Source organism: Henckelia pumila, chromosome 1 (genome assembly GCF_033568475.1).
Source record: "Henckelia pumila isolate YLH828 chromosome 1, ASM3356847v2, whole genome shotgun sequence".
NCBI lineage: Eukaryota > Viridiplantae > Streptophyta > Magnoliopsida > Lamiales > Gesneriaceae > Henckelia > Henckelia pumila.
This window is the reverse complement of record NC_133120.1, coordinates 84,150,794-84,222,882: the sequence shown is the minus strand read 5'-3', so window position 1 is coordinate 84,222,882 and position 72,089 is coordinate 84,150,794. Positions and strand designations below refer to the sequence as shown.

The 72,089-nt window shown below is 35.7% G+C and overlaps 6 protein-coding genes and 1 long non-coding RNA gene across 12 annotated transcripts; 4 read left to right on the top strand and 3 right to left on the bottom strand.

The window, feature by feature from the left end:
* Positions 1–16,626: 16,626 nt before the first annotated feature.
* LOC140876412 (uncharacterized) lies at positions 16,627–18,936 on the bottom strand. The gene is made up of 6 exons (XM_073280360.1): positions 18,838–18,936; positions 18,360–18,515; positions 18,186–18,263; positions 17,651–17,716; positions 17,472–17,537; positions 16,627–17,386 (listed from the first exon to the last, which is right to left on the bottom strand). Exons 1-6 carry the CDS (start codon positions 18,883–18,885, stop codon positions 16,718–16,720), a joined length of 1,083 nt encoding a protein of 360 aa, XP_073136461.1. The 5' UTR covers positions 18,886–18,936; the 3' UTR covers positions 16,627–16,717.
* Positions 18,937–28,472: 9,536 nt separating this feature from the next.
* LOC140878151 (serine/threonine-protein kinase KIPK2-like) lies at positions 28,473–33,390 on the top strand. 2 transcript variants are annotated; one of them, XR_012149319.1, is made up of 4 exons: positions 28,473–28,711; positions 29,211–31,350; positions 31,433–32,359; positions 33,289–33,390. XR_012149319.1 is itself a non-coding variant. In XM_073281784.1 (3 exons), the coding sequence occupies exons 2-3, from the start codon at positions 29,444–29,446 to the stop codon at positions 32,277–32,279; spliced, it is 2,754 nt and encodes a 917-aa protein (XP_073137885.1). In that variant the 5' UTR covers positions 28,473–28,711; positions 29,211–29,443; the 3' UTR covers positions 32,280–32,467. The 2 variants fall into 2 exon arrangements, 1 of the variants encoding a protein (XP_073137885.1); XM_073281784.1 differs by lacking the exon at positions 33,289–33,390 and having other exon boundaries at positions 31,433–32,467.
* On the top strand, positions 32,230–34,361 carry LOC140878245 (protein BUD31 homolog 2-like). Of its 4 annotated transcripts, none has more exons than XM_073281949.1 (4): positions 32,230–32,359; positions 33,289–33,390; positions 33,497–33,675; positions 33,986–34,361. In XM_073281949.1, the coding sequence occupies exons 2-4, from the start codon at positions 33,297–33,299 to the stop codon at positions 34,139–34,141; spliced, it is 429 nt and encodes a 142-aa protein (XP_073138050.1). In that variant the 5' UTR covers positions 32,230–32,359; positions 33,289–33,296; the 3' UTR covers positions 34,142–34,361. The 4 variants fall into 4 exon arrangements, with proteins under 4 accessions (XP_073138050.1, XP_073138004.1, XP_073137961.1 ...); XM_073281903.1 differs by lacking the exon at positions 32,230–32,359 and adding an exon at positions 32,596–32,983; XM_073281860.1 differs by lacking the exon at positions 32,230–32,359 and adding an exon at positions 32,596–33,034.
* A 4,997-nt stretch (positions 34,362–39,358) lies between these two features.
* Positions 39,359–41,653, top strand: LOC140876395 (uncharacterized). Its single transcript, XR_012148780.1, has 3 exons — positions 39,359–39,441; positions 39,670–39,720; positions 40,729–41,653. It is a non-coding gene; the product is annotated as an uncharacterized lncRNA (long non-coding RNA).
* Positions 41,654–42,835: 1,182 nt separating this feature from the next.
* On the top strand, positions 42,836–47,641 carry LOC140886409 (tyrosine-protein phosphatase RLPH2-like). 2 transcript variants are annotated; one of them, XM_073292986.1, is made up of 6 exons: positions 42,836–43,108; positions 45,590–46,144; positions 46,741–46,808; positions 46,926–47,105; positions 47,200–47,361; positions 47,510–47,641. In XM_073292986.1, exons 2-6 carry the CDS (start codon positions 45,622–45,624, stop codon positions 47,522–47,524), a joined length of 948 nt encoding a protein of 315 aa, XP_073149087.1. In that variant the 5' UTR covers positions 42,836–43,108; positions 45,590–45,621; the 3' UTR covers positions 47,525–47,641. The 2 variants fall into 2 exon arrangements, with proteins under 2 accessions (XP_073149087.1, XP_073149095.1); XM_073292994.1 differs by having other exon boundaries at positions 47,467–47,605.
* Positions 47,642–53,211: 5,570 nt separating this feature from the next.
* On the bottom strand, positions 53,212–53,698 carry LOC140876206 (large ribosomal subunit protein eL27x-like). The gene has a single exon (XM_073280116.1). The coding sequence runs from the start codon at positions 53,524–53,526 to the stop codon at positions 53,212–53,214; it is 315 nt and encodes a 104-aa protein (XP_073136217.1). The 5' UTR covers positions 53,527–53,698.
* Positions 53,699–56,196: 2,498 nt separating this feature from the next.
* On the bottom strand, positions 56,197–57,043 carry LOC140875964 (ethylene-responsive transcription factor ERF024-like). The gene has a single exon (XM_073279798.1). It carries the CDS (start codon positions 57,000–57,002, stop codon positions 56,451–56,453), a length of 552 nt encoding a protein of 183 aa, XP_073135899.1. The 5' UTR covers positions 57,003–57,043; the 3' UTR covers positions 56,197–56,450.
* Positions 57,044–72,089: the final 15,046 nt, after the last annotated feature.

Sequence of the window (72,089 nt, the reverse complement as noted above, 5' to 3'; positions counted from 1 at the left end):
GAACATAACAGAAAATCAAATTCTTCAGAATATATTGTGAGAGAAGAAGGAGAGATTTCGGAGGAAAAAACTAAGCATAGATTTTGACGGGAAAATTCAAGGCTTTAAACTTGAATTGTGTCTGTATCTAGCTTGATAGTTTATCTGAGTCCATCTCTGTAATAAGCTCTGTTCTTGAGCTTGGGTTGTTCTGTTGGTGATTAATAAAGTGATTGTGTTGCTCTGCCGTGGACGTAGGCAAATTTATTGTCGAACCACGTAAATACTTGCGTTGTTTATTTCTTTCGCGTGAGTGTTTGAGTTTGATCTGTGTGCGTTGGTTTTGTCTGTGTTTCTGGGATTATTGTTCTTGTTTGCTTGCATGGTGAATTCTCGAAATACCAAATTTTGGATTGATTCCTAACAAGTGGCGCCGTCTGTGGGAAAACTAAGCAAAGATGGTGGGATCAATGAAATTTGATATTGAGAATTTCACGGGCAAGAACGATTTCTCGCTCTGGAGAATTAAGATGCGGGCAATCCTGATACAACAAGGATTGGTGGAAGCTCTTAAGAGGAAGGAGGAGATGTCTGATGATATAAAGAACAAGGATGAACTACTCGAGAAAGCACATTGTGCGATTATTCTCTGTCTGAGAGATAGACCTCTTCGGGAGGTGGCCAGAGAAGAATCTGCAGCGGCTGTATGGCTTAAACTTGAGAATCTATACATGAAAAAATCTCTGGCTAACCGTCTGTACATGAAACAGAGGTTGTATTCCTTTGTGATTAAGGATGAGAAGAACCTTGAAGACCAGATCGAAGAACTCACCAAGATATTGGATGACTTGGAGAATATTGAAGTAAAGCTTGAGGATGAAGATCGGGATTTGATACTTCTGAATGCTCTTCCAAAAGCATATGAAAATTTCAGAGATGCTTTGCTATATGGAAGAGAACAGACAATAACCTTGGAAGAAGTTATGTCTGTTGGAAAACGTGTTCAGATCAATTAAGAATTGATACCCGGTGCAGCGGAAGTTTAAAATTTTATTTTATTATATGGAACGATTTCATATATGGGTATCAAAACTTTTACGATTAAATTTGTTCAAGTAAAAATAAAATCACAATTAAATTTTTACCTCGTCAAGCAAAGGCTTGATCGTGGACTCCAACAGAATTTAATCTGCTCTTCTTGTAAATCCCGGGAACCGATGACAGTCACGATCTAACTCCGGAATTAGGTCCACGAACGAAAAACAGAAACCCTCTGATTGACTGCACTAGAAATCAATCAGAAGTTTTACGTAGAGAATAAACATATATGATCTGTTAATTCGATTTGTAATTTTTCACAAAAATCACAAGTCGAATTTTCTCCAAAAAGGGATAGAGGATTTCGAAAATCCCCTTGAAAATTCTAGAGTGTATTTTCGAAAATTGCAATATACAATGTGTCTAATTTTCGAACCCAACACCTTTATTTATAGATAATTTCTAGTTATAATTGTATCAGGACTCTAACTCCTTAAAGCCCACAATCCATAACTTAAGCCCAACAAGCCAAACCTGTTGTTATAGAAATTAATATAAAATTCATCGTGACTCCGATTGATAAACTGATTTCACCAATGTGCACAGAAACCATTTCTGCATCTTTTAGAGTCAAGATAATTTTTCTGAATCCGAATTCAGTGATTTCCAAAAATGTCCATCCCTATGTCATTTTAGGAAATCCCACTCTCTTTAGTTAAGAAGTCCAACTTCTCTTTCATTAAATTTAACTCTTTAAATTTAACTATCTCTACGGGGTTTTAGTAATTCATTACTTGTGTAACCCTCAATGGTTCAGGAATACAGCTAGCCGTGGGCTCACAACTCCTTGTGACTCGGAACAACAATTTCCGAATTACCCATCGAATCATGGTAAGAGCGCCTAACAACATCGCCCCATGATTCTCTAGATATTACTGATAGTGCCTGCAAGAACCAGTAGATTTTGGTTAGCGTACAGTACGGTACATTCATCCATATATTCCGATCGAATCAACAACCATTGGTATATCTAGAGTCGTTCGAGATTCGATAACTATGCATTACATCTTGGAGATCAAATAGTGACATCGCATGTGTTACTAGGAAAACCCATTAACCTAAAACACATCATGTACTCTGGCCAGAGATTCGTCACACTAATATCTCCTCAGATCGCATAGGATATCCACACTCGCAAGTATGTGGTGAATCCTTGACAACAAAGCATCGAATCCTATATGTATCGTAACTGTACCCAATCCCGACACCTGATGACCCCAATAGAGTCGGTAAATGAGTCAAAGTACAGTACTAGCATATAGAGTCTCAATGATGTTTCAAGTAATAAGGACTAATGGTGTACAACCAAAACCGCAGACTTTATCCACTCGATAAGTGATAACCACTTGGAAAGTCCGAATAGGGTAGTTCGATCATTCATCATATGAATATCCATTTCATGCTTTGAACATCTCTATGTTCCATACCAATGAAACGTGGTACTCGGCATCGCAAATGCTAGTCTCAATCTCGAGCGATCCTTATCCTTATTTGCGGACGGCTCAATTGACTAGGAACAGTTTAGAATATACAGTGACTATAAGATGTGTTTCATGATAGCCATCCCCATGTGCTACCACATCTTACATACACTATAGTATATTCAAGGTTTTTATCAAAACAACAATATTATATCATAATATAACAATATGAAGAAAGATAAAGTCAATGACATTATAAAAGTGTAAATTATATTAAACAAAAGATTATTTTACATAGAGTCATAAAAGACCTTAGCCACAAGTTGGCTAACCGGGCACCCACTCTTTCAATCTCCCACTTGCCCTAAAGCCAACTAGTCATACTACGTAATCCCATTGCTTCGCGATGTTTGTCAAACAATGGTCCTGGCAAGGGCTTAGTAAGCGGATCAGCGACATTGTCTGTAGAGGCCACTCTCTCGACACTGATGTCTCCTCTTTCCACGATCTTTCGGATGATGTGGTATTTCCTCAGTACGTGTTTGGACTTCTGATGAGACCTTGGTTCCTTTGCCTGAGCAACGGCACCCGTGTTGTCACAGTATACCGGGACTGGACCAACAGCTTCAGGAATTACACCCAACTCTTGGATGAATTTTCTTATCCAAACCGCCTCTTTAGCAGCAGCTGATGCTGCAATGTATTCTGCCTCAGTGATGAAATCCGCTGTGGTGTCCTGCTTGGAACTCTTCCAAGAGACAGTACCACCATTGAGCACGAACACAAATCCAAAGGTTGATTTCGAGTCATCCACGTCACATTGGAAGCTAGAGTCGGTATAGCCTTCCAACTTCAATTCTCTCCCTCCATAAACCATGAATAAATTCTTAGTCCTTCGCAAGTACTTAAGAATATCCTTCACGGTTTTCCAATGCATTTGACCGGGATTGTCTTGGTATCTTCTCGTGACGCTCAGAGCATAGGCCACATCCGGTCTGGTAGATATCATCCCATACATGATACTACCTATGGCTGACGCATATGGCACGTGTGTCATCTTCTCTATCTCTTCGTCAGTCTTGGGACACATAGACTTGGATAGAGAAACTCCATGACACATAGGTAGATGTCCTCTCTTGGACTCATCCATAGAAAACCTTTTCATTATGGTGTCGATGTAGGTTGATTGAGTGAGTCCTATCATTCTTTTAGATCTATCTCTATAGATCTGAATTCCTAGAATATAGGATGCCTCACCTAAATCCTTCATCGAGAATCTACCTGATAACCATATCTTTGTTGACTGCAACATCCCTACATCATTCCCCATGAGTAGGATGTCATCAACATAAGTACTAAGAATATTACCGCATTATTAACTACTTTCTTGTACACGCATGGTTCCTCCGGGTTCTTGATAAAACAAAAATCCTTTATCGTTTCATCAAATTTTTGGTTCCAACTTCTTGATGCTTGTTTGAGACCATAGATTGATCTCTGAAGCTTGCATACCTTATGCTCGCTTCCCATGGATGTGTATCCCTCAGGCTGCATCATATAGATCTCTTCCTTAATATTTCCATTAAGAAATGCAGTCTTTACATCCATTTGCCATATCTCATAGTCATACCATGCTGCTATGGCAATAAGGATTCTTATGGACTTGAACATTGCGACTGGTGAAAAGGTTTCATCATAGTCAACTCCTTGTCTTTGAGTATAACCTTTTGCCACCAATCGTGCCTTGTAGGTCAATACCTTTCCATCAGGCCCAAGCTTTTTCTTGTAGATCCATTTGCACCCAATTGGAACAATTTCATCGGGAGGATCTACTAAAGACCAAACTTGGTTAGAATGCATCGAGTCTATTTTCGATTGCATAGCTTCAAGTCATAAATTCGAATCCGCATCAGAAATTGCTTTCTTGAAGTTTCTTGGATCACATCCAATGTCGGGTTCACTTTGATCCCCTTCAAGAAGAAGACCATATCTAATAGGAGGCCTAGAAGTCCTCTCGGATCTCCTACTAATAGGCGTGTCTTGTGATGATTCTTGAGGTGTAGGATCGCTATTTTGTATCTCGGGTTCTTCTCGAATTTCTTCGAGTTCCATCATCTTGCCTTTCTTATCCAATAAGAACTCATTCTCCAAGAAGGTGGCATTCCTTGAAACAAACACTTTTGTTTCAGCAGGATGATAGAAATAATATCCGATTGAATTCTTTGGATACCCTACAAAATAACATAAGGTGGATCGACTATCCAACTTATCTCCCACTGTCTGCTTCACGTAAGCAGGACATCCCCAAATCCTCAAGTACGAATACTTAGGAGCTTTGCCATTCCATAACTCGTATAGTGTTTTATTTACTGCTTTAGTGTGGACGTTGTTTAACAACAATACCGCCGTTTCAAGCGCGTAGCTCCAAAACGAAGGTGGGAGCTCAGTGAAGCTCATCATGGATCGAACCATGTCCAAAAAAGTTCGATTGCGATGCTCCGAAACACCATTAAGCTGAGGTATCATAGGAGGAGTCCACTGATAGAGAATTTCATTCTCTTTTAGATAGTCCAAAAACTCGATACTTAAGTATTCTCCACCTCGATCCGATCGAAGTGCCTTAATACTTTTACCTAGTTTGTTTTCTACTTCAGCCTTGAATTCTTTGAACCTTTCAAATGCTTCAGACTTTTATTTCATTAAATATAAATACCCATACCTAGAATGATCATCAGTAAAGGTAAGAAGTAGGTGTTGCCACATTTAGTACCAATCCTAAATGGACCGCAAACATCTGTATGGATCAAATCCAACAGATTTTGACTACGCTCAGGTTTCCCTTTGAAAGGAGATTTAGTCATTTTTCCCTTTAGGCAGGACTCACAAGTAGGTAGAGAGTTAATATCAGACATATCAAACATGCCCTCTCCCACTAGCTTGTTCATCCTCCTTGAGGAAATATGACCTAGCCTAGCATGCAAAGGTTTGCCGGGTTTTGACTATCGTCCTTCCTTTTAATTGTTGTTACCGGTTTATCAACATAATTAATTGGAACGTCTTTTAATTTTAAGCTATATAGATCGTTTTCAAGTTGTCCATTTCCAATCAAACATTCATTCTTGTAAATATTGCAAATCTCATTCACAAAATTTCAAGAAAAACCATCTCTATCTAGCATAAAAATAGATATAATGTTTTTGACCAAATCCAAAACATATAAAACATCTCTCAAAAATAACTTAAAATTGTTCTGCAAAACTAAATAAATGTGATAGCTTTGGCTTCGACTCTAGAACCATTCCCGAGCCTTAGCTGGGTCTCACCCATCCTTAGCTTACGACTTCTTGTCATCACCTGCAAATCATTGCAAATGTGAGATCCACATCCGGTATCCAATACCCAAGAAGAAGTATTAAGCGAAACATTTATTTCAATGTAAAACATACCCTTTGCAGTTCGCAACTGTTCGAGGTATTCCTTGCAGTTACGTTTCCAATGACCGGATTTCTTGCAGTAATGACAAACGTTTTCATCTTTTATCCCAATTGAAGCCTTGGTCTTTCCCTTCTGATTTGGTACAATCTTCTTGGGTGGGGCAGAACGTTTCTTACCCTTTCCACTTGGTCCTTTCTTAGAGTTAGAAGAGGAGACAATCAAGAGTACCGGTTTATCCTTATTTAGTGTGGCTTCATATGTGACAAGCATATTGATCATCTCTTCAAGGGTGGCCTCTATCTTGTTCATATTGAAGTTCATCACAAAACCGTCAAACGATGAAGGAAGTGATAGAAGCAACAAGTTCGCGCTAAGTCCATGCTCCAAAGTCAAGTCGAGTGTTACCAACTTTTCAATGAGCCCAATCATGTGCACCTCATGCTCACGGACCGAAGTCCCATCTCGCATGCGGCTCGTCATGAGCTCTCTGACGGTGGCATACCTCTCCGACCTTGACTGAGCTCCAAAGAGTTCCTTGAGGTTCTTGTGAATGTCAGCAGCATTCACGGTATCCTCGAATCTCCTTTGAAGCTTATCAGACATCGAAGCCTGCATGTAGCATTTGGCCTTGATATCATGGTCCCACCATAAATCAAGTTTGGCCAACTCTTCCGGACTTGTATTAGTCGGGGCTTCCTTCAGAGGCGGCTTCTCTAACACGTAGAAAGCTTTTTTCAAAGTAAGAATAATTTTCAACTTACGGAACCATTCCGTATAGTTTGCGCCAGTCAATTTGTTTTGTTCGAGAATTGAAAACAGTGGATTACGAGAAGTCATTGTAATAGTATACTGAAAAGGAAACAGATAATAATCAATGATTGTTTAATTAATTTACTAAGACATAAAATATGGCGAATTTTAATTTTATGAATTACACTCCCACTATTTTAACGATTTCACTACCCTCTAGTGAAAACGGGAAACTGTTTTCCTTAGTGAGAACATGGAGTCCAATTGACAAATCATGATCCCGAATAATATCAGCCAACCATAATTTTCAAAAGGTAGAGCCCAATTACTTCCAAAGTAACCTCCATGTTTTTACCTCATGTCCAATAAGGGCCCAATAATATGACGCCGTTTATTGTGACATGTCAAGATAACCCATCAATATTAAGTTATGATGGACGGTCGCCATGTGGATCCCCAATAATATGAGCCAATCCCATGGGAGTTCCACCCAACTTACAACATGTGTCGATCCAATGTACAGCTTTTCGACGAACGGGCCCCCCAAATAATATGAGCCGGATCGTATCCGCGGGTAGCATCTCATACATTGATCGTTGATGGAAGGTAGGAATATTTAAACAATATTTAAATTCCCTTTTTATTAATCTTGATATCAATTTTAAATCATATTTAAAATGAGAGATTTTTAATTTTGAAAATTTGTCTCATCATGCAATTTATGTATGCTTGCGGGATTCATACAATTTAGTCTAAACATGCATACATCAATAATATCATATATTATTTAAGGATGATCGATCCCATTAACTAATCGACCCGTGGTTGCCAATCACGAGTCTAAGTCCAATCCTAGGTGATATGCAAGTATGCAATGCAATCCTATTACATTGAGCTTCCAATTTACATTTCTTCGGTCTTCATTGTCTGCTGGGCCCATCATTTCTTCAAATCTTTGTCTCCCACTAAGTCTAATAAATTTACAATAAATTTCGATGACAAATATGGGATACATTTTTAGGGGTAGAAACGGGCCATAAACCAGGCCCACTTTTATTGCATATGACAATCATATTGGGCTATAAACTAAGCTCATTAATAAACACCAACAACAATAAGACAAATGTAAATCACCTAACATACACATAAAACATTGGTCATGACAATCGATCATCCTTTATCCATTAATTAATTCAATAATTAAATAATTGGATAAACATGCAAAGGCATCATAATTTAAAAGATAAAATCATATTTTATCTTATCCATCCATAAGATCATATCTTATCATCAATTGTACCAAAATAATTAATTTTATAAAATTTAATTTAACGGATAAAATTTATAAATTTTCCAAAAATTCAAATTTATCCAAAAATCAATTTTAAAATTTTCGGACTCGAACAATTCGATCCGATGCCTCGTGAACCAATCAAAATAATTTTTGATCGGATCAAAAACTAGAATTTCAAAAAATTAAAATTTTAATTAAAAATTAAAAATAATTTTTTCCCGGGCTGCCCGGGACAATCCCAGGCAGCCCGCGCCCCAAAAAGGGGCCCGGGCTGGGCAGCCCATCGCTGCCCCTTGGGCAGCGATCGTCGCTGCCCTGGGCAGCGCCGTGCGCTGCCCTTAATCGTTTGATCTGAGCAACCTGGCTCTGATACCACTGTTGGAAACGTGTTCAGATCAATTAAGAATTGATACCCGGTGCAGCGGAAGTTTAAAATTTTATTTTATTATATGGAACGATTCCATATATGGGTATCAAAACTTTTACTATTAAATTTGTTCAAGTAAAAATAAAATCACAATTAAATTTTTACCTCGTCAAGCAAAGGCTTGATCGTGGACTCCAACAGAATTTAATCTGCTCTTCTTGTAAATCCCGGGAACCGATGACAGTCACGATCTAACTCCGAAATTAGGTTCACGAACGAAAAACAGAAACCCTCTGATTGACTGCACTAGAAATCAATCAGAAGTTTTACGTAGAGAATAAACATATATGATCTGTTAATTCGATTTGTAATTTTTCACAAAAATCACAAGTCGAATTTTCTCCAAAAAGGGATAGAGGATTTCGAAAATCCCCTTGAAAATTCTAGAGTGTATTTTCAAAAATTGCAATATACAATGTGTCTAATTTTTGAACCCAACACCTTTATTTATAGATAATTTCTAGTTATAATTGTATCAGGACTCTAACTCCTTAAAGCCCACAATCCATAACTTAAGCCCAACAAGCCAAACCTGTTGTTATAAAAATTAATATAAAATTCATCGTGACTCCGATTGATAAACTGATTTCACCAATGTGCACAGAAACCATTTCTGCATCTTTTAGAGTCAAGATAATTTTTCTGAATCCGAATTCAGTGATTTCCAAAAATGTCCATCCCTATGTCATTTTAGGAAATCTCACTCCCTTTAGTTAAGAAGTCCAACTTCTCTTTCATTAAATTTAACTCTTTAAATTTAACTATCTCTATGGGGTTTTAGTAATTCATTACTTGTGTAACCCTCAATGGTTCAGGAATACAGCTAGCTGTGGGCTCACAATTCCTTGTGACTCGGAACAACAATTTCCGAATTACCCATCGAATCATGGTAAGAGCGCCTAGCAACATCGCCCCATGATTCCCTAGGTATTACTGATAGTGCCTGCAAGAACCAGTAGATTTTGGTTAGCGTACAGTACGGTCCCTTCATCCATATATCCCGATCGAATCAACAACCATTGGTATATCGAGAGTCGTTCGAGATTCGATAACTATGCATTACATCTTGGAGATCAAATAGTGACATCGCATGTGTTACTAGAAAAACCTATTAACCTAAAACACATCATGTACTCTAGCCAGAGATTCGTCATACTAATATCTACTCAGATCGCATAGGATATCCACACTCACAAGTATGTGATGAATCCTTGACAACAAAGCATCGAATCCTATATGTGTCGTAATTGTATCCAATCCCGATACCTGATGACCCCAATAGAGTCGGTAAATGAGTCAAAGTACAGTACTAGCATATAGAGTCTCAATGATGTTTCAAGTAATAAGGACTAATGGTGTACAACCAAAACCGCGGACTTTATCCACTCGATAAATGATAACCACTTGGAAAGTTCGAATAGGGTAGTTCGATCATTCATCATATGAATATCCATTTGTATGCTTTGAACATCTCTATATTCCATATCAATGAAACGTGGTACTCGGCATCGCAAATGCTAGTCTCAATCTCGAGCGATCCTTATCCTTATTTGCGGACGGCTCAATTGACTAGGAACAGTTTAGAATATACAGTGACTATAAGATGTGTTTCATGATAGCCATCCCCATGTGCTACCACATCTTACATACACTATAGTATATTCAAGGTCTTTATCAAAACAACAATAGTATATCATAATATAACAATATGAAGAAAGATAAAGTCAATGCCATTATAAAAGTGTAAATTATATTAAACAAAAGATTATTTTACATAGAGTCATAAAAGCCCTTAGCCACAAGTTGGCTAACCGGGCACCCACTCTTTCAATGTCTGCTATTCAATCCAAGAAACTTCAGAGAAAGTCAAACACAAATACTGAATCACATGGAGAAGGTCTTATGGCGAGAGGCAGAAGTGATAAGAGGACATCAAGTGGAAAATACAGGCCAAAGTCCAGATCGAAGAGTCAAGGAAGATACCAGAACAGAAACTTGGGTAATAAGAAGTGTTATGCTTGTCAGAAGGTTGGACATCTGCGAAGAGATTGTCCGGAAAAGAAAGGGAAGCAGCAGGAAAAACCCAAAGAAGATGGTACTCTGGCCGTAGCTACAGATGGATATGACTCAGAAAAAGTATTGGTGGTTTCTAAAGGTGATCAAAACCACGAATGGATATTGGATTCAGGATGCTCCTTTCACATGTGTCCTATAAGATCTTGGTTTGAAAAATTTGAGGAATCGGATCAGGGCATGGTACTGTTGGGGAATAATCAGTCATGCAGAATAAAGGGCTCTGGAAATATCAGAATAAGGATGCATGATGGGATCGACAGAGTACTCACCAAGGTGAGGTATGTGCCTGAGTTGAAGATAAACTTGATATCATTGGGAACGCTTGATGCTCAGGGATATTCATTCAAATCAGGAGCAGGAAGTATCTCAGTGTCAAAAGGATCTCTGGTTATTATGAAGGCTGTAAAAAGAAACCTCTTATATGTACTACAAGGTGAAACGATTATTGGAAGTACAGCAAGTATTCAGGAACAGCAAGACAGAACCAAACTATGGCATCTGAGACTTGGACATGTAAGTGAGAAGGGATTACATGAGCTATCTAAACAGGGTCTGTTAAGTGGAGATAAGATCGAATCATTGGAGTTATGTGATAGTTGTGCTCATGGGAAATCAAAAAGAGTATCGTTTGGTCAAGGAAGTCACACAACTGAGCAACCATTGGCCTACATTCATTCAGATCTATGGGGTCCTTCTCGGACAGAAACTCATGATGGAGGCAGATACTTCATGTCTTTGATAGATGATTACTCAAGGAGAGTATGGATATTCATCTTAAAGACTAAGGATGAAGCTTATGACAAGTTCAGAGAATGGCTGCTGGCAGTTAAGAACAAGAGTGATCGAAGAGTTAAACACATGAGAACAGATAATGGGCTGGAATACTTATCAGATAAGTTTGTCAAGATATGTAAGGAGAAAGGCATTACCAGACACAGAACAGTGGCAGGAACGCCACAGCAAAATGGCCTGGCAGAGAGAATGATCAGAACTCTTTTGGAAAGGGTCAGATGTATGTTGATCAATGCTTCTCTACCTAAGTCCTTCTGGGGAGAAGCATTATCTACTGCATGCTATTTGGTCAATAGGTGTCCATCCAGCGCGATTGGTTTCAAGACACCAATGGAAAAGTGGAGTGGAACACCTGCAGACTACTCAAACTTGAGGGTATTCGGATGTCTTGCATATGCTCATTTGAAACAAGACAAGTTGGAAGCAAGGGCAGTCAGATGTATATTCATTGGGTATCCGGATGGTGCGAAAGGTTATAAAGTTTGGAACCTGGAGTCAAGAGGTCCAAAGAGCTTCAACACCAGGGATGTGAAGTTTGATGAATCCAAACTTGGGTATAAAATGAATACAGATGGAAAGGACAATCAGATCAATGTGAATGAAAAACTACCGATTGAGGTGGAGTCTTCTGTGCCAGATGAAGAGTCAAATGAGATGCAAGATGATGATATGACAGCGAGTGATCCAAAAGAGGACTTAAGCACTTATAATCTTGCAAGGGACAGAACCAGAAAGGAGATCAGAGCTCCTAAGAGGTTTGGTGAAGCTGATCTGGCTTGGTATGCACTTACAGTAGCTGAGGAGATGGAGTATTCAGAGCCGAATACATATGATAAAGCTATGGCGAGTAAACAGAAAAACAAGTGGATTGAATCTATGAATGAAGAGATGAACTCACTTGAGAAGAATCAAACCTGGAAGCTAGTAGACAGACCGAAGCATCAAAAGACATTGGGATGCAAGTGGATCTATAAACAGAAGGAAGGAACTCCTGGTACAGATCAGATCAAGTATAAAGCAAGATTGGTTGCAAAGGGTTTTGGTCAAGTAAAAGGGATAGATTTTAATGAGGTCTATTCTCCAGTGGTCAAACATTGTTCCATCCGGATTATGTTAGCACTGGTGAACCAACTAGATTTGGAGCTTGAGCAGATGGATGTGAAAACTGCGTTTCTACACGGTGACCTGGAAGAAACCATTTATATGGAACAACCAAAGGGCTTCATACATCAGAAAACCCAGAACAAAGTACGATTACTGAGAAAATCATTGTATGGACTGAAGCAGAGTCCGAGGCAATGGAACAAGAGGTTTGATGAGTTCATGATTGGTATTGGTTTTGTGAGAAGCCAATATGACAGATGTGTCTATCTGAAGAAGGATGATGAGCAGGTTATCTTGTACCTACTGATTTACGTTGATGATATATTGATTGCAAGTAAAAGTAGGACATATATATCATCTTTGAAAGAACAGCTCAATACAGAGTTTGAGATAAAAGATCTGGGTGAAGCAAAGAGAATTCTGGGCATGGACATAGTGAGAAACAGGAAAAGACAGGAGATTCATCTGAGTCAGAAGAACTATTTGAAGAAGGTTGTTCTGCGGTATAACATGAATCAAGCAAAATCTGTCTTGACCCCTCTGGGACAACATTTGAAGCTATCTGCGAGTCAATCACCTGAAAGTGAGGAAGACAAGATGAAGATGGCTGGTATTCCATATGCTAGTGGAGTGTGGAGTCTCATATATGGAATGGTGTGTAGTAGGCCTGATCTGGCATACGCAATCAGTGTTGTGTCGAGATTTATGGCTAACCCGAGAACATATCATTGGGAAGCTCTGAAGTGGATTCTCTGATATCTCATAAACACAAATGGGCTGGGGATGAAGTTTGAGAAACAGCAAGATGGGATTGATCCGGTAGTTGGATATGTGGATTCAGATTTTGCTGGGAACTTAAACACGAGAAAGTCGTTGACTGGTTATGTGTTCACCTTTTATTGCACAGCGATCACCTGGAAGTCAAATCTACAGTCAATGGTTGCCCTTTCTATCACTGAGGCAGAGTTCGTAGCTGTTACTGAGGCCATAAAAGAAGGATTGTGGTTAAAAGGAATGATAGCGGAGTTGGGTGTAAAACAAGATCAAGTAGTAGTACACTGTGGCAATCAAAGTGCAATACACTTGACGAAACACTAAGTCTATCATGAACGATCGAAACACATAGATGTGAAGATGCATTTCGTGAGAGATGTGATTAAAAAAAAAGATGTGATCCTTGTAAAGACAGCATCGAAAGAAAACCCTGCAGATGCTATGACGAAGTCACTGCCGTATGCTAAGTTCAAGAAATGTTTGGACTTAGTTAATGCGGTGATTGGAAATTAGCCAAGGAGGCTAGGATGGAGAGCAGCATTCAACCTGAAAGAATCAAGGTGAAAATTGTTGAAGTATGCTTCTATCAGATTGAATGGAAATAAAAAAGAGATCGGATCGAATAATACAGATCAGATGAGCTCGGTGATCAGATGAGTTCATGGCCAGATCGAATATTGGGATCAGATCGATGTGATGGTCAGATGAGTCTTCGGATGAGTTTATACAGATAGATTGCTCGAGTATTGTGACTTGGTTAGAAGTCAGATGGAGTTTTCGTAAAGCGGGAAGCTTGCAGGCAGTTCGATGCAGATCGAAGTACAAGAGCAGATCAGACTGATGAATGAAGGCTTATCGGACTGGACCATATTGACTTTATAATTGGGCCGTAAGTTACAGTTGACCTAAAGCCCAAGATGAAAGTCGGTGTAATTCTCTATATAAGCAGATGGAAGATGGCCGCAACAAACATAACAGAAAATCAAATTCTTCAGAATATATTGTGAGAGAAGAAGGAGAGATTTCGGAGGAGAAAACTAAGCATAGATTGTGACGGGAAAATTCAAGGCTTTAAACTTGAATTGTGTCTGTATCTAGCTTGATAGTTTATCTGAGTCTATCTCTGTAATAAGCTCTGTTCTTGAGCTTGGGTTGTTCTGTTGGTGATTAATAAAGTGATTGTGTTGCTCTCCCGTGGACGTAGGCAAATTCATTGTCGAACCACGTAAATACTTGCGTTGTTTATTGCTTTCGCGTGAGTGTTTGAGTTTGATCTGTGTGCGTTGGTTTTGTCTGTGTTTCTGGGATTATTGTTCTTGTTTGCTTGCGTGGTGAATTCTCGGAATACCAAATTTTGGATTGATTCATAACAATTATAATTTATAATAAATATTTTGAAGGACAAGTACTAAATTCTTTCTTCAAAAAATCTAAAGTAAATTCACAGTTGTTACACTTCGATATACACAAGATAAACTCTTATGCTAATACAATAACATTCAAGTCACATTAACTGCTAAGAGTTCTATAGGATCAACAACACAAGTCTCAAGAGAAATAGTTCAAAGTTTTTGAAGATAGAACAACAACCAAGATTCACAAATGATTAAATGAACACACAATCTCATGCTTAACAGTACTAATCTGCAGCAAACAATATCGAAGTACAAGAGACACCGATTTACGTGGTTCTGCAATTAACTCTGCCTACATCCACGGGAGGCCTTACGATCTTATTTCAATCTCCAACAATCCAAGATCTAAGTTACAAATTCATAACCACAACTTTATCAATACACCAAAGAAACTACTTAGCAAAAAAATGGAATCAAGAACGCATTTACAGAGCTTCAATCCTCTATCTGAATCTTGTCCTCTCCTGTCCTCTCTTTGTTTTGAGTAATCGGATAACTTGTGTTTCTTGGTAACTGCCGCATGTCCTTGGATACGCACCAAGCTCGATGGTTGAAGGTAGTTGAGCTCCAACGACTCTTCTTCCAGCTGCTGACTTTGGACTCCCCATACATCTCTGTATTTGGGCCTCTTTAGCAGCCAAGTTAACATTTGGGTCTCATTAGGGTATTCGCATGCCTGAACTCATATATCCAACTTCATCATGGGACACGTCATTCTCACCTCAAAACAAAATTTTTATAACTTTTCTGCACAATTCTAAACTCAAAAAATAACTTCTTTGGGTCCCACTAATCATTTCTACACATATTATATAATTATAATTTATTACCTAGATTTAAATTTAAATTTTATAATGTAATAAAATTAATTTTATGTTAAATGATGCTAACTACGTAAAATAATTTAATAAATTAAATTTATATTTTTTAAGTACTTAATTAATCTTTGATTCATTATTTTTTTTATTTTTGAGTGATTACGTAAATTAATGTAAAGTAATTTGATTAATTATGTTTTATTTAAATATAATTATTTTTTTATTTTTTTATTTATTTAAGTAATCTTTAATCAAAATATAATTAATTTCTTTTAAAAAAAATTAGGGGTGCGTTGCAACACAAACGTAGCTTCTTTCCCAACTTAAAAGTTGGGGAAGAAGCTAGCATTACGGCCCTTAGTTTCTTGGCCAAGGAACCAAGTCCGACCCAAGTCAAAACATTTATATTACTCCATCAAGCCCAATACATGTACAGTCTTGATCCAACATGGCAGACACCACCTTTCCTTAACCATGTAAAATGCACCGGACAAACCTGTGTGAAGAACTAACTCGAAAAAATATCGATAATAAAAACCATACTCCGAATATTGATCAAACCCTCACATATTCCGTCAATTCAAATATTCCTGACAGTCGGGATGTATTCTTTAGTTCTTGTTGGACACATGCATCAGGTTTTGTAGTGTACGTGCTGCCAAATTCCAACCCACCGTCTATTGAAAATATTTTTTTGGTCCATTAATTATTTATATTTCGATTTTGGTCAATTAACTTTTCGAAGTTTGATTTTGATACATTAAATTTTAATTTTCGTTAATTTTGGTCCAAGTGCTGACGTGACAATTTGACACGTCATCATTTTCCGATGTTATGTCATCATTTTTTGATGTCATACCATCATTTTCCAAAATCATATCAGCATTTTCCGGTGCCACATCAACAGTTAAACCAAAATCATTGTAAATTAAAAGTTAATGTACTGAAACCAAACTTTAAAAAATTATAAATAAAAACAAAAAAAAATTAAACAAATTAATAGATCAAAAAACTATTTTCCCTTTTCACTATATAGAACCAAGAATCCTTGAAAATTCTTCCTCCAAGACAACCACCCCGGACTATATATACAATACCAAATTACCAATTACCAAGTTATACACCCTCTTAAAGTTAAACTAGGGGGGGCCTACATATAGTGAGCGTTACACACAATATTGTTTAGGTACCAATCCAATCCTTAGCTAGAATGTACAAAGTAACCCAAATTATAAGACACAAGCAGAGTCTCGATAATTTTAATGAACAAAAACACATATCTGGGCTCAAAATATGTCAAACTACTTAACATCAACACACTAGCCGCGTAATTCCTATTGAATATGCGCATCAGGGGAATGGATACTCCTCATCATCATCAATTCTCTCCTCTTCCTCCTGGCCTCGGTCGCAGCAATGGCATCGTTGCCCGGTTTTCTTGAAGAGGAGATGATTCGCCCGCCGTGATTCTTATCTGAGAAACCGTGTCTCGTGTAATCTCGTGGAAAACGAAATCTAGCTCCGACACCATTGCTTGTAGGTATAACTCTAGCTGGATTATAGACCCCGATCCCCCTGTCTTCATGCAATAGAGTAGAGAAGGATGAACACATTTGACACTGATGAATCGGTGGAGGCTCGTGTTGTTGATCTTTAGTGGCGGGATGGAATTCTAGTTTACCGTCGGGCGAGATGAAAGGAAGTAACCAAGGTACTGGCAATATGAAGTAAGGAGGTCTGGGTTTATTTATCGCGGTGGAGCAATCTTGTCCTTGACTCAAACAGGATTCATTCCACATCGGTATCCGAATTTGTGATGCATTTGTGAAATCTGTATCAGATGGACGTTGTGAATTGAAGGGCCAGAAGAAAGGCAGTAAAGAAGCCCTGTTGTTTAAACAAATCGGAGTGGTGATGGCAGCAGAAGAACTCGATATTTCTGTAAGCGAAGACTCTGGCTTGTCGCGTATATGCCCTGCTTTGGCAAGCTTTCTTTTAGCCATCTGCAAATGCAAAAGAACCGTGGGGCGGGACTGAAATTCCAATGAAAAGATAGCTATTCATCTTACATATATATCCCCGATTTACCTGTGCTTTCAAAAACTGATTTTTATCTTTCAAGTAGTAATATTTCTTCACTGCTAGGTCTCTTTCCTGCTTAAAAGAATTATCATCCAGATGAATAGACTTGAGTACAATCGTCCATTATCATGATAAGGCAAAATTAATTAAAACAACAATAATTAGGGGAAAAAAACATCACCCACTTGTTTCAAATATGTATTCTCCATCGACAGGTTAGCCGCCTTCCCCGTTAACTCCAGATACATAGCCTGTTGAGCAAACGAATCGGTAAAATGTTCTATCTCAATCACCAATTACACTAATAAACAGACCATAAAAATGCATGCAAGATAACACAAAAAACCATGCTGGCTGCCTAGTTTATGTGTTCATGACAAATATCGGTTGTGCCACTAATATCATACGATTGCGGTTTTCTTGTGTGCCTAAATACAGGATAAATGTCAGCTTTCACCCTGAATTAATCAAGTTTAATTAGTTCTAACCATCAATGGATATATCTTTTTGACTCAAATTAATAATTAGTCGACGCAAGGGTTGCGCTTCACTTTCTAAATTTCATGTCACAATGTATCTCATGGCAAACCACAAAATTAAATTAAACCATTAATTAAAAGAAGTTTCTACTGATATATACACCTTATATATAATAAGCAAGTAAAGATCGATGGTAAAAATTTTATAACAAAAACCAGATGAAGCTAGCTAGCTAGCGACCTGTCTGCGACGAATGGTTTGCCGAGCAGACTCTCTATTTGCTTGGACACGACGAAGCCTTCGTGCTTCCTTCTCAGCCTGAATGGTATTCATATATATATATATATAGATTTACCCAACGAAGAGTCATATATCGACAATAGTAAATATAATGAACCAAGTTCATGTACGTACCTCTGTCAAATGATGCCTCACAGTGCCACGCAGTAGTACTTTTGATTGATTAATATTATTTGTATCCACAATTTTCAAAGTGTTTGTGAGGCCAGCTGCTGCAACCATGGTAGAAGTTTTTCCAGAAAACTCATGTTGGCCACCGAACGCCTGATACTGAAAAAAAAAAAAAAAAAAAAATTAAAAAAAAACATGACAAGGGCTAGCTACTAGTTGATAACAATCTATTTTTTCGGCAAAAATGAAATATATATGTTACTGAACAGAAACTAGAAGATGATCAAAGAGGAAAAACCTAAAAAACCATAGTGCATGAAATTACTAAACTACTACTTAATTCAAAAACTTTCATGAAGATTCTCAAAACACAAAAACGAAATAATTAATTAATATATGGAGTATTTGCCGACTAAGTTCAAAAATTCCAACATTAAACAGCGGAAAGGGTAAGGCTTTTCAGATGGAATATATATATAACCTGGTGAGTCGAGACTTGGGAGGAAACTACCAGTGTTTCAGTATCCATTTGCCGTCGTTCAAACTCGCCGGGCAAGGAGGCGGAGCGAGCCAGCCCCGCCAGAGCTTCCGCCGCTTCCAACTCAAACGTCAACATCCCGCGGCACGCTTCCCAGCATTCCATTTTCTCTGCTAAAGCCCACTTGCCCAAGTGGCATGCAGTTTCCCTCCCCCGCTGGTTCCCTGCAATTTAACCAAAAAATAAAAACAAATAAACGGGTGACACGATACCTACACACACATCTCTATTATATCTTTGCCAAATTAAAAAAAAAAATTACGATCGAATACGTACGATTCTGCTACATGTTATATACATAATATATACGTGTACATCTCCACGAATCACGATGTATTACACTTTAATCATGCAGCAGCTAGCTAGCTAGCATGGACGTGAAATTGATCTCTATGTCAAATGGTACCAAGTACGACTGGATATATGGCTTAATTAATTTGTGCATGGTTTTTTTTAGGCCAAGAGATTTCAAAATATTATAAATCATTTTATGTTACGTACAGAGCGTGATTGTCAGATCAACTTGTAATATGCAGACAATAACACAATAATTGACGCAAAACATCACTCGCCACGAAAAGCTTCAAGTTAAGCTTGGATAAAAGTATTTTAAATTTATTGATTTTAAATGCATTTTTGTTGTTTAGAGAAGTAGCATCACAAACATCAAATTCACTTTTTTATGTTTATATGTTAATTCATGATAGTTATGATGGATTTTAAGTTCATCCAATAAAGTGGTGATTTAGAATCATTTTTAATTCATCTAAATAATGTGTAAATAATTAAGTTATAAATTTGAGATTTTTTTATATTTTATTATTAACACTAAAATTTAATCGAAATTCATGAATTTAAAATATTTCAATCTAAGCACAACCTTACAATGTATATAACTTAAACTTTTGAATTTATCAGATTAATATTATGATATATAATAATATAATAATACCAAAATATTTATCTTAGTTGCATGGAGCAGCCACGTGTTAAAGCACATTTGACACGTATCTCACAAGGCCGGGTTTGTGCACTTTTTACTATTCATGCGTGCGTACGTGTAGTTTATATATGACAGAATTCGATCGATAGATGCATGGTTAATAAAAATAATATTTTTTAGTAAAGAATATCTAATTATTTTCCTCTGAAAACATACATAGTTAAGTAAATTGGATATTATTTATATATTTAATTTATCTATCAAGCTTTTATGTATGGAATTTTACCTCAAAACAAGTAAACAAGTATGTAGAGACTAGCTCTGGGGCCTCTTCCAAATGAACTCAAGGTATTGGGCTTTTATTGTTTGAAATACTTTATTGAGTTTTATTGGGCTACAGCACAAAGCCCCACACTGAAAATGATCGTAGTATATATTTATTTACTTTTACATATATAAGAGAGGGTATCGAAAGGAAGTACACTTGTGGATAATTTTTTTTTAGAAAAAATGACATTTATATCTATTTATTCCAAACTATAAATTTTATCTCAAAAACATTATTAAAATAATTATCGAAATTCATATTAAAGTGCCGCCGAACAGATATTGTATGTAAATACTTCCATGGGCTGTGACAATTCAATGCCCACCTTACTCTTCAAAAATATCGTGACATCTATATCTCACCAATGCTTAATTGCTTTATTTCCTTTCGCTCCAATTAGTTTACAGAGCATGTAAACTTTAATGACATGGTATGAGAGGTCAACATTATGAGATAGATTTTCAATTCGATTCGACTTATATCATAAAAAATATTAATTTTTATTGAGAGTAAAAATAGTAATAATTGTCCAAAAATGAAAGAGAAATTAATTTCAATATCCACTAGCAACACTCCATAACTTTTGTACCTTAGCTAGCTTGATAGATGTGATTAAAACATGTACACATATATATTTGTATGTATATTATCAGCAAACTTTTTCGTTCCCAATTTCTGGACCACTTGATTTTTTTTTCTTTTTTATTTGAAAAAAATAAATAAATAAAGGGCTTGCAGATCTTGGACCAAAAGTATCCCTTTCCGGGGTAGAAATTCTGAAGGAAAGTGATAGTTCTGCACTTGTGACAATTGACGACTACACTGCGCAAGCTTGTTTTTACACAAAATACCAATAATTACTATACATAAAAAATATATGAAAAAATTGAGATGTTTATGCCACTAATTATTAACATATAAAGCATTGATTTTTCCTTATTTATCAATATCAGATTTAAGAGCCTTCGGTCTTGTATACATGCAGTCACACTCATATTTGGAAAAAAAAAAAAAAAAAAATTATGACGCGGTACAATTTCACGATCATTTTATCTTTTTGTCCTTGATTAAATACCTTTATAATAAAAATATATAATCTTCTAAAAATATCTATGGTTGATTATGTATACATAAGAAGATGTGATACAAATGTATTAATTAGTAAATTTGGAGCCAAAAAGAGGGGACCGATTAGCAATGGATGGCACTAAATCTAATAGCCCAAGAGGTACAAGGACCACTGGAGAGATTTATTGGTTTTGAATTTTAGGGCAGTGGGAGTAATTTAAATTTAGTTGCGCTGAAAATGCAACCTCAACTCATATGGAAATAGACCAAATGAGGAAGAACCCCACCAAAACCAAGAAATGTAGTGAAAATTTTGTCGAGATTTGGGAATGCACCACATGATCTTGGCTAAACTCTGACAACCCCTTTTTCCTCCTCTGGATATATATATATATGAATGTCTTGTTGCTAATTACAAGCCACAATTTTTCAAAAATGCAAAACAACAAATTAAATATATATATATATATATATATATATATATATATATATATATAATGTTAAAATTTTATGATCCACACTTTAGTCGAATCAATTGGGTCCTAGCTCCCCGGTGAAAGTAGATTTGGGTTAGAAAAACTCGAGTCACTCTCATTTTTTTAAGCATGAGATTATTCGATTTATTTGACTTGTGGCATTGATAAAAGTAGAGAAGTTGGAGGACATTTACTTCGGAGAAGTACTCATATTGTTATTGTTGTAATTATATATAATGGACGAACAACTCAATGAGTACGTAGAACATGGTGCAAGTTTAATTTAGATCCATTAAATATTCATGACAAAACAAAAGCCATCAATGAATTAATGATGCTATTTTTTGTTAAATATATAATAAGCAATTTTTTGTGTCACCAATGTCGATTATATTAATTAACTTTAATTTTGAAGTTGGACGATAAGAAGAATGTCAAATACTATAGTGGTTAAGATATAGTTATAGTCCAAAAGCTTGTTTAATATATAGTTAATTGATTGAGATATATAAACATGATCCGAAATCTGTATGATTCCAATTTGCTCATAATTATGTATTGAAAAGTTCATTTCATCTTCTCTAGGAACTATAGCCAATATCGATGTCAGTTCATTTCATATGACTTATCGCATATGCATGTGTCTCAATACATTTATGACGTGATCAAAATATGGTACTGTTGTATACTTGTATTGCATATTTGTATAGTTGATTTATTTTTTCATGGGTACTCTTGTTAAAAAAAAATTAAAATTAAAGTTTATGTAAAATAATGATAGGTGGTATTATGGCGATTGGAAATTATAAATTAAATTTGTAAATAAAAATTCAAATTTAAAATTTCCTCGTTAATATATAAGCCCTTTTTTTAAAAAAAACTTTAATAAATTTAATTTGTGCCACAGTGTATACATACAAATTAAATCATGTGCACTAATTTATCTCTATAAAAACTATACGTATATAAGACATATCTTATGAACACTAGCAACTGAAGCACACGCGTTGCGTGTGTAATAAATAGTAAATATAAGGGATAAATAACTATTTATGTCTAAGCATTGGATGTAAATTTATGTACAATTTCGATTCATAAAAGAAAATGTAATAAACAATTTGAGTAAAGATATATTCTAAAGTTGACTTCATGATAATTGGAGCCAGAAAATATTCTTATAAGTGAGCACTAAATCCAATTTATCATAGAGTTCCAACCCAAAGAAATTATTTTTTTACAGAAAGAAAAATTACACAGACATCATATGATATTCTTCTAACTTAAAAGATAAAAAATCGATCTCCCTTTCCTAACAACAATAATCATAGGTTGTATAAGGTAAGACAACACAAAATTACAATCTTGCGATGATATAAATTTAATATTTGTAATCATACATAATATATACACCAAAAACCAAAAAACAAAAAACAAAATAAAAAATAAAAAATCATCATGCATACTCTTCAATATTGATGAGAGCAGTCTCACGCTGGATACTCATTTCTCTTCTTAAAAACCAACTCCTCCAACCAAAGTGCAAATCGATATATGAGTCCGATGGTTATATCCATTAGCATGTACACAATACCTGCATTTCTAGAACTGCATTGATCTAATATCTCATTTGTTGAATACACAGAGAGATCACTACTTTTCTCATAATTATATATATATATATAATAATAATAATAATAATAATAATAATAAAAGAAAAATTAAAAGAATCGTTAACTACAAACCGACATTGAATGACAATGGGATATTGAGTTGCACGTCAATCTTCACATTTAATTATAATCATTTCCCTTCACTACATTTTTATACATAAACAAATTATAAGCATAAAGTAACACAGAAATATATATGAAGAAACACCAATATTTTTGAGAAAATTTATAGATCTAAAACACTTGATTTATTAAGAATTTATTTTCTCTCCATGTGTTTGAAAGAGAAACGATGCAAAGAGATCGAATCAGAAAATGTATTTGAAAGGTGTTTGTAACTCCCTTTTGATCCGTGAACGTGGGAGTTTTAGAATCAGATAGGAACGAATCTTAAGTATTTCATACATTTAAAATTTGAACTTTTTTGTACTGTGTCCAAATGATAAACCAAATTAGATGACATATGTAAGGCCCGGGATTAATTAATATTAATCTGAACTTAATTTGATTTTAATCCGAGTATATTTAATTTGGGAATATTTAGAGTTTCGATTTAAATTCTAATATTCTTAAATTATTTAGGATTGAAATTGAATTAAATTAAGGGCCGAGGACCAAATTGCAAATATTGAAGACTTGAGGGGCTAAATTGCAAATTTGGTTGAAAGTTATCACATGTTATTTGCTTCATCAGCATGCATACGTGTGATAAGCATAAGCTTTCAGAATTTTCCGAAGAGAGCAAAGCCGAAAGCCATTTTCTTCATTTTTCTTTGAAATTTTGATCTTTAAATCCTCGTAACTTTTGCTCCGGTTATTCGATTTCGATTCCGTAAATTGTTCTGAAATCCTTGCAACGAGGGTTTCGATATCGTGTAAGTTTTATGATGTTTTATATGGATTTCGAAATCAGTTTGTGGCAGAGATCATATTTTAAGCTTTTGATTATGTTTATCGATGGTTATGCGATTCTATCTCGAAACCGGATTGAGGAGTTTGTATTAAACATGTCCAAGCATGATTTCCAGCTTATGATTGTTGTTTATAGCTGATATTATGAAGAGTTTGATGATATGGTAGCTGATATATGTTGTACGAATGATTGAAGTGAAGTTAGAAATGATTTCGGGATTACGTCGATTACCGATTTTCAATCACTACGCCGTCGAATCAAGTTTTTAGACTGTTTTGATGGTTTATATCTGAGCTGAAGTTGTTATCTAGATGTTGTGAATGTTATATCATTTTTTTTCTTTAGTTTCAGTTGAGTTTGGAAGGCCAACGAATCAAGACGTCGACTTTGTACCGAAGAAGGTTGATTGAGGTTTGAAATGAGATTGATTGATGATCTTATGATGTTTTCGCCTCGATTTTGATACGATAGTTTGGAATAAAGTTTGATATATATATTTTGATTGTATCTTTCAGATTTGAAGAGTTCAGAATCGAGATAAACAAAGGTATAATGACGACATCGCGAAGTAAGGACTTTGAAACTCAAGAACGACTATTCTTGAGTTGGCCCACAAAAACCACATACTTGTTTATATTTTCGATTTGATTGTGATGTTGTCGATCCATCTCAGGTAGTGGATCTTTAAATTTGAGTTGATATGATGCTATATTGAATTGATTCTATGCCAAGGTTGCTGTTAACCTTATTTGCGAGTCGGTTACGAACTCGTTAGATGGATATCCATGTCAAGATCAGTTATGAATCTTGATGACCTCGAAGTTATGTGAATCAATTCGTATTTGAAGCGTTAAATTACTATATTTGTTGAGTCGAGTTTAAATTGAGACGATGTGATTTATTTAGCGCTTTCTATATATATTGGTTATACTGAGAATCGTTTCTCACCGGAGTATATCCGGTTGTTGTCTTGTTTTGTATATGTGCATGACAACAGAGAGGGCAGGAGCTGATCATCGACGTCATTGACAGCTGGAAGAGAGTCTAGCACGTGAGGACTCGGGTTGTAGATGAAGTCTTGTGAACTTTAGAAACATAGAACCTTAGAACTTGTTGGTTTTAAAATACATGTATGAAACTTGAGATATGTTATGTCGTTTATCGTTCTTTAGCGATTTGTTCGATGTAATAAATGCATGTATAGATGCTTGAGACCTTGGTTATGTTTATATGCATGATTTGGAACTTATATATCATGTTTTGGATCGAGTTTGGTGATTGGAATGTATGACACCAATTCTTGACAGCAAAATGTAGCTGCTGAATTTTTTTTGGAAAACAGGCCCGATCGATCGGGTGATTATCCCCGATCGAGCGCGGCCCTATTTTGTTCAAAACAGAGAATCGGGCAATTTGGCTCGCTCGATCGGAGGAAGTTACCCGATCGAGCGAGGCCAAAATGTTTCCAGACCGAGAGCAGGGTGTTGAAGCCCGCTCGATCGGGTGTTTTTCCCCGATCGAGCGAGGCACTGTTTTTATAAAAAAAAAAAAAAAATTTCTACTTTGCTCTTGATTTATTTAATTGATGTTTAATGAATGTTAATTGCTCTAAGATGTGATTAGCAACCCGAGGTCCCCACAACACAAATGAACACAAGAACGAAAGGGATGCCATAAACCTTTTTTGGCCTAATTTTTCTGTAGCTTTTGAAATAGTGACAAAGAGAGAAAATTAGTGAATTCCTAAACAAACAAATGAAAACTCAAACAAAATTTGACAGAGGATTAATTTTTTAGAAAACAAATAAAGGAACATAAAGATAAAACCAATAAAACCAACATTAAAGATGAACCAAAACAATAGATAAGAAAATTTAAAAACAAATAAAAGTTATAAAAAGGACGATAAATAAAGCAAACCGTGAAATATTTGAAGTTGATCGTCGAAGATCAGTCCAGTAGTGATATTGAAAGCTACTCGGCAAGATTAATAAATAGGAAATTAATAAAAAGTAACAAACACACATAATAAAGTACTAAACAACGGGAGAAAATAATGTGGGTGGGAAGATGAAGATGTAAAGTGAAAATTGTGAAAGTTGTGGGTGAAGAAAACTGTTCAAACTGCCTCATTTTGCCCACGTTTTTTTTTTTGAAAAGTTTTGTTTTGAGAAGGTGGTTATACCAAAAGAAAAGAAAATAATTTGCCACACCAACGGATCAACAGTTAGTAAAATAGGCAGAGGCTTAATTAAATAAAAAAAGATGTATGTTATCGATCGAGATCATTAATATGATGTAAGTTCAATGTGTTTGTTATATATATTTTTATATATGCCTCATTCTATTTTCCGTTTTCAAAAATTACATTTAAGACGAATTTTTTAACTAGAGTCACCATCGTGGTTCAATTATTCGAACGTACCCATTAGTTTCAACTTAATTATGTGTTACGAGTTGCGACGTGGATCCAAGAACTCAAAAATAAAGAAATGTCATGTATGAGTTACAAGGACTGTGCATACAATTATTTTATGTGCATTTTTTGTAATATATAATGCCTAGTGAGATTTGTTTTCTACTACCTAAAAAACGTGTGGCCCGTCGAAATGCTTGATAATCAAGTGGGCATGGATTAGAATCATGGTGCCCATTATACTCTTTTTTGTGTCTTCTACCTAACATGTAAGACTAAATTTTAGAAACTAATTGATTGGTATATTAAAATTGATATTAGAATCATGAAATATTTCTTGTTGTATACATCTTGTTATATAGATTATAGATAACAAATAATGTATGCAGGTCTTTATAGGATGTCTAACTGAATGGAGCAAGTGAGCACACAACCAATAGTTAAATTTTATTAGCAATATTTTTCATCGGTATACGCACAAAAACGTATGTATAATTTTTAAATGAGAGAGGAATAGTAATCTAGAAATGAATTGTGTGAGATTTGATCAATAATATTAAAAATTATCCACGTTAAATGCATATTTTATCACGGCGTATGTCTTGTGTGTGACGGTCTCACGGATTTATATGCGTAAAACGGGTCGACCCGATCCATATATGCATTTAAAGTAATAATTTTGATATAAAAATAATATTTTTCATAAGTTGAATTAAACCGAATATCCGTTCAACAAAATTGAGTCCTCAGCGACACTATGACCAATTCATTGTTTTGATGGTGAGGGTAATAGAATTTCGTGACAAATGGTTATATGATATGGATATGATGAATCGTCCTCAATTTTGTACTAGTAAATATATGCACACATCGATATGAAATATAATAAGATGAGTAACACTCTTGTGAGACGGTCTCATCCGTGAGACGGGTCAATTCTACCCATATTTATAATAATAAGTAATACTTTTGATATAAATTGTAATACTTTTTAATGAATAACCCATATAAAAAACCCGTCTCATAAATATGACCCTTGAGACAGTCTCATAGAAGTTTTTGCCTAATAAGATTTGAGTAATTTATATTTAATGTAATGTTTTTTTATTATTAATTAATTATTATTAATTTTATTTAAAAAAATTATGATAGTTATAAAATAAGGGTATTTAGGAGATAAAAAATGGTATGGCATAACTTACCAAATAAGTTACTATTTTAGCCTCAAACTCAATAATATAGAAGTAATTTATAATTTTATTTTAGAAAGAATTAATCTTGTATTGCTATTTTCTGTTGAGCTTTAATTTGCGCGCAATAGACATATATGAAATAGTTTTACATCTTTTAAGTTTTTTAAAAAAGAAAAACTTATGTCATAAATAATCGGTAAGACATGGATAATTAAGTAATGATGATGACTTAACAACACAACCCAAATAAACATCCATCAAATCAATTGAAATGGACTATTATTTTATTTTATTTTCCTTCTTGCAAGATTATTGACTCATTTTGTAAAATGCCATTAGTCGACACATCGGATGACTGCTGGTAAAATAAATAAAATATATTATAATATAATAAATAAAATGAAAATGAAAATGATTAGATTCAAAATCCGAATCCAAAGTCATTTAAGTGGACCAATCAGAACATCAATAGACCCAAATATAATTTAATTCAAATAAAAATATGAAAACATTAAATTTTTTTAAGTAGTAAATAAATAGTTTGTAGTGAGAGAATCCGAAATGTTTCGCCTTCTCTCCCCTCCCATCATTGTCCACCGAATAACCTTCGCCAGAATCAGAAGAGCCCATTATTTTCTTTAGGGTTCTTTATCTTTTTTCTCCCTGTTTTTTAATATCTAATGAGAATGTGATGCAGCTTTAAAGAAGCAGCAAAAATAGTCCAGAGAAAAAGGGACGGGTTGAATTTATTGGAAAATAAAGTTGGAAACTTTTTTTCCTGTTAGTCTGTAGAAGAGTGGATCTCTATAGGTACCATTATTTAGCACATATCTTGTTGCTGATCTGTTCTTTTTTTTTTTTTTTTACCTTTCGAAATGCCGTAGTTCTTGAACTATCTGTGTTTTGTTTTTTTGAATTTTCTGTTGGCTTAATGTTTTTTTTCTAAAGCTAATCACTTTCTTTGTGTGTTAATTTTTTTTTAAAAAAAAATCGATGATATTATTTGTCGATATCTGATGCTTGCGACTTAAATTTTTCCTGATTTTATAGTTTTAGCGGTAATATGATCGGTTGTCTATTTTGATTGACGTTCAAAAGTGCAGTTTCATGTGTTTTTCGCCCAAACTACTTGTGGTCACTTGGGACTTTGTATATGTTGGGTAATTGATTTTGAGGATGACATTATGTATTTATATTACAATATTATTGAAGATGTTGTCCAATTTTTTTTTGAAAAATAATTATCGGTTTAGGATGTACAAAGAAATGTAATAATATTTGTGGTTGGTCTCTGTAATCTTTTATTCAGGTCGGCCAGGATTGAGACAACTAGATATTGGGGAAGGAGTTGGTGAAGGTTGGAAAAAAGATGAAATTTTTGTAACTGTTAGAAGCTTTATTCCGTGTAATAATGTGGTCCTGTGACCCTAAATTGTGTATGGGTTTCTTCAGAGATGAACGGCTGTGATGTTCTGGGTTTAAGACTTTTCAAAATTCGGTCCTAGATTCGTTGGATTCATCGTCTTAGTCTGTTTTAAGGATATGGGTTCTTTCAGTAGATCTTGTGAAATAGTTGAGGTAAAGGATGATCCAAATTTAGTTCGGCGACAGAACAGAGAACAAAAGCCACCCATCTTGAAAAAAGGGCCCAGCAAAGGTTTGGAAAATGATATAAACAAGCTTTTTGAAGCAGTGAATCTCAGAACATGTAAAAGTTTGGATCTTTCCGACTCATGGAGAAATGCCTCAAAGAAGCCAATGCGACCTGCTGGTTCTTATTCACCCGGAATTGGATTTTCAGAGCCTGTCTCTCTGAAACAGGCTCTACGGGGAATGTGCATTTCTCAGGCAGCAGAGATGGCTTCCTTGAAGCGATTATCGATGCAACCCGCATCGCCTAGGATGTCAGAATCTGGGAAAGTCTCTAATTTTTCACGGCCTGCCGGAGGTGGAGCATGCAGAACTGCAATTTCTCGAGTGCCAGGAGATGGAACCTCATGTTCTTCTGAAGGTACACATCCTTGTGTTCAAGAATCTGTGATGGAGTTGTCTGCTCAAAGTTCCATCCCATCTCCTAGTTTTGGTGTTAAACCAATCATGAAGAATGCTGGGGGTATTGCTACTGAATCCAGTGGAGATAGTTCAGGGATGTCCCGGTTCTCGCCTAAGAATCTGCCAACTCCTAAGACCAAATCCCCAAATCGTATTACAAATTCTGTCCTGCCCAGGAACCTGCCATCGCCTAAGACCAAGTCACCGAATCCAAGTACAAATTCTTCTCCACGTTTGCCTGTTGCTGTAGTCATCCAGGGAACGAAATTGGCTCCTGTGCATCGTAATAATACTTTACCCATTTCAGAAGCTGAAGCAGAATTGTTATGTTCAAACAAAGAAAAACAAAGTTTAGCTCCTGTCTTGCCTCAGCCCAGTGATCAAGAAAATGCGAAAAAATCTGATAAGAAAACATCTGGTTCAAATAAGGTGGCCAGTACCTCATGTGAGGACTCTTGCACTTCGTTGAAAGTAGCAGACAAAGAAACACCCAAGCCAAAACGGAAACCGAGACACAATGCACCTCCTCCTAGTGCAGTAAAAAGCAACAAGGATCTCAAGTCAACACGAAGTGCCTCTCGTGCTGCCAAGCCCATTATCATAAACAAGAATCTTGTTATAAAGAAATCAAAGAAAGTAGTTGTGTCAGATGAGGCTAATTCAAAAACATCTTCTGAAGTAGATAATGGTTCTGAGCAATTGATCTGTGAAAGGTGTCAGTGTTCTTTAAGGGACTCATGTAAGGATTCTGTTGAGGATCCTTCGGCAACTTCAGATGCTAATGCGGCTTCAAATACTCAGAACTTTAATGCAAAGAAGCCTGAAGTGATTCCCAAAACTTGGGAGAATAGAGGCGCACCTGTCATTAAGGGGGGTAACATTACCTTGAAATCCACCGAGAAAGGAGATATCTCCCAGAGCTCAAAGAGCAGTATTTGTGATTTTAGTAGTAGCACAACTAGCCTAAGTGAAGAGAGCAATCTAAGCGGATCAGCATGCAGCAATAGACCACACATGTCGAAGGATGTCAGATGGGAAGCAATCAACCTCATAAGGAAACAATATGGTTTCATAGGATTGAGTCACTTTAATCTGTTGAAAAAACTGGGTTCCGGAGACATTGGTTCGGTTTATCTTGCTGAACTTGTGGGGACAAACTGTCTTTTTGCGATAAAGGTGATGGATAATGAGTTCTTGGTCAGAAGAAAGAAGATGCCTCGGGCCCAAACGGAGCGAGAGATACTTAGGATGCTTGATCACCCATTTCTCCCTACACTTTATAGCCAGTTTACATCGGATAATTTATCATGTTTGGTTATGGAGTTCTGTCCTGGTGGAGACTTACATGTCCTACGACAGAAACAGCCTGGCCGGTACTTTCCTGAACAGGCAGCAAGGTATGTGATTTAAGGACTGAAATTTTTGCTAGTTATTTGAGATTGTGTTTTATGATTTTCTACTAATACTTGGATCTTACAGATTCTATGTTGCCGAGGTTCTTCTAGCTCTAGAATATCTGCACATGCTCGGTATAATTTACCGGGATCTTAAACCTGAAAACATATTGGTTCGTGAAGATGGTCACATCATGCTGTCGGATTTCGACCTTTCTCTTAGATGTTCTGTCAACCCTACTCTCGTGAAATCATCGTCCTTGCTAATAGAGCCGCCCAGGATCTCTGGTCCATGTGCGGGATCCAACTGCATCGACCCTTTCTGTACGGGGCCATCATGTAAAGTATCTTGCTTTAGCCCTAGGCTTTTACCTGCCACGGCAAGATCAAGAAAGCTAAAAGCTCATGCTGCAGCACAGGCTAGACTTTTACCCCAGCTCGTGGCTGAACCAACCGAGGCAAGATCAAATTCCTTCGTTGGTACACACGAATACTTAGCTCCAGAGATCATCAAAGGTGAGGGTCATGGAAGTGCTGTTGATTGGTGGACATTTGGTGTTTTTCTCTATGAACTTCTATACGGGAAGGCACCTTTTAAAGGTGCAGGAAATGAAGAGACGTTAGCAAATGTGATACTGCAGAATCTCAAATTTCCGGATACTCCAATTGTTAGTTTCCATGCCAGGGATCTCATCCGGGGTCTGTTGGTGAAAGAACCCGAGAATCGTTTGGGTACGGAAACAGGAGCTGCTGAGATCAAACGGCATCCTTTCTTCGACGGCCTGAACTGGGCTCTGATACGCTGTGCCATTCCACCTCAAATCCCTGAGTTCTGTGATCTTGGAGATCCACAGACCCTTCCTCAGGAGAAGGGGAAATATTATCTTGATTATAGTTCCACTGGAGAACGTCTGGAGTTCGAGTTGTTCTAGTGAAAACATGTTCATCTTGGAGAACGGATCCTAGGACTTGTCGAGTCTAGTTGGTTCTTTGGAGAAAAGAAAAAAAAGGGGTAAAATCTTGTATCCAGTAAAATGTGTATGGGTAAAAAAAATATTGCGGGACATTTATGTGATCTCGGTGATTTAACACGACGAGGCAAGAGGTTGTCGTTGCGTTTTGCATCGATTGTTTTGGCATTACATATAGATGTATATTTGTGTGCACGCGCGCATATTTGGATCGATGAATTTAGAGTCATGGATCTGATTTGATGTTAGTTGGGGTGAGACCTAAGCACGAAGCCAAATAATTTACATGTGAACCGATTTATTGAACTAAGGAACCAATCAACCATATTTTTATGATCTCGCAATTCATTAGACATAGTTTGACTTCAAATAGCTTGGACATATTTTTATGCTTGCGATTGGATTATGTTAAGAAAGTAAGGTTGCATTTGGATAGATGAACTTGAAGTTAGGGATTTCAAAATTATTTATTCGTTTGGAAAAATCCACATGTTTTAAATACCAACTAGTTATTTTTTAAGTAATCGAAATATGATGTTATTTCAAGCATTCCCTTCAAATAGCTTCTCCAATCCCAATTTTCCAAAGAGGAAAGTTGAGCAAAACTACACATTGAACCGCTGCACACGCAACAAACACGATACAAGTACACTTGGGCTCTTGAGGTGCGTAATCGTCGTCCGCCGCCGCCGGAGGGGAAAGAGCGGATTACTCTAGTAAAGTTTCAGCTTTCTCCTGCTGATTCAATTTCGATTTTGTGACTCAACCTGTGTTAGTTAGTGACTAGTGAGTAGAGTATTTTTAGGGCAAATCTCATTGTGTTGAAATTAGGACTCGATTACGAAAGCTTGAACTGGTTGTTAGGTTACTCTTTTTCGTGTTTTAACAGTGAATGATTGCAATGCGTATACTTCTATACATTTTCTGGGCATAAATTTTTGAACTTTGTGCGTGTTCATGGCTCTTGCAGGGGAAATCATGCCTAAGGTGGAGACCAGCCGTTTGAAGTACCCAGAAGGTTGGGAGTTGATTGAGCCTACTCTACGTGAACTGCAGGCCAAAATGAGAGAAGGTTTTTTTGGTTTTCCTCCTTTCATTGCTTTGATATTTTGGATCCATTGTTATCATGTTCGTGTCTTTCCAGCTGGCAAATTAATGTTGTGATTTCATTTTTCCAGCGGAGAATGATCCGAATGATGGGAAAAGAAAATGTGAGGCCTTATGGCCTATTTTTAAAATAGCCCATCAGAAGAGTCGATACATTTTCGAGCAGAGGAACGAAATCTCCAAGGAATTGTATGAGTTCTGCTTGGATCAGGGATATGCAGATCGGAATTTAATTGCTAAGTGGAAGAAGGTTTGTCCATCTAGTTCATTTTTCATCTCGGAATTTCTTCGTGACGGATAGAAACTGCCCATATTTGTGTGTACTTTCTGTGTCATACATTGGATAAAATTGTGATTTTCTGACACTTGAATTTGAAAATTCCCTGCATGACATGTCTAGGCTCGTTACTGGAACTTCTGGTCCTAGTCCACGCCTTCGACTTTCTGTCATGTTCCTTTCTTCAAAGATTTGAACTTCTCATCCTTGTCCATGCACTCGCTTGATATAGTTGTGCTTTCTTCGCTTTACATGTTTCTGAAGATTGGTATGTGAATTGCAGCCTGGTTATGAAAGGCTTTGCTGTATAAAGTGCATCCAACCCTGGGACCATAACTTCCAGACCACATGCGTGTGCCGAGTCCCCACGCATTCACGAGAGGAGAAGGTTATAGAATGTGTTCACTGTGGCTGCAAGGGTTGCGCTAGCGGAGATTAACTGAGTTCACACGCACTGCCAAAATCCAACCGATCGCGTGGTCTATGAAATGCTCGGGAGTTCATTTCTTGCTTTTGGGATTGTGTTATGCTCTCTTTGTTGTGGATGCGAATTCTTGCGAATAACTTCAAGACCCCCTCTTATTTGGCTTTAAGTTTCATTGCTTGTGATCACCAATTGTGTCCATACTCTACGAGGTTAAAAGTTGATGGTTGTAAAAAAAAAAATGAAGAGGCGCAAACATTTCCTTTTTTTTTTTTTGAAACAAATATGAACATTAAGATAGTAGGTCTTGAATTACAACATCATAAAGCCAAACCGGTAGTGTACCATCTACCCAATCAAAGCTCGAAGAGTTAGATAAAACTTTATGAGCAAGAAGATGAGCGACTTTGTTGGCCGAGCGTCGCATATGCTCTAATGAATTAAATTGAGGAGGCTCAAGCATTGAATGCACTTCCAAAGCAACCACGCCTTCTAAACTCCGATCATCTTCTGGGAATTTGATTGCTTGCACAGCTTCCGAAGAATCTGAGAAAATACATATTTTCTCCAATCCTAAACGCAAACACAAATCCATGTCAAATCTGATTGCAACTAGTTCCTTATGCATTTGGCAGCTGCCCCTCTAACCATTCCAAATTCATCTCTCACCACAGCTCCCACACTGAATCTATTATTTCTCAAATTATAACCTGCATCTACATCCAATCTGAAATTATTTGAAGTCGGAGGCTGCCAATGATCGGTCATAGAAATCCCATCCAAAACAGCCGGGACAACATATAGGCTATTGCAAGTGCGATAACTTTCCAGTAAATTATAAACCCAACTAATATCAGCTTCAAAAAACTTTACCGAGTCATCATAGAGAAACTTGCAAATTAGAGACCATAAAGCCCAGACAATCATAACAAAAACTTCGAAATCCCCTTGCTTCACAATTTTTTTTGATAAATACTCGGCACACTCAAAGAACAATGTTGCGCGATGAGACTTCAAATGAAACCAAAAAGCAGTATTTTTCCAAGCTTTTTTGATACGAGAGCAAAACAACAAACAATGACTTGTTGAAGCAAAATGGAATTTGCATAAAGGACGCATACCATCAATCGGGACATGGTGCCGCATAAGATTTCCAGCAGTAGGTATCAGATTCTTAGTGGCTCGCCATAAGAAAATTCAAATTTTAGGAGGTATATGAAGCTTCCAAACAAAATTCCACCAAGAAGAATCGGTCAGCCTCGATTGAAAAGGTGGTGGAGTCAAACTGATTGTTTCCCAAAGATAACCACTTTTAACAGTGAATTTCCCATTTTTAATACCCATCCAAACTCGAACATCATCATATTCCCTTCGGTTGAGATTGATATTAAGAATTTCTTCCGCTTCATGAATAGGAAACACCTGTCGCACATAGATTTCATTCCAAACCCCCGACGGTGTAATCAAATTTGCCACTGCAAAATACGTTTCTGTAGACTAAAAAGAGCAGCTTTTAAAACCGTGTAATCCTGGAATCCATGGGTCTGATTTGGCCAATATATTCTGACCATTTCCCACGCGCCAACATAACCCTTTTTCAGATTAAATCACGACTTCATCATAATAATGATCTCCAAATAGGATGGATTTGACCCCAATTTTGCGTCCATGCTATCTGAATTTTTGAAGTAACAACCTTTAAGAATTTTTGTCATTAACGCATTTGGGGATTGGATCATTCTCCAGATTTGTTTCGCCAATAAGGCTTTGTTAAATGCTGACAAATTCCGAAATCCTAATCCCCCTGCTCCTTTCAGTTGGCAAAGACTCGACCACTTTAACCAATGAATTCCTCGTTTTCCATTCTTGTCATTTCACCAAAAGTTTGCACAAATTTTTTCCACTCGCTGGCATATAGAGACAGGTAATTTGAAGCATGACATGACATATGAAGGAATAGCTTGCAGTACTGATTTAATAAGTACCTCTCTTCCTCCCATTGAAATTTTTTTTGAAGACCAACTCTTAATTCTCTGCTCAATTATTTGACGAAGATAGTCAAAATTAAACCACTTCAGGAGTTGCAGCATCCTTACTTTCAGGAGGACGTATTTCACATTCAAGATTTAAAATTTTTTTAGATGAAAATGATCCCAAACCTTGTAGCATCAGTAAACAAAGCACATTAGCTCATCTAATAAAGTAGGCAAAATTAATTATTTGGGATGAAGCTACAATGGCTAAACGTAGTATTATTGAAAAATTGGACTAAATGTTGAGAGACATAATGAATTCAGACATAATATTTGGTGGTAAAATCATTGTATTTGGTGGAGATTTTCGCCAAACATTGCCAGTAATTCTCAAAGGTATCAAAGATGATATTATAGATTCTTCGAATGTCATGTCACCTTTATGGAACCAATTTGATAAAATAAACCTTAAGAAAAATATGCGAGCATTACTTGATCCTAATTTTTCGACTTACTTGCTCAAAATTGGTGATGGAGTCGAGGACACTAATGAAAAAGATGAAATTCAAATACCTCCTACAACAAATATTACCAAATATTGATGATTGCAATTTAGATTTCTCTTTATTTGTTAATCGAGCCATACTCACCACAAGGAATGAGTTTGTTCACGAAATAAATGATGTCTTAATTAATAGATTTCATGGCGAAGAGACTACATATTTTAGTTGTGATGAAAACATAAGTACTTGTGTTGTACCAGACCAAGAAGAATTGTTTCACTGTTTAACTCCTCAAGGACTTCCTTCTCATAAACTAACTTTGAAAATAAATGCACCAATCATATTGCTAAGAAATATTAATCCAACCAAAGGACTTTGTAATGGTACGCGGCTTCTTTGCAAAAGTTTTAGTTCGAATATTATTTACGCTAAAATTTCGGTTGGCGTCCATGCAAGAAAGCCTGTATTTATTCCACGTATAACATTAGAAGCTCCACATGATCATTTTTCATCTATTCTATTTTTGTTGGTGTCTATTTAAAGAAACCTGTCTTTTCACATGATCAACTTTATGTTGCATTATCAAGAGCAAAAAGTTTAGATCAATTAAAAGTGCTTATTAGACCATCAACACCATTGATCCAAAGTACTAGCTATACAAAGAATATTGTATATCATGATGTTCTAAAGGCCGCAAGTACTAATTAATATATAGGTAAATCCTTATCTTATTATCTTTTCATTTATTATATTTCTACTTTTTAAATTCTATTAAATAGTTTGCATACTTTGTTGTCATATTTGAGCTGTAGAATGGGTCAGTTTCTTGCCCGTTGTCGGTAACTAAAAAACACGCCTCTTGTGCTTCTCACTCCACGGATGCTGTGAAAAACACGCATCAAAGGTAACGGGTTAGGGCAAGAGCTTATTACCTCTTCTCCCATTTTTCGCTTCTCATTTATGCTGCATCTTCACAAGCTTGCAATTCCTTCACCTTTCGATCCTTTTGTGTGATGTTCCCTCTCATGGGATTGAAGATCTTCGACTGGGTTAGTTGTTTCCTCGCTTTTTTGTTTCGTATTTTTGTGGGTTTCCGGATATTCTCGGTGCTCTGTTTCTCTCCACCTCGCTCTTCTTTTGCTGTTGTTTGGGCTTTCTGATTTTCATCACTTGTATCTCATTATTTTTGGATTTATGCAAATTGTATGTTGGTTGAATGTAATTTTATCTTTCTTCTGCTGAAAATTGTTCTCAAGGAAACAAATCTAGAGAAATTGAGGAGAAAGCTTGATTTTTGTTTTTGGAATTTTCTTTCTTGTGGCTTTTCATCAACTTTACATGCATAGGATAAGGTTGCCCAGGGTTTTATCACCAGTATATTGTGGGCAAATTTTTTGTTTTTTTATTATGTTATTATTTTATAAGATTTTTAAAAGTATGATTGGAAGACATAATATTTTGTTATATCAACTCAGCAATGCTTTGGAGATTGTGTTGTTATTCTTAATGCAGTCTCCTTTTTAAAGTAAAAGTGATCTCATCAACTTTCAGGCTATGGGTCTTCTCAACATCATCTAGATGTTACCCACTTCAGCTTTCTCTTAAAGTTTCTTTTTGTTTTATTATGATTCTTGTCCCTTCGCTTATTGTGGAGTTAATAGAACTGAATTCAGACAGCCTTTAATTATTGAGGAGTTGCTTAGTAAATTTTATAACCCAACGTCAATTGTAGATGAACAAGTCTTTTATAGCAGTTATTACTTTACTTACTTTTGTAAATTGATGTTTTGGTTTCCTCTTTTGCTCACCTTGTCGTTTGTCACATTGTTCAGTCATCTACACGCATTAAATTTTTAGAATTCGAATTTAAAAATACTCATCTGGACAACCTAACTCAGAACTCTGAATGTTTCTCTCATTTTAATGATTCTGAAGCATGGTTGATGAATTTTTTGAAAATTAGAGCTATGAATGTTTCTTTCATTTTGATGGCACGACATAGTTGATGATTTATTGAAAACTATTATCACCAAATATCTGGGGTACAATAGTGCTTTAATTGAGTCTTTCTATAGGTTATCCAAATACTCTTGGAGAAGAAAATGGAGTATTATTATTTTTTCTCTATGTTCACCTACTTTAACTCAGATGAAAGTATGTCTATAATATAATAATGATTTCCCAAGCCCAAAACCACTTTAAGTTATCCTCATAATTTAAAAAACTAAACCAGCCACAAACATAATTTGTATTACTTTTACTATAAAATTTAACCAACTACTATTAAAACTGAATATTTCTTTACAGACTACAATTTCAGGTAGAATTATCTCATGGAATAATAAGTTAAATTGCCTATGTGGAAAACAGTGCTTTATATGGTTCTAGCAGAGATATTTGTTTGATGAGGTACCCGTATTCATAGCTGAAATAGTGCCTGAAGATTTAGGCTGAGCGTTGGCAACATTAAACCAGGTACATACATAAATTTCAACCATTTTTAACAGAAAAATAATATCAATATTGAAAATCCCATAACTCTGTAGCTCATTATTTGTGCTGGAATGTCTGTATCTTTCATAATCCCTTGTGCTATTCTACCTTTTGGGCTCTTTATCATCCCGGAGTCCCTGAGATGGCTGGTAAGAAATGCAACGCACAAATAATCTACATAAGTAAGTGAAAACGGGCCAGTTTCTTTCCCGTATCCGGTAAGCAACAAACCACGCATCTAGGTCTTCATTGTCCACCGCTCCAAAAGAAAAAAAAAAAACACATCAAAGCAGGAGTGGTCGAGGGACGTTCATGGATTTGCTTGAGATCGGAAACCTTCATGCGGGTTCGTTCTCATTGCTTAATTTTTTCCCTCTGTTTTTTTTACCCACGTGTTGTACAACTTTATGTCGTTATCTATGTTATCAGATCTATTTTCTCTTTTGGTTTTTGCTTTTTCTTTGTATTTGAAGGTTATTTTGCAAAATTTTTTTTTTGAAAGAAGTCATAAATCAAAAAATTTGGTTAACCAAGTTCATTTTTCAAACTCTCCCTGTTTTTTGTTTTTTTGTAGATCTCTTTTGTTTCAGAGTCCGAAAAGGAGGAAGACAAGAAGATAATCGAGGTTTGACACTAAATTCTTTTTTTTCTTTTCTATTTTATGTTTTAATTAATTTAATAAAAAGAATCGAATCGAATTCTTGAGAAACTGAATAGTTTTGGTAACCCGTGTATGTATTTTTGTTAATCGTTGTTGTCGCTCCTCCTCCTTTCTTTCTTGTGTTTTTTTGTTTTTTTGAGACAATGAAATTGCATTGCTGGAGTAAATAGAATTCCAGCACTTGAAAATAGTTTTTTGATATATCTATATATATGTATATATATCCATTTCTCCAGTAAAGTTGAGTTCAACTTACCATTGTGCATTTAAGTTGATAAGGGTTTCAAACTTTTTCTCTATTTTTTTCATCATGTATGCATTTTTTACTTTTGTATTCAAAATGTTGAGTTTGGTATGGTTTTCTTTCTTTTTGTGGAAATGTTCGTCGATCTTGGAAACTGTGCGGACACTTTTAGTACGTAACCCAAAAATTAAAAAGGATAAAAAATAATGTATATTTATCCATTCAAAATTTGTGATCTTAAAGTGGGTGTGAATTGCAGTGTATCATTTGATACCGCTTGGAGTTTATGTTGGCTGAATATTTAGACTTAGTTTGTTTTGGGATTCATTCATAATTTTAGTTTTCGTTTAATTGGCAGCGTTTGCCTTTTTGGTAGCGTATGCCTTTTCCTCAGTCCTTCCACTGGAGCTATGAGTTTCTTCGCTAGAAAATGGAACATGTAATTATCTAATGATAGATGTTATTAAGGCTTGATTATTTTGAATGCAACATTCGTTGCAGTTGCTGTTTAATACTCAATTTTTGAGAGATTAGCATAAGCTCCTATCTATTGTGTGGTTTATCTTGATAACCTGTACCGTGCATTCAAGAGTATGTGTTGTACCACTAGCATTCAAGAGTACTACCACTGTATGTAGCTGTTGTGCTAGCATTAATATATTTCTCTTGATTGTTTCCAAGTCGATATACGACATCATGTCTCTTTAATTTCGATAATAACTATGCAGAAAATGCCGGGTCATGGGAATTTGGATAGACAAGTACAGCATTTGATGGAGTGCAAGCCGCTAGCGGAGGCGGATGTGAAGTCTCTCTGCGACCAAGCACGAGCAATTTAGTGGAGGAATGGAACGTGTAGCCGGTGAAATGCCTCGCGACAGTCTGCGGCGATATTCACGGGTAGTTTTACGATCTGATCGAGCTCTTTCGAATTGGTGGAAACGCCCCTGATACTAATTAATTACCTCTTCATGGGAGACTATATTGGTGAGTTTTACTTGGATTTGGGCATGTTACGGAAGACAAGCGTATTTTGATTTTTGTTATTTGTTTGCTGATTTTTGTAACTCGGATAAATCGTAGTTGGTTTTTCTTTTTGTTTGCAAGTGTGAATCAATTGTTTTTTACTTAATACCTGATGTCTCTATTCTATGCCAGAAAATGAACTGAATTATTAGCATTAAATTGTGATTGATGCTCGGATTGTCCCGGAGATATATATTTTCTAGAAGAAAAACCGATGAAGTGTTATTGCGTTAATGAGATCTGATTCCCTAGCACATGTTTTTGGAATTTCAGCTGCCTTTACTATGGTAATGACAATATAAACATGCAATTTGGAGTTTTTGCACGGTATTTTCTTTAATATCAACCGAAGCTTTTAATTTGTTACATGTTTGAATTTTGTTGCAATTATTGAATCATGCTTCGATAATGATGGATTTTGTCTTGTCTATCCTTGTAGATCTCTTGCACGTGATGGATCTTTGGTGATGAGCAATATTTATGGTTTCTTTACATAATATAGTTCTATTAGCATGTTAGAAAGACCTCTACTTTCTTTAATGTTTGCTACATTCTCTTTTGCTTATACGTGATAAAATATGTTACTGGCACAGTAGTGCACTGCTGTATGAAGCACATTGTTCATCCTTTTTGTATTTTAAAAAATATTTCCACTGCACATTCACTATGTAATCCAAAATTGATGGATAAAATAGGCATCATTTTAAAGATCTCAGTCGAAAGAACTTTTTCTTTCATATCTGCTTTATTCATCAGATGTTTGTAGATGGAAAATTGAACTTATCCATGTTCTTGAGCATTTCCAAAATTTGACGACTATATTCATGTTCATCTTATAATTTCCAGGTGTACTAATTAATTCTTTTGCTTGCTACATATGGGTTCTACGATGTCCGCTTGAGAAAGTATGACAACGCCAATTTCGGTTCGGTTCCGATTAAATGAACACCCCGAATAACTTGATGCCTGCAACTTCATGACAATAATTTTTGCTGCTTAATGCCTGCAACTTTACGACAATAATTTGTTACCATCCTTGTTTGCTATAATCTTAAAAATGCCAACAAACTGAACGAGACATGATGAAGATTTTTTAGCTGTCCGCAACGAAATGAATAACCATCTTGTTATATTTTTCGTAATTTTGTTATAACATTCACGAACCGAATGAGATATGATGACCTTTTAGCCGTCCAATAACTAGTTGAATAACTTTTGGCATCGTTTAGTGTGAACGATAACATATTTTGATCGATTAATAATTACTATTTTGTTTAATGCTTGGTTCAAATTATTTTAATAATTACTGTCATGCACCATTGTCTAATTCAAGTATATTGATTTAAAATTTTTATATTATTAATTTATCGTCATCCAATTTATGAGCCAAATTTAATAGTTAGATAATGTTATATTTTTCGTAATCTTGTTATAAAAAACATCTATGCTCAAATAAATTAGTTATTAATACTTCAACATCGAAGGAATCAACGTAATGCTTTATTGCAGAATGGACTCAACTATTTGTTATGTATTAATAAAAACTACAATATTAAATCATACCAATACATATATAAACGCATATTTATTTATTTATTTTAATTATTTTACGATGTACAACAAGTCTGGGCTAACACCTCACTAAGTGAGGTGGCCCATTTCTAGTATATCTATAAAGGAGATTGGTTAATGGGGTGTCGGTTGCCGACACCCATCAATCATTAAGCCAAATTATTGGCTATTATTATATATATATATATATATATATATATATATATATATAAAAAAAGAGAGAGAAGGTATCTCGATTTTCAGAAGAAACTTTGCTCCCTTCTTTGCTCTCTCTTAATTCGTTCGGCAGAAGATTCATAAAAGAATTGATGTGATCAATTTTCTTTTTAATCTCAATTTAAATCTCTTCTATTTTTTATGTGCGATTTAGAAGAGAAACAAAAAATTCAGTTATAGATCTGATTTGAAGAAAGGAGGAAAAATCTAGTAGATCGTTCGTAGGGATATACAACAAGAGCTATTTTCGAATTTCTCGAAATAGTTGGAGTCCAGTGAATTTATTCACTAAAGGTATTTTTAATCCCCTAAAATCATACGAGTGTCCAAACATATTTTCAACATCAAAATAATAATTTAAACTTTCGCTGCGTTTTGGGCACGATAAAAATCCGGTATCTCAACAGTGGAATCAAAGCCGGGTTCTTTGTATTGTATGGTTTATTTCATGTTGAGTATTTATATTTCTAACCGCATAAAAAATTTTTTTGAAAAAAAACAGACGCATAATAAAAAATAAAAAAAAAAGTTCGGACAGCTCGTGAACAGTAACCGGCTGCCCGAATTGTTCGGGCAGCCCGCGCGCATACTGTTCACATGTGAACAGTACTTCGGGTACTGTTCACGTGAACAGTACCGGCTGCCCGAATTGTTCGGGCAGCTGCCCGAATTGTTCGCGTAGTACTTGGACTGAGATCGGCTGTACGAAAGTGTTTCGAGCAGTCCCGATCGTGTGATCGAAAAGGTTTCTATTTGATGATTTTTATTTTAATTTTTAAATTAATTTGGGTAAATTAAAATTTTATGAAAATTTGGTAAATTTGCCCTTGGAATTAATTTTTTGATAAAATTATAAAATTTTCTTATGAAATAAATAATTGGAATATGATTCTAATTATTTATAGTAAAAAAGATTTATAAGAAATCAATTATTATTGAATTAATTATAAATTAAATAAAAGAATTTATTGAATTTGTTAATTCATTGAATAATTGTGGCGGTTGATGATAAAATTACAAGATACATGTGTTGATGGATTATATAATATATTATATTATTATTCCGTAGATGATCGAGAGTCATGACCAATGTGCTAGGTGAATGCTATGATTTATTTATCATTCGGTTTTGTAATAATGAATTATCATTGCATAATGAGTTTGTTCTATAGCTCAATCCCCACCCTAGTGATGTATCCCTTTATGTGTCATGAAATTTTAATGTATGACATTAGAATTAGTGGGAGATCGAAGGTGATGAAGATGATGATGAGAATTGAAGACCGAAGATGTGTAAAATAAATGATACAATGTAATAGGATTGCATTGCATACCTGCATTACCTAGGGTACGACCTAGATCCTTGTTTCTGTAAAACAAGGATCGTCATAGCTCTCGGTGATCGATCATCCTAAATATTTATTATATATATGTGATATATATGGTAAAATAGTATGTATGTTATACGATAATAAAATTGCATGAATCCGGAAAACATACTACAAACATGGCACGATTTTGAAATATTCAAAAGATGAGATAAATTTCAAAATTAAAATCCCTTATTTTGAATATGATCAAAATTTATATCAAGACCGTTAAAAAGGGAAAATTAAATTGTTTAATGATTCTTGTCTTCCATCAACGGTGGTTGCATGATGAATGCTACCCATGATCAGGTCTGGCTCATATTATTGGGGAGTCCTGGATATCGAAAAGTTGTGACTTCCACTGACATGTCTGATGTGAGTTATGTGGAACTCCCATAACTTCGGCTCATATTATTGGGGGATCTTATGGGACCGTCCACTGTGACTCGACATTGATGGGTCGGTTTGACATGAAATTTATATGAGGAGTCATATTATTGGGCTCATATATAATCATGAGGCAAATAACATGAAAGTTACATTGGATGTAATTGGAAACAACCTTTGGGAATTGAGATTGTCTGATATTATTTAGGAATCAAAATTATTCAGTTGGACTTCATGTTCTCATTGAGAAAATATGATTTCTCATTTTTATTAAAGGGTGGTGAAAATGTCAAAAACAGTGGGAGGATAATTCATAAAATAAAAGACCATACTTTATGTCTTATTAAATTGATTAAATAATCAATTACATTTTATCTGTTTCTAATTTCAGTAAAAATTTTGAATATGGCTCATCGCAATCCACTATCTGTTATCCTCGATAACAACAAACTTACTGGACCAAATTACTCTGATTGGCTAAGAAACCTAAAAGTCGTACTTGCGTCGGAGAAGTTAACATATGTACTAACAAAAGCACCTCCAAAAGAGGCTGCTAAGGACATCAGCCCTGATGAGCTGAAGAAGCTTGAGACGTGATGAGACCATGATCTTAAAGCCAAGTGCTATATGTTGGCTTCAACCGCAAAAAAAACCATCAAAACCAAATTTGCTGAGCTTCAATTGACATTGATAAACAGAGAGTTTTGTTTCATTAAGAAATACTATAGATGGGTTACTTTCGTCTATAAGACGTTGTAATTCTCGGATTGCACGTTGGTTCCAAGATGAGCAATACAAGTAGAATCTTGAATGCATGAACTGGACTTAGATCCATCCGTTCATGTTCGATCCGACGGCTTACATATTAAAAGTTGTCCGTCCAAATTCATCAAACTTTTCGCACACCACCCATAAAAAAATAAATAATTTATCCTTCAAATTCCCAATCACAAATTCAATTATTATTATTATAATTATAATTATAAATAAATTGATCGATTACTGTTAACTCTCTCAGCCATCACACAAACTACACTAGCATATCAATCTATGGCGGATCCCATTTCGGCACCAAAACCAAGAGTCATCTGCGGCATTGGTGACATCCATGGATTCGTGGACAAGCTCGAGAATCTGTGGTCAAATCTCGAAATCACCATAGGCCCATCTGATTTCAGCACAACACTCATCATATTCTTGGGTGATTATTGCGATAGGGGACCTGACACCCAGAAAGTGATCGATTTCTTGATTTCTTTGCCCAAGAAATATCCAAATCAGACCCACGTCTTCCTCTGCGGCAATCACGACCTAGCATTCGCTGCATTCTTAGGGGTTTTGCCGAGCCCACCGGATGGGTCTCGATTTTCCGACACCTGGAAAGAGTACGAGATGAACGAGGAAAGAGAAGGGTGGTATAAAGGCGAAGGCTACGAGAATATGCATTTGCAAGGGCGGAGGTGGGCTGGCAGGATGGTGGGGTTCAACCATGTCAAGAAAACCGAGTACAAAGGTTCAATTTACGACGCAGGTCCTACTTTTGAGTCGTATGGGGTTCCCCATGGATCTGCTGGTATGTGTTTTTTTTTTTTTTTTTTTTTCATATTTGAGCTTCTTTGAGTTTAATTTTTAGTTGAAAAAGATGTCTTTTCTTGCTCTATTCGAGTTTTCCTTCATGTGTTGTATGATTCCAAATTGAGTGTGTTTGAGATATCTATGAAGGGAAGTTTTATCAAATTTTCTATAAGAACCAAGTATTACATCTTAAACTCGGAAGTTTTCGAGAAATCGTGTTAATGTTCGAGCTTGGTGACGACTAATAATCCAGCTGATGCTGAAAACTCGTTAGACAATTTGGTTCATCTTACACTCCTACAACGGATGGATGGATGGATGGAAGGAAGGAAGGAATTGTGTTTTCTTCCTAGTTCTAAATGAGATTATGGATGAAGAATTAGATGACATGTTGGAAATGCGGTTGTATTGAAGTTTTGATTACCCTCATATGATTTCCACATGCTTAATGAAGTTGAATTTCCTAACGAGTACATGGAAGGATTTTCATTAATTTGATTTAAAAACATATCTTTTCACCACACTTATGCGATCGTGGATGTTTTTGAGGTTTGAGTGGCCATAGTTTGATCCCAAGAGTTTCGAATTTTACAGATTTGATGAAGGCAGTCCCCAAAGAACACAAGAAATTTCTTGCTGATTTGGTTTGGGTCCATGAGGAGGTGAGGGAGCATCGACTCTACCTTCCATTTTGTTCCACTTTTTTCAACGTCCCTTATTCAGGGGCGATCGATAACATCTTGGAGTTCTCTAACTAACTTGCTTTCTTGGTTTTGTAGGATAATGTGTATATCGAAACCGAAAAAGGGTTGCAAAATTGTAAATTAATCGCCGTACACGCTGGGCTAGAGAAAGGTAAAAGTGTTGAAGAGCAGCTAAATTATCTCAAGTCCAAAGACACGAGAATCCCCAAAGTCGAAGCTCTAAGTGGAAGAAAGAACGTCTGGAATATCCCCGAGGTAATCCCTCCATTTGCCTTGATCTAAACCAGTTTTTTCTTTTTGTTTTTGTTTTTGTTTTGAAAAAAAAACATTATATTTTTTATTTTTGTAGGAATTGACCAAAATTCCGACTATTGTTATAAGTGGTCACCATTCAAAGGTTCATATTGAAGATTTCAGATTGATAATTGATGAAGGTGGTGGCTTTGAGATTAAACCGGTGGCGGCAATTTTGCTTCCTTCGAAAAAATTGGTTCGAGACACCGATAAATTGGTAAAATAGCTTCGAGTTCATTGGGTCATTATAATTTATTGCATCTTAGTATTGCAAATATGGTGCGCCCACCATAAGCAACCTTTTGATATTTTTTTTTGACAGGCAACCTTTTGAAATTTGTATTAACTCAACACCTCATTTTCAGATGGCAACTTTCTGAAACATTCAAGCCGAACCAGAATTTGCCACTCTTGTTCCCCATAAGCAGATAAATAGGACCAATTGATTCATTCAGCTCCGAGAAAAGTCACCGAAGCAAGATGACCTGATTATATGATACGTTTAAATATTAACCATTAAGGCATTTTTAAACACTAACAACTCATACTCGAAATAACCAAACTTAAGTTGAAATTTTGTTATCTCTGTTTGTTATCTCTTATGTCCCAACTCCAATGCCAAGTGAGTGTTTGCAATATGTTTTGTTTTTTTTAAAAAAAATAATTAAAATTAAATTAATAGATTATGGAAATACAAAAAAAATAGGTAATGTCGAAAATGGATAATATTTGATACATTAGTGATTTTAATACTAACTTTTTACTTGTAGATACAGAATGAGTAATCCACCAGCAGATGATACAAAACTGATTTTTTTGAGCTTAGGATCAATTCCTTTTTTTTTTTCTTGATTCCAAACACTCCTGAGGCAATGGATATCTTGATTACCCCTCAAACTTTTTAAATTTTACATGTTTCTATGTTTTCAAGCTTTATGACGAGTGAGTTAACTGTCAAAATCATACATGCTCAAGCCATCATATATTCATATTCATCAGACTCATCTAAAAAGTTTGGGCACTATCATGCATGAAAATTTCATAATATATATATAATATTATAAATTTATGAGTCCGTCCGAACCATTGCACTAGGCTTACATGAGGTTTTTTTTACACTTTACATGGTCGTCGATAGGAGGAAACTATTCAACTGCTTAACAGCTTAAACAATAAAACTACCATGAAAATTGAAACGTCCCACCAAATTCCAGAGTTAGCTCATGTAAATGAACTACATATTCAATCTTTGACATTTAATGATGGTTAAATATGCCAATCGTGCAAGAAGATCAACCAAAACAGTCCGATCCAAAAATTGTATAAAATGAAAAACAGATTCTTTTTCAAGATAACAATTGAATGTTAGCAAATATTCTTGTAGATATTATTCATATTTGTATTTATCTACTTGCCTTATCTCTTGATTAGTTTACATATATATCACAATGTAAGTTAGGATTTTATATTGTGTATATCTTATGCTTTCTAGGAACTTCTTTGTATCTATATATTCTCATTGTTCATATCAATAAAAGTTAAGTTTCATAAATCTCTATATGGTATCAAAGCCAATTTTTGGCTCACGCCAATTAACCTAGCCGTCTGCCGCCGTCCACCCCTCCTTTTCCGCCGCCGCCAACCCTCGTCACACCACCCAACCATGGCCGTCACTACTGTCTCCCAAACATCATCCTAATCTCCATTAATGCCACTGCCCAAATCCCTCTCAAGCTCACATCCACAAACTACTCCGCATGGCACCTTCAGTTTCGCTCTCTTCTCCTTGGCTATGACCTCATGGGTTTCGTTGATGGCTCTCATCCATGCCCACCCAAAACCATCACTCAGGCCGAAGCCACTGTTCCCAATCCTGCTTACTCTCTTTGGGTACGTCAGGATCAGGTTTTATTAAACGCCATCACTGGCTCTCTCACACCCACCCTCATCCCTTTTATAGCCGCATCCCAAACATCGTTTGATGCATGGTCGACTCTAGTAAAAACCTATGCTGCCCCGAGCCGTGGTAGGATCCTTCAACTTAAGAATCAGCTTGCCAACTCCGTCAAAGGCTCCAAATCCATCACTGATTATATGCATGGAATCAAGGCTGTTATTGATGCCCTCGCCCTGATGAATGTCTCTTACGACTCCGAGGACCTTACTCTTAAAGTTATCAATGGTCTTGACAATTCATACAAGGAACTCTCACACGCCCTTCAAGCTCGTGAAACATCGATTTCTTTTGACGAACTTCATGAGAAGCTATTGAACTTCAAAGCTCAGCTTCTTCTTTGCATGTCTGCCGTTGCTGCCCCGACCACCGCCTTCCCGGCCTCCCGGTCTGCCAAGCCTGCCGCTGCTGGTGCCTCTCCCAGTCAGCCCCGTTACTTCGGCCAGCACCACCCCCGCGATTCCCGCGGCCCTATGCCGTGGACTCCTCGGCCCCTGTCGGGTCCCCCAAGCCATTCACCGCGGCCCTATCTCGGCCATTGCCAGCTCCGTGGCACCCCGGGACACTCTGCCAATCGATGTCCAACCTTTCAGCATATGCCTTGGACACTGTCGCCCTCGTCGCAACACCCTACTTCGACCTATGCCCCTCCACAAGCTCACTCTGCGTCCCAATCTTTGGGCGTGCCTCCCTCGAGTGAGTGGATCCTTGACTCCGGGGCTTCGCATCATGTCACCACGGATCTGTCCAATCTGTCCCTACATGCGCCTTATGATGGGTCTGACACAATGACTGTTGGAAATGGCACTGGTTTGAATATTTCTCACAAAGGCTCTCTTTTTCTTTCTACTTTTACCAACCCATTATTACTTGACCATGTTTTGTGTGTACCATATATGACCAAAAAATATGATTTCGGTCACTCAACTTTGTCACACTAACCATGTTTCTGTCACTTTTTTGTCCTCCTTATTTCAGGTGAAGGATCTTCGCACGGGGGCCCTACTCTTCCCCGGGCACTGTAGGCACGGACTTACGTTGGGCCAATCATCGTCGTCTCCTCTAAGTCCTCTCCTGTCGCACTCAGTGCCACCTCCGACTCTCTCTCTCTCTGTGTGGCACTCTAGAATAGGTCATCCTTCGTCTGCAGTTATTCGTCATTTAGTTACTTCTAGAGTCCTTCTTGTTTCGTCAAAATTTTTCTCACAGTTTAATTGTAATTCTTGCCATATTAATAAAAGCCACAAGTTACCTTTTTATGACTCTACTCTTACATCTTCCCATCCCTTGGAATTACTTTTCTCTGATGTATGGTCCTCACTCATCCTCTCCATGGATGGTGATAAATACTACGTCATTTTTGTCGATCATTACACAAAATATGTCTGGCTCTATCCAATGAAACGCTAATCTGATGTCCTCTCCATTTTCATTGTTTTCACTCCCCTAATTGAAAACAAGTTTAAAACTAAAATTGTCACTCTCTACACTGACAATGGTGGAGAGTTTCTGGCTCTACGTCATTTTCTCTCCAAACACGGCATCTCTCATCTCACCACTCCCCCTCACACGCCCGAACACAATGGGTATGCTGAACATCGGCATCATCATATTGTCGAAACTGGCCTCACTCTACTTCACCAAGCCTCACTTCCGCCCACCTTCTGTCCCTTTGCCTTTGCAGTCGCCACTTATACTATCAATCGCATGCAAAAATCCAATCTCTCTATGTCTTCCTCGTTCGAAAAATTATTCGGTCAATGTCCAAACTTTCACAAACTGCGTGTCTTTGGGTGCCTGTGTTATCCTTGGTTGCGACCATACAATAAGCATAAAATGGAACCCAAATCTACTCCATGTGTCTTTTTCGGCTACTCCTTCACTCAAAGTGCTTATTTGTGCTTTGATCTTGTGTCCACCAAACTCCTTGTCTCGCGTCATGTTTGTTTTGAAGAATCTGTCTTCCCTTATTCTACTCTCTCTTCGCCCTCTTCCGACTCTCCTCCCTGTCCCTCCGTCCCCTCTCACCTTCTTCCTCTCTCCACTCCTACGATCTCTCCATCATCACACGTGGTTCAGTTGGCTGCCCCGCCCCCTCGCGTGGATGCCTCACCACCGCCGCAACCTAACCCACCAGATGACCCCACGCCGCCTGCCTCTCACCCTATGCTCACTCGTTCCAAGCCTAATATTCGCAAACCAAACCCCAAATACTTCCTTGTCACTACAGCTGTATCCCCTGACCTTGAACCCACTTGTGTCTCTCTGGCCCTCAAAGATCCTAGATGGCGGTCGGCTATGTCTCTTGAATTTGATGCCCTGCTTCGCAATGGCACTTGGGATCTAGTTCCCTCTCATCACAGTCAGAATCTTGTGGGTTGTAAATGGGTATTTCGCATCAAACGCAATCCTGATGGGTCTGTTAATCGATTCAAAGCTCGTCTAGTTGCTAAAGGGTTCTACCAACGCCCTGACATTGACTACAGTGACACTTTTAGCCCTGTCGTAAAGCCAAACACTATTCGTCTTATATTAAGTCTTGCTGTCCAGCAGGGCTGGTCCTTGCGACAACTTGATGTCAATAATGCTTTTCTTCAGGGCTCCTTGGATGAGGAGGTTTTAATGGTTCAACCTCCCGGGTTCTGTGACAGTAACCTTCCTACACATGTTTATAAGCTCCGCAAGGCCATCTACGGTCTTAAGCAGGCACCACGTGCATGGTATCATGCACTGCGCACTTTTCTGTTGGGTCTTGGCTTCTCCAATTCCCTCTCTGACACCTCCCTCTTTATTCTCCGTCGTCAGTCTGATACAGTTTATTTCTTAGTTTATGTTGACGACTTGATTGTTACAGGTAGCTCTCTGTCCCTTGTTGCTGATGTCGTCACCCAACTGGCTGCCAAGTTCTTTCTCAAAGACTTGGGGCAGTTGTCTTACTTCTTGGGTGTCGAGGTTATACCACACAATAGTGGTCTCATTCTGTCTCAGCGCAAGTATGTAATTGATCTTCTTGCCCGCTTCAATATGCAGAATGCCAAGCCAGTTCAGACACCACTGGCAATAGGGCCATCACTATCTCTCCATGATGGTGCTCCCTCCACTGATGCATCTCGTTATCGACTGGTTGTTGGCAGTCTACAGTACCTTCTTATTACATGCCCTGATGGGGCATTTGCTGTCAACCGTTTATCTCAGTTCATGCACTCTCCTTCGGAACATCATTGGGGCGCTGTTAAACGCTTACTTCTCTATCTCAATGGCACTCTTGATTATGGTCTTCATATCAGGAAGGATATTGTTTTATCTCTGCATGGCTTCACTGATGCTGGTTGGGCTGGAAATCCTGATGACAGGTGTTCTACGGCTGCATACATCATCTTCTTGGGTTCCAACCCAATTTCCTGGAGCTCAAAGAAGCAACGGTCGCTCGCTCGCTCCTCCACTAAAGCTGAATATCGTGCCATTGCATCTGGTGCGGCCGAAATAACTTGGATCAGCTCTCTCGTTCGTGAACTTGGCATCTCTTTGCCCTCTGTGCCTGTCTTCTATAGTGATAACATTAGGGCTACTTATTTATGTGATAATCCAATTTTTCACTCTCGTATGAAACACATAGCGCTGGATTATCATTTTGTTCGGGAGTTGGTTCAACGCTCTCAGTTGCGTATCTCCCATGTTTCTTCTCAAGATCAGCTAGCAGATGCGCTCACCAAACCACTGAATTCTACTCTCCTACTTGATTTAACGTTCAAGATTGGTGTTTTTCATGAATCACCATCTTGAGGGGGCATGTTAGCAAATATTCTTGTAGATATTATTCATATTTGTATTTATCTACTTGCCTTATCTCTTGATTAGTTTACATGTATATCACAATGTAAGTTAGGATTTTATATTGTGTATATCTTACGCTTTCTAGAAACTTTTTTGTATCTATATATTCTCATTGTTCATATCAATAAAAGTTAAGTTCCATAAATCTCTATATTGAATTGGTGCAAATATGACAAAAATTAGCCTCACTAGTCAAAATAACTATCGGTGTAACAAAATTGAACATAAAAGAATACTGGAACAATTGATATCACCTTAAAACCTGAGCTTCGAGAAAAATCATCGATTCTTTCCAGTCTTAAACCTCTCCTCGAATCTGGACTTGATCTCCTTACAAGCGGCCACCTTCTTGTCACGCAAAACCAGCGTTTTCGAGGTGACGACATCTTTGAGATCAACATCCAGATTGTATCGCGTGGGCATCATGTGGTTATAATTCACTAGCTTCACAAACGCCTTGACACGTGATTTCTTTGCCTGTTTCTTCGCGGAGTCCTTCCGGATCACCTTCCCGGGATACTTGGAGATTCCCGCGACGAGGCAGTGGCCGTAGGCGCGGTCACGAGTACCGTCATCGTAATTCTTCAGTATCATCTCTTTTCGGCCCACAAACCGCCCCTACAGGAGGATCACCGCCTTGTTCGGCTTTAGAAACTTCACCATTTTGCCGCCGGCGATAACTAGCCAAGGTTCAGTGAGTTATTATAGTTATGATAGGGTTACGTTTTCGGAACTCGAGCGCTTACCAATTAATTTGGGCTTTCCATTCGAATTTATATGGGCTTTTTCGACTATAGGCCTAATCCTGCAGGTGTACTTTCCTAGGCCTTCTCTATTGGCCACCTTGGTTTATGGATAGTTGAGGCCCATTAATGAATGTCATATGCAGTTACTCTCGTCTCTTTTCCACGATTTTATTGAAATAATTTTGATTGAATATATTATATATGATGGATTTTATTCACTAGTAATCAGAATATTCGCCATAAATAATGGTTATCATTAATTTTTCAACATTTAACAAATTTGCGATAAATTCCATCTAAATTTATTTATAAATTAAGTTGGCCCAAAGATTTGAAAAGGATGGGTCCACTGTCATATCTTGAAAAATCCCCATTTTATTTGTGGCCCACTCATAAGTAAAAGTAGTATAATTTTCCCCTAAAGAAAGGTTATTTTGGGGGTAATAATGGTTAATACAGTACAAGTAATTAGTGTATGGAGAATTGAAGTTTTAAGTTGCTACAAGCTAGCTAGTCTACATGAAGGACTCACATGTCACCAATGTGCATGAATAGGATATGCATGTTGTCCGCATGTTTACGTATATTTTTAATCTACTGAATACCTGTGTAAAACCGTTCCAACGTTAAATGATATTTTTCGATAAAATATTGAATAAACATAGTAATTGGTGCAAGGGCACCAATGAAAATGAGACACATGTTTAGAATATAATAATCATTCTAGAGAAATGATGATTAAGGTTTAGTGGTCCTAAATGAATTTGCTCAAATCTCTAATTATTTCTTATCTTGACTGCAAGAAAAAATGCAGGCACTTGTGCACTGACGCACAACACGATTATTTAATTTATGAAGTGCATTTTCGTGGTATTTTTTCAGTCATCAAGATTCAAAAAAAATATATATATATTCATAATAAAGTACAGACAAAGTAGTTCAAATAATTTTTTATGAAGTACACGTACAAAGTATGTCTTTTCCTTGCATCCTCCATAATTAAAGCCATCTTTTTATACATATGTATGCATATAATTAAATCCATTTAACCAGTATATATACGTTTTGAATGAGGCCCGAAATTCAAACACTTTTATATATATCATGGCTTGAAATGTCTGTAATGTGAAGTTATATAGGTAAAGTGGATTGTTTATGTACAAATAAATCGAATTGTGAAACTCATCTTTTATGGTTGAACCCTCGAACTCATGCAGATCAATGGTTTTATTCAAAAACCCAGAGCTATATAAATCTATTTGAATACTTTGTAATAAATCTTGCTAAAGACATCTAGCTATATTTTAAGGTCTGTTTTGAATAATTTTAATTTATTTGCATTTGGTTTAGTCACTAAACTTTATTTTGTTTGATTTTAGAATATTATAAATTATATTCTCCAGGAATGATTATTATAATAATAAAATTAGGAAAAAAGTAAAACTAAAGGTTGAGATATATATATATATATATATATATATATATATATATATATATATATATATATATATATATATATATATATATACTATTAAAAAGACTCTAAACTTTATTATTTTTTTGGGAACGTGTGTTCGTTCCATTACGCATAATTTATAGATCATTCAAATTTATATATTCTTCCATCTTTTTTTTTTAAAGGTTAATCTATATTTTATGTACATGAATCTCCTGTGCCACAACGGTTAGTATATACTTTCTAATCTTGAGGGTTATCAGTATTATGGTAATGTTTATGAACTCTAATTAAGAACAAGTGATTATGAAATGTTTTTTAACCAAAAAAAAAATCATAATCACTTATTTTTAGAGCTTGCAAAACATACTTAATGACGACAAGTCGACAACATTCTTAAAATTTTAAACAAAAAATTACAAATTACACGTCATAAAATCCTGAAAATCAGAGACTAAATCATTCCCTTTTAAACATCAGCCCAACTTGATTGCTAATTTCAACCAACCCCTTATTAATTATTCATGTCGTTGCACATCGCCATTAACTTCTATTATTTGAACGCTCAAGAATAGTGAAATAGGTTAGCTTGAAATCGAATCTTTAACGAGTTCAAAATCGAAGTACTTGAGTCGAATTCAAATGTTTTTCAGTTTGTAATAGAGCACGAATCAGCTAGCTTAATTTAAACTCAAACTCTCCTATAAAAATATATACTAGTGATATTGGATTAATTTTCAAGTTAAAAACATTGGCTTGAGTTCAAGATTGAGTTAGCTGACTATAGATGCTGGCTTGAGTTGAAGATTGATATTAATATTAATGCTTCAAGCATACAAGGGATCTCCATACTTGACAAAAAGCTAAGAAAACCATAGCCAGAAACTTATTTGATCTTATATGATCGACTTGTCATTTTTAATCCACACATGTTGAACTTTTTTAGATACAAGTAATATTGCAAAAACCATTACGGTTTGTTGAGGCATGCATTAGGTGTAACTAATTAATATTGGTACGTTTCTTGAAAAACAAATTAATTAAGCAGAAGTGAGCTAACATTAAATATACTTTAATTACAAAGCAAACATACACACTGTTACTCGCATGATAATTTCAAACTTAATATGTATGTATATGTATTAATTCTCCGGCAGAAAATTCTTATTCTTGAAGCAAATCGAGCGAGGCTTCGATCCGAAAAACGCTCATATCTAGGGATGGTTGATCCGATCCTACCCCATGGTATATGCATCAATTAAATATTGTCACCTAACCCATGAAGGTAATACCCATGGGTATGGTCGAATTTTCCTCTAGGGATAATTCCAGAGGTTATCATCTAGTGTATTTTCGTCTGCAGCAAAACAAAGGCGTGGAGGAGTCATAAGCATTCCCTGAGCCATATTTAACAGAACATTAGGCATGTCGAAGATCAGATCCTCGTCCACGAACTCATCCACGGCAGGTGGTGTTTGGAAGGCATTCCTGCCGCCGCCAATAGCATCCACTGCTGCAGCCGCGGCCGCCGCGGCACTGGCGGCGGCGGCCTGGATGTCGCGAGGGGAGGCGGAAGCCGGGACGGGTAAAAAGGGAGCTGAGTTCGGGAAGTTGAGCTCGGCTTCTTTGCCTTTAAGGGCGAGCGCCGCCACATCATAGGCCACAGCCGCCATTTCCGCGGTGGCGAATGTCCCTAGCCATATTCTGTTCGGAGTTCTTGGCTCCCGGATTTCGGAAACCCATTTCCCGCTGCTCTTTCTACGTCTCACCCCGCGGTAACTTTTGCGGCCGGAGAAGATGTTCGCTTCGCCTTCATATGTCGGCGATATGCTGCTGCCGCCTCCTTCTTCACTTGATTGTGAGTACATTGTAGTAACATATAAATATATATATATATATATACACGAATTCAATTGTATGTGTTATTAGTATTATCTTTGCTGCATGTGCATGAAGCGGTTGACATTTAAAGATTAATGGGGAATCCATTTATACACAGAAATCTTGGTTTCAGAGCTCAGATTTGAAGTGCAAACCAGTTCATAAAATGGTAAGATTTGAGAATTTCGGGGTGTATGCCAGTTGTGGTGTTGGATTTCTGGGTTGGATGGCGCGTGTAATTTATTCTTGAATTAACCCCATAATATATTTAGGATAAAAAAGAAGTGAGTGAAGATTGGTAGAACAAAGTTAATTTAGTGATTTGACTTGAATGACATGCGAACTTTCTATTTTATTGAAATTATTGGGTTTTGCTGGAAGCGGACAATGATGTTGATATGGATTACACGGTTGGCTAGGACTTCATGCATATATATGATCAACAATATTAATTAGTTTATGAAAATATTTTTTAACATGTTTAATTAATTATTTTAAGTGCATTTAGTGTTGATCTCGTTATATATATATATTGTATTATACTAGATGATTAGAAAATATCATTTGATGGATTTTTAAAGTTTTAAACGAATATTTAATTTAAAAAAATGTGTTTAGGGTTATGAATTTTAATTTGGGAGGGGGAAATAGTTTTTTGGTCCTTTAAATAGTTGAATTTTCGGAGAAAATTGTTTTTTCGTCTATTAACTTGTTGAATTTTGGGTTTCAGTCCACTATGTTTTTAAAGTTCGGTTTTGGTATATACACTAACTTTTAATTTTGGGTTATTTTGGTTCAATTGTGGTGTAGTACATACTGAAAAATGTTGGCGCGCGTGATGAAAAAAGAAAATAATGGCATGACTTTGGAAAATACCGACTTGTCAAGTTATCAGGTAAACAATTGGATCACGGCTGACTGTTGATAATTAAAATTAAATTAGTATACCAATACAAAAAATTAATAAGTTAAAAGACCAAAATCAAAAATAGATTTTCCTCAAAAAAAAAACCAATAATAATAATAATAATAATAATAATAATAATAATAGAACGAATTTGGTGGATGAGGGCCGTTTATCCCCAAATTAATTCCTTGTCGTTAGTCGTTACTTCCTTCGCAAAAGAGAAATTTATTGTTGAAGAAATTATAATTTTTAAAAATAGATTATATAGAAACATTATCATGAATTTCGATAGATTCTCAAGATACTTGCTAGAAATTGTCTCCCATTAATTAGATAAGTTTGCATTCAAGCGAGGATCGGATCGGGAGCCCAATGATATATCACTTATATTGGTTTATATATATAGTACTGCATGTTGAAACTTGAAACTCAAACAAAAAAAATTCAAACACAATGCACAGTCATTGTATAGTTATGTACTGTAATTATCATATAGTAAACAAATCGATCGATCTTCTAATTAATTCCTCCATAAAGAACCAACAGTAGTGCTTGTTGTGTTAAAAGAAATAAGTAGAGGAGAACGCACAATAATTGTGCTTGTTATATCTTATAATTTGAAAATTAATGTTATCTTGAAGTACACCATTAGATAGGCAACCATTATAAGCACCGTGAGATATTCAACGAACCAGAAGTCCAGAACCATGTAATTAATTAATTAAATCAGGTTGATGCCAATTTTTATTTTAATTTTTTCAAAGAAAATAAAATTAATATGCCAAATTTTACTTGTACGAAATGGTGACATGCAGCCAATTTAGAAATATATATATATATATATGAGCATCGATCATTTAAATAATTGTACACCAAACTAATTAATGAATACTTGAAAATCTGATCGTCGATTCCAACAAAAAAATAATCTAAAGGCCGAGAACGTTTATCTTTTTCAAAATATTATTACGTTTATCTTTTTTTCGAAAGAAGCTTAATATTAAATAGAGTCAACCAAAAGTACATCCGGAATAAAGAAAAGGCAAGAGAGTAACTCGGCCTTCAAAATCAGACAAAGAACCTACCGCCCTAGCTCAAGCGTGAACAACTTGATTCGCTGATCGCCTAACAAAATAAAACAAACAAGATTGGAATTCTTCGTCAAGAAGTTTACAATCTTCAATTAAAAGGCCCAAGCTGGATTGATCAGACACGAGGAGTTAAGAGCATCTATGACAATTTTGGCATCTGATTCAATTTCAAAATATTATTACGTTATTTGACTTATTTCTAAAGTTTTTGCTTCCTTTGAATTTTATCTTGGAAGTCATGATGGTTGTATCCTAAAAATGAATTTGTTAAAGATGTAATTGGCAATTCAACTCGGTTTCGCAGTCAATTCATGCCAACATGGTGAAACATGGTATAAATTTTGCCCCTCGGCCTTGTCAAATCTCAACCTCCCGCATCTTCCCCTTATAATTAATATTAAGAATTATTTATTTCTTAAAATAATTTTAACCCTCTGTTAACTTTATTTTATTTTAGTCGAAACCTCCCACAGTCACTAATTCTCAAATACTAATTATTTTAATTTAATAATTCAAACAAATTTTTTTTAAAAAAATACGAACCCTGATCCGAATTAGACACGATTATTTAAATATGGTCACAGTGCGTCTTTGCGGTTTTTTTATTTTATTTTTTAAAAAATTCGAACCATGCAAGTACTTGTTTTATGCGATCGGCTAGATTTTTTATTTTTTTTTTACAAAAAATCACGAGTTTACATGTAAAATTAGTTTTACCGATTTGAGTGGTGGACTGTTGCGGTCGGATTGCTTTTTTTTATTTATTTTTTTGAATGATCAATGGATCATTTGAAACAATAACAATGAAGTCTCTTTCAAATATAAAAATATAGTTCACATTGTACAAAAAAATGGGAAAATTACATTACAGGGAGCGAAATTTCATTATTGTTATTTCTCCAAAACTATTAAAATAAAAACTAATAGTAAAAAAAAATATCGAATAATTGTGTCTTTAGATCATATGAATTAGTAGTTTTTCTAAAAAAAATTATAATTATTAAATTAAAATATCTTTATTTAATAATTAGTGGAATTGTGAAGGGTTTAACTAAATTAAAAGGGGATGGGGTGCTAAAATTATTTTAAAACATTAATATTTATTAATGAAACAAAAAATAACTAGATAAGTTCGAAGGATTTGAAGGAGGGCGGTCACATGGACTGGCACTGGCCCCTTTTTTTGGCTTCGTCTCTGACAAAAATAAAGCTGGAGGAAACAATATTCAATATTCGAAACCAATTAAGTTTATAATTTGGGCATAGTAAGACGTAGAGTCGTCAATTTTGGTTAGGCCAGTCGGGTCGGCCCGACCCACCACATAATTTAAGTGGATTGGGTTGAAATTTTTTCAACCCAACAAAAGGTGGGCCTAAATGGGCCAACCCGCCTAGGCCCGCGACCCGCGCGGTGGCTCGCCACGAGCCTGGGTTGGCCCGCGGGCCTGAAAAATTAATATTTTATTTTTATTTATATTGTGATATATGTATTTTATAATAAAAGTTGTGAATTTTTTTTGTATTAATTATTTTATATAAAATTTACACATACGAAATCAATATTTAAAATTTTTATTAATATGTTTATATTAATATTTATTTATGAAATTATATTTATAATTAATTATAATAATTTTTATTTATTTTTATTTGTAATGATTCAATTCGTGGGCCGGCCCGCCTAACCCACAACCCACCTTGGGTTGGGTTGGGTTGAGGATTTTCAGCCCGCTGGGATGGTGGGTCGGCCTGCCCTTAACCCGCCAAAAGGTGGTTTTTGGTGGGCCGGCCTGCCCCGCCATGGGTTAGCTCATCTGACCGTTCTAGTAGACGCTAACAGTCTAACAGGTAGAGAAATTTCAAACCAAATATGTTTAGTGAAATAAACAAATACTCTAACAAATAGAAGACTAATATATTTGAATATTATAATATAATATTTAGGAAGAAGACGGCTTTTATTTATTAGAGGAATAAATTTTTTTCTTAGCATAGTTATAGTAATAATTTTGAATAGTAGTTAACAGTCAACAGAGTGAATGACGAAAAAAAATTAAATAAATAAAAACAGAGCGAATGACGACTTTTTAATTGCGTTGTTATTTACATATTATTATGACGTAGGCCATACTATGGCAAGTGTTTTGGTGCGGTTTTGACGAAAAATAGTCGCATCATGTAAACAATGCAATTTAATTATGATTAATCGTGGTTTCTGGGCTTAAGAAATGAAGATAAAGATTTAGATTTGAAATAATATGCAATAAGCAAGATTTATGTACGATGAATTATTAGAGTTTACTGGAAAATTGATTCGAAGTGCATGCAGGAACAAAGTCATAAAATACGTTTAATAACTAAGCTTTAGGAAACATACAATTATTTTTTGAATTAATATATATAAGCCGTATAGGTATTTACGTACTGCTAAATCGTGTTAAAAAACTGAGTTAAAAACGCTTTGCAAAATGCATCTGGACTGTTGCGTGTATATCCAGCAGCTGGGAAGAAATTATTATATTATAAAATATAAATAATTACAATTTGGTACGGGACAATGATTGATTATTTGCTAAGTTAGTCGGCTTTGAGACCCACAAAGGGAAAAAAGGTTTTTTTTAAGAGATGATATGGGCCCATTCTCATTCAAAAAATTTGTATATTTAAGTATCATAAAGTTGGGGAATTAAACAACATTTTTAGTTTATTTGATTTTCATTTTTTCATTTTTTATATATTTTCAATCATGTCATTTGTATGCATTTTTCATTTTGGTCATGGACTCATGTTACGTACGATGAAATTTTATTTTAGTCATCTAACTTGTGTAATATTTTCATTTTGATCATTTAATTGTATATCTTTTATTTTCGGTCATTTTATGACTAATAAAAAATTAAAATAACTACAAATTAAAGGACAAAAATATAAATAATATACAAGTTACTAGATTAAAGATGAAATTTCACTGTATACATGACAAAGATGGAAAAAAAATGCAAGTTACATGATTGAAAATACAAATTCACTGTTAACAGGACCAAAAGTAAAAAAAAAATATAAATAACAAGACCAAATGTAGTTCTCTCCATAAAAATATGAGAAAACTGCAATTTTGATCATGTATCTTTGTAACTTTGCGATTTTGGTCATCTATGTTTTCATATTTCAGTTTTAGTCCTGCATGTTTCGATTTTTTGTAATTTCGGTCTTTTTTCTTTGAAAATGCTGATGTGGCACTGTACACGTCAGCTGCACATCAGTACTGCATTGATTTCACATCAGCGCCACATCGAAAAAAGGACTAAAATTGTCAAAAAATGTGGCACGTAACTCAAACTACCGAGAAGCATGAAGATTCAAATTAAACAATGTTTTTTTCCTTCGCATAAAAAAATAAAGATACCGAACTAAAACTGAAATTTAAAAATATAGAGTACCAAAATCGCAAAGTAACAAACATACATGACCAAAAAATAATTTTTCCAAAAAATATCTCTCACATAATATTTTTATGAAACAAATCTCCTATTCGACCCGGGCTTATTAAAAAATATTACTTTATATATTACAAATATATCTATCATTTTGTATATAAATCAAGTCGGCTTATCTTTTAAGTACAATTATTTTTAAAAACAAAGGCCTTTTGTTTCTTTGTCATCTCAAATAGTTAAACATTAATGGAGGCACGGAGGTGAATTAATGTGTTAAATTATAAGAAACATTACTGATAGTGTTTCTTTTAAATTGAAATTAGATCTTGTTTATGTCTCTGATTGTGAACTAAATAAACTCGTGAAATTGACCATCTTTTGGGTGTCATTGAAATTTAGAGATGGGACGGTCATGGGATCATAATTCTCCTCCTCAAATAAAAACATTCAATCTTTTTGCATACATTTTATCGCTCCTTAAACCCCAAACTTTTGGCCCACTCCGGACCCTGTCTCATTGTTAGGTTAGTTTATTCGCAAGTGTTTCAAATCAGAATGTGGAGTAAAATAATGATTCAATTAATCATTGATATTAATTTACTTTAATTATATCATAAAATTTAAAAAAACTCATGTAAAATTTATATTACATTTTAATTTTATGATATAGATATCTTATTCGACACGACTAATGAAATTTTTTAATTTGTATATTGAAATTATTATTTTTACTTTATATACAATCGAATCAACGAAACTCACCGGAAAAAAAAGCCGTCTAAATGAAACATACTCAAAATTAAAATAACAATGATTAGAATTTTTTTTTAAAAAAAAACTATGAATAATTCTGATAAAGCTCAGCATTTGTGACACCTATTTAGTAAATCCCGGCCATCATGTTGATTCAAAATCAGCACAATGGTCATAGGGTGACAACTTGGAACATCAAAGTTCCTCAATGCTTTTCATAAAAGGAATCAATTTACTACTTTTATGGAGACAACTCACTCCCAAGTCCCATACGAGATAAGACAACATTAGAGCACAATCATCGACGCATTAAAAAAAGGATACATTGTACTTACCTTTTTAAATAAACTATGATTAATACATAGTTTATTTAAAAATTGAAATAAACATGAGATCAAATAATCAATCTACAATTTTAAAATAATTTTTAATTATAATAATTTGAGGTTTTATTTATAATAAAAAATAATTTAATCCATGTTTAAAAAAACAATTGGTGCATATAAAATATTTTTTTCTTAAATTTAGTCGAGTATTAAATAGATTGAGTCCTCCAATACATTTAAGTTTGATTTATCATTTTATCACCTATTTACAAATTTATGAGGAAATTAAATTATCATAAATACGTTTAAAAAATAAAAAAAAAATAAGGGAAGAAGGCGTGCCACTGTAGCAAGTTCAACGTCCGCCGTTGTGGACATCGTTTGTTATATTTTTGTAATTTTGTCCAATTCAAATTAATTTTGATTTTTTAAAAAAATAAATTATTTTTTAAAAAAACCCGTTTATATTATATTGGAGGAAAATTTTTTTGTATATTTTTGTACAAGATTTTCGTGCGTGCTAACATATCAATTCAAAAAATAGTAAACTTATTAGGGCATGCATGATTGGTACGTAGGAAATGAATAAGGTAAATTTTGGAATGAAATGAGATTGAGAATGAAATGGTTTGTTTTAATCCATTTCAACGATTGATAATATTAAAATAAAAAAAAATTGAATGAAATATTTTTTTAATAAAAAAATCATATTTTAACTACATATATCAAAATAATAATAATAATCCATAAGCTTTTTATTATTATTATTAATATTGAAGATGTATCAATTATTATAAAATATTATCATTATATAGTTTAACTAATTTAAATTTTTATTTTATAATAATTATTATTAATTTATTATAATAATAAGATCCAATTATAATATTATTTTTTAATTTTTATAATAGATAAATAATTATTAATTATTATTTTCAAAATAATATTAAATAATAATAATATTTTTGTAATAAATAAATAAAATTTTTTTATTAAACTTCCATAAATAATAATAATAAATAAATCATAATACTAATAAATAATATTATCACAAAAATATTATTATTATTATTATAATAAAATAATAACATAATTATTTTTATATATATTATAATATATTGATATAATTATATAAGTAAATATTAGTTTAAATAATTTAAATATGAAAAAGATTGCATATAAACAAGAAAATGGGAGGTGAGAATAACCATTTCATCCAAAAATGGATGGAATGATTATTCTCATGTTCATGAGAATAGTCATTCCAATGAGAATGAACATTCTCATTTCAATGTCAAACCAAGCGTGAGTATAGAAAATGAGATAGAAATACGCATTACAATACCAACTCATTTTGTATCAAACATGCACTTATTAGTATTTTAACACATACTTCGGAATTGTCATTCCTAATGTAACATGAAATCACTCAACGATAGACTCATAGACACCGTCGACTTCTTTGCATTTCACTACAAGATCACATATCAAATATACTAACGACTTGTTGCACGCAATGCGTGTTAAATAATTTATTTTTATAATAAAATTATATTTCAATTAAAATTTTCAATTAAAATGATTGTAATATATATTAAATAAAAAATTGAGATGAAAGAAAAGAAATAGTTAAATTAAAAAAGTTAAATCATAATGGTGGGAAAAAAATTCAAATAGTGTAGGGAACAGTTTTTTTTTAATTTTTAATTTATGGCATACCAGACCAAGAGACCATAAGGTCTTTTACTTAATATATAGGTATAGATATCTTACACAAAATCTATATATCTTACTATATTATTATAGTAAACACCCTCTAATTAACTAACTTTAAATTATTGGTAAAACTTGAGATTAAATTACGATTCTATCCTAACTTAATTCTCAAAAAACAAAAATTATTAGATAAATTAGTCATTTTATTATTTATACGGTCTTTTCTTTTTTAGCCATTAGAAAAATTTTATTTACCAAAATGGCATTCGCTATCTTTGCTCGTATTTTTAAAATTTTAGATTAGAGATATCTTGTTACGACCCACTCTATCAAGACGAGTCTTTTCAGCGTGCTTATGTCCTCACTCACACGCACCTAAGGAAACTTCGCAGAAGATCACCCATCCTAAAATTGTCACAAGTCAAGCACGCTTAACTCTGAAGTTCTTATGTGATGAGCTCTCGAAAAGAAGACGCACCTTCTTGATATGAGTAGTACATATGAAATCTTTTAAGTTTAATCAACTATGTAGTCTCATACCTACACAGTCTCAGATCCCTCTCATTCCGGCAAGAGATCGGTTCATTCATGTCTTCCCCTGCCTAGAAACTTACCAGGAGAAGCTCAGCCTCCTCAGCCCCGAGCATCACATATATTTTTTTTAAAAAAAATTAGATTAATTAGATAGTTATCACGTTTAACTTTTGAATATTTAATTCATGAGTTCTAAAAATAAAATAAAAATCAATTAACATAAAACAATTTATGTATATGCACGCATCGCGTACAAGGTACACTAGTCAAGCATTAACAATTTCTTCCTAAATTATCCTAAACTAATATTTTTATTAAAAATATCAGTAATTAACAAGTATTTTACCATAAATATCTAATGCGTTGGAAAATTTTTATAATCAAATTTTATTTAGAAAAGTATATATAAATCAAATTAATATGGTTACGTGGATCATTTAGTGTAATTAATTACATTCAAAGCTAATTAAATAAAGTTCAGGCAAAAAATCATTTTGTCGACGCATATAATTAGATTAACTTTCGAAGTCTACATCACATAAATTTAATTTTTCTAAATTTACTTTGCATAAGTACTATATATGCATAGATTCAAACGCATCATCTAAAACATAAAAAACTAAATTAAATTGCTTTCCACCTGATGTAGTCAAAAATCACTTGTACTCGACACGTTGCTTCCGCAAAGTCCAGAGTATCAATAAGTCCTTGTACGTTCCCTTAGAAGATCTTCAGTGGGTTGTTCCTACGTCACAAAATAAAGTCAGAGGAGCCGGGAGGATTTCCGGCAAAGGCACTCCGACGCTCAAGTCAACGATTACTCAAGGAATAATAATCGAGAGTAGAGTGATATAGTGCTTAAGAAAGTGTGTACCTTAATAATGAGGTGACTTGAGCTATTTATAGATATTCGGAGAGTTTCACGGGCTTGAGCCTCGTATAGGCTTTTGTAGAATTCAGGGTCTGCTTGAATTAAATATATATAATATTTAAATAATCTTGGGCCTCAAAAATATTTGAAGTGGACCTTCATGATTGGGCTCAGGCCCAGTTGAATTTTTAGGTGTAACCTATCATAGGCCCCCCCCCCCCCCCCCAACTCTCGGGCATGCCGCGTGTGTGGAGAGGTCCGAGAGTAGAATTTTTATCGGAGTATTGCCAAAAATTAGTTGCCGAGAACGAATATTATTTGCCACTGCGAAAATTACGGAGATCGACCTGCCTGGTCAGGTCGCGGGGATCAAATTACGGGGATCGACATGCCCGGTCAGATATGAAGAAATCATAATGGAGAAAACGTAGTAGGGCTGTGATACAGTGGAATTAAAATCCTGGTAGACTAATAATAATCACCATGTAATTGGATAGAATTAAAATCCTACTAGAATATTAATTGTAGAATCTCAGTAGAACTCTATCAGCTACGACTATTATAAATTCAGCACCGCAGTATAGTTTTCATCTCAACTTACTAACTCAATTTAATTGTTAAATTTTTGGTGCAGTGTTTGCTTTAGCTAGGTTGCGGGCCAACCATCGTTCCAGAAGATTTAATTTAGGGGAGGCATATGGAAGGTATCAACCATCTCCTATCTCCGATTATAATATTGAGATGTATGTTTGTTTGAGAATCTGGTTTCTCGCCTCCTCTCTATATTGCAACGTGAAAGTGTGAATATATTGTGTATGTATTGTGTGTAAATTCATATCTATCCAATTCTCCACCGTCTCCAAGGGCCTTTTTGTGTAAACCCAAAAAGTACGGCGATAGCGGTTAGGAGTCTGACTAGCGGCGTCAGAAGGTGCACGACGGTTTGGGGCACATCCAAAGGAGAGGCGGCGACGAGTGGAGAAGACGCAGTTGGTGGCGGATCTGGAAAAGAGCCAGCCGCGGTAGGCGAGCTTGGAGAGGAAAAAGGCGCGCGACAGCCGAGCTTGGAGAAGAGGGAATTCGGCAGCACGAACAGATCGTGAAGGGGGTGGCTGCACGAGATCGTTGCAGAATTTCAAGCTACAACGAGTAAATCCCGGGAAGAGATAGGCGGCGTGCTGTTGCAGGGCTGGAGGAGACACAACGACATCTGGTGGTGAAGGGAGATGGTTTGCCGACAGCTGCATTCCTGGATTGAACTGGAGCACCGACCATGGATGTCGGCGATGGGCGGCAAGGGAGGGGTGAAGATGCGGTGGCGACGGGTCTTTGGGCCGTGAGAGATGGATAAATATATGAATATACACACTTATGCATATACATATATATTCTTATTCTTTGCCAATATATACGTATTATTTATTGTTATGTGAATGTGTGACAATATATATATATTTTAACTCTGTGTTTTTTTTATATATTTAGTCAAATATTTAAAATATTATGACTTGATTAATTGTTTGCGTGAAAGTTGTAGGAGTATGAATTATATATATATATATATTTTTTATAAAATATATATATATATATATATTTGCAGGGTGTCCATCTCGGGGTAAGATATTATCCTTGTTGATGGCGAATCGGAGTAACGATCTATCTCTGCACACGGAGTCTAGTGACAATATTTATTTTGATGACTGTCTTTCGCCTTTGAGTGATTTAGACACCCCCTTTCCGCGTGATCCGAAGAGTCCGACCCCCTTAAAAATTGTTAGTAAACTTGACTATTGTGAAAGGAGTAGATCCGGAGATTTATCGGAGGGGGTTGAGGAGTGTGTATTGGGAAATTCAAAAATTTCAACCTCATACGAGAAACTTGACATATTGACAAAACATATTATGAAAATTCCGAAAAAAGAAGATTCTTGTCAGTGCCCTCCTGCGGGATATTTCGCCGTTTACTTGGAGTATTTTAATTATGGGTTTTCGCTTCCTCCTAATGCCATTTTGATATAAATTGTTTGTAGGCTTGGTGTGAGTTTTAGTCAGTTGACCCCAGGGGCTATCCTTGTATTTTCATGTTTTCTCCGTAGAATGAGCGAAATTCAATTGATTCCGACTGCGGAGCTATTTTTCTCACTCTTCGTGGTGCGTCGTTCTATGCCCAACTCTTATATTTATTTTCAACCTCGTGTGGACTATAAATTTTTATCCCGTTTTTCGTCTCCAAAGAGTGCGTGGAGATCGGAGTTTTTTTTACGTTTGGGATTATAGTGGGGGGGGGGGGGGGGGTTCCCACGAGTTAGAGTCCGGGTCCTAGAAAAATCATACTTGGTAAAACTCATCGCACTTTGCAGCTTGACTGTCGATCCTTAGGTCTTTTTGACGAACTAGTCGATCCTAGGAGTTTGGTTCCTATTGGTAATGCTTTGTCCAAGTTGAATTTTGATAATTGTATTTTGCGTCTTCTTGGAATTCTTCTACTTGTGCTAATTTAAAATTTATTAAATTTATTTATTGATCATTCTCTCTTTTCTCTTTGTGTTTGTTTGTAGGTGACAAAATAAGTTTGGCGGAGGTTCGCGCTTGCATAGAGAAAAACGAGAAGACTTCGTCAAAGATGTCGAGAAAAGAGTCACCAATGGATCGAGGTAATCATCATTCCCAAGGGATTTCAAGGAGGAGGAATTCTCCCGGGCCATCCGACCGTGTCAATCGTTCTGGTCCTCCATCTAGAAATACTGACACTCGGGACCGAAGGAATGGTGGTAGAAAAAATGATGCTGGCCGTGATACCCATATTAGGGAGAATGATAATGGTAGAATACATCCAAAAAGAAGATGTGATGATGAACGAACAGTTCCTCCCGACACTCGTGAGGGTCTCCACTTGTTCTTGGAGGGTGTGAATCATAGGAATAATGCTGGCTCTTTTTGGGATTTGAAGGATCCAGAGATTGGTTGGAGAACCGGAGCTAATCTCATTGGAGATCATGACAGGTTGCATCTACTGCCTCAGCTTACCGAAGTATTAACTCGGTCTCTTGCCTCGTCTGCCTTCCAGGTATATTATTATATGTTTGTTACTTGTTATAATTTTTATGTAGTAAATAATACTCTTTGTCTATGGGTGTTTACAGATTTTATCGCTTGCTCACACTTTTCAATTTCGAGAAGAGAGGTCTCGAAATTCTGGGAAAAAATTTGATGACGATCTGACGTCCTTAAGGGGTGAGTGCCAAAGACTTGGCGAGGAAAACACTAAGGCTCAAGATGATTTTCTCAAGTCGCAAAAGGAGCTTGAAGAAAAATCCAAAAAGTACGATGCATTGTGCAAGGAGATGGAGCAACTTAAGGAGAAATATTCCCATGAATCGGAGACCGGAGAGAAATTTTTCAACTCGACAGTAGACAAGAGTCTTTTGCGAAGTACCGGAGAAAAAGCGATTGAAGGCTATCGAGCATCCACAGCTTTTAGAGATGAAGTGATTCAGCGGGCGATTGTTATTCATGATAAAGTTGTAGTGGATTATCGCAAAGAACTGCGGAAAACACAATTAGTTCCGGAGGAAATTATTATGAAGATTTACCCTAAAATTTCGGAGCCTAGGACTGCGTCTGAAAGAGTTGAAGATGACTCAGATCCAGCCTTAGGAAATTTATTGGGAGGTCTGGGTGACGAGGAGATGATCGAAGCTTTGCGTTCGAACTTCTAGCTTGAATAACAACGAGGGGTGCGTGTCGAAGCTACATGGAAACTACTCTTTGGAGCCGTGGAGCAGTTTAGCTTTATTATTTCTTGCCACTTTTGGGCAATATTTTTTATTTGTAATAAAGACTTTGAAGTCTTAGATTTTGTTTACTCTTTTTGAGTACGTAAGCAGTTGGTGGAGGAACAATTATTTTCCTTTTTTATATATATTCAATTTTGTCGGTTATCATATCTCTTTGTATTTTGAAGTTGCTATTGCATACTTGCTTGATGGATAAAATACTATCGCTTTAACATTGGAGTTCTTGGGAGGGGATCAGTCTCCCAAGATTATGTCTCATGGGGAATTCCTAAACCCACTTGGTGTGTGGTGAGGTATCCCGGGACTTATAATATTATTATATCGTTCTGACCTCTTACAGCATCATAAGTTCAAATGTCCCATGGGGCTGGCCAAGCCTCTTATTGTTGGGAATTTTTTTATGATTGCTAGGGTCTATAACGTTTATGTCGTAAGTAAGCGTTAGTATAGGAGAGGAGATATGATATGCTTTCGACAAAGTAATCTGTTTGTATAACAAAATAATGAAATTAGTTGAAAACTGCATCACAAAATTGTAATAGAGAAACATAAAGAAAATATGCTAATAACAAAAAAGGTAAATATAGCTTAATGTTGGAGGGAGTTGCAATTTATGCATAAAATTTCTTCAGATTGGCCACGTTCCAAGGTCTGGAAAGTTCTTCCATCTGAATGTTGGAGGCGATATGTTTCCATCTTCACTATCTCAATTACTTTGTATGGGCCTTCCCATTTCGGATCTAGCATGCCAACGGACTTCAAGATGTTAGATTTTCTCAATACAAGGTCTCCAACTTGGAAAGACCTTGGCTTGACTCTATCATTGTATGCTTTAGTCATACAAGCTCGATATCTCTCGGCTCGTGTCGAAGCTTCATCAATTCATCCACCAAGTCCAATGAAATTCGAAGGGCTTGGTCATTTCCAGATGATGTGTATTGTTTCACTCGCCATGATTGCTCTCCAATTTTGGCAGGAGCCACAGCCTCCGCTCCATAAGCCAGGTTGAAAGGAGATTCTCCAGTTGAAGAGCGTGGAGTGGTTCGATATGCCCATAGAACACTTGACAACTCATCTACCCATTTCCCTTTGGCATTGCCTAGGCGTGTTTTGAGGTGCTGTAGAATGGTCCGATTGGTGACCTCGGTTTGCCCATTGGCTTGAAGATTCCCGATAGAAGTGAAGAACTGCTTGATGAAAATTCCTTTGCACCAATATTTTATTTTCGCTCCAGAGAACTGAGTTCCATTGTCTAAAACCAAGGTTTGAGGAATGTCAAATCTGCATACTATATTCTTCCATAAGAAATTGATTACATCTCTTTCAGATATTTTGGCCAATGGTCCAGCTTCGACCCATTTGATGAAATAATCCACAGCAACTATCAAAAATTTTCTTTGTCTTGTAGAAGGAGGAAAAGGACCAACCAAATCCATTCCCCATTGAGCAAAGGGTAAAGGACTTTCCAGGGGCTGTAAGATTGTAGCCGGCTGGTGATGGAAGTTAGCATGCTCTTGACATGCGTGACAATGTTTCGCTAACTCAATAGCATCTTGCTTCATCGTTGGCCAAAAGTATCCTTGGCGTAATGCTTTCCCCGCGAGAGCTCTGCCGGCTAAGTGATTCCCACGAATTCCTTCAT

Excerpts from the sequence above, each read along its gene's own strand:
- LOC140876412 (XM_073280360.1), bottom strand. The coding sequence starts at position 18,885 with ATGGATACTGAAACACTGGTAGTTTCCTCCCAAGTCTCGACTCACCAG. Across the intron at positions 18,516-18,837 it reads CCCAAGTCTCGACTCACCAG|TATCAGGCGTTCGGTGGCCA; the intron begins GTTATATATATA and ends TTTTTTTTTCAG. Across the intron at positions 18,264-18,359 it reads TGAGGCATCATTTGACAGAG|GCTGAGAAGGAAGCACGAAG; the intron begins GTACGTACATGA and ends AATACCATTCAG.
- LOC140878151 (XM_073281784.1), top strand. The coding sequence starts at position 29,444 with ATGGGTTCTTTCAGTAGATCTTGTGAAATAGTTGAGGTAAAGGATGAT. Across the intron at positions 31,351-31,432 it reads TTTCCTGAACAGGCAGCAAG|ATTCTATGTTGCCGAGGTTC; the intron begins GTATGTGATTTA and ends TGGATCTTACAG.
- LOC140878245 (XM_073281949.1), top strand. The coding sequence starts at position 33,297 with ATGCCTAAGGTGGAGACCAGCCGTTTGAAGTACCCAGAAGGTTGGGAG. Across the intron at positions 33,391-33,496 it reads GCAGGCCAAAATGAGAGAAG|CGGAGAATGATCCGAATGAT; the intron begins GTTTTTTTGGTT and ends TCATTTTTCCAG. Across the intron at positions 33,676-33,985 it reads TAATTGCTAAGTGGAAGAAG|CCTGGTTATGAAAGGCTTTG; the intron begins GTTTGTCCATCT and ends TGTGAATTGCAG.
- LOC140886409 (XM_073292986.1), top strand. The coding sequence starts at position 45,622 with ATGGCGGATCCCATTTCGGCACCAAAACCAAGAGTCATCTGCGGCATT. Across the intron at positions 46,145-46,740 it reads GGTTCCCCATGGATCTGCTG|ATTTGATGAAGGCAGTCCCC; the intron begins GTATGTGTTTTT and ends CGAATTTTACAG. Across the intron at positions 46,809-46,925 it reads TGGTTTGGGTCCATGAGGAG|GATAATGTGTATATCGAAAC; the intron begins GTGAGGGAGCAT and ends TTGGTTTTGTAG.
- LOC140876206 (XM_073280116.1), bottom strand. The coding sequence starts at position 53,526 with ATGATACTGAAGAATTACGATGACGGTACTCGTGACCGCGCCTACGGC.
- LOC140875964 (XM_073279798.1), bottom strand. The coding sequence starts at position 57,002 with ATGTACTCACAATCAAGTGAAGAAGGAGGCGGCAGCAGCATATCGCCG.